This window comes from Silene latifolia, chromosome 3 (genome assembly GCF_048544455.1).
Source record: "Silene latifolia isolate original U9 population chromosome 3, ASM4854445v1, whole genome shotgun sequence".
NCBI lineage: Eukaryota > Viridiplantae > Streptophyta > Magnoliopsida > Caryophyllales > Caryophyllaceae > Silene > Silene latifolia.
In genome coordinates, this window is record NC_133528.1 from 4,515,025 (window position 1) to 4,571,911 (window position 56,887).

The window sequence follows — 56,887 nt, forward strand, 5'->3', positions numbered from 1 at the left end:
CGTAACACTTTCTTTCAAGGTAAAAACAAATTCTTCCCCAACTTTTATTTGTTAAGTATTCGTTGCCACCATGTCTCTGCTGCCGACGCTCCGCCTAGTACCTCAACCCCGGGACGAACCGCCGCGTCCCGCTGAACAGGAGCCACTGGTTGTCTGCCCAGTAGGGTTCGGGGGTCGCAAGTCGTCTTCTCCTGAAATCGACGAGAAATATCTCGAGGATTTTGATGATGAGGAGGAGGAAGAGACCCAATCTGATTCAGAGAGGCCACATTACTTGTGGCACGGCGAAGCCTGCTCGATTATACCTGATCCCGTTTGGACGAACAAGTTCGCTTGTGCCTCCGGGCCTGAACTTTTCGAAGACCACTACAACTTCGGCAGGGGGTATAGAATTATTGTCCCTGTGGGTGATCAGGCAGTCTGTTGCCCTCCCGAAGGTTGTATAGGCGTGTATATTAGACATCTGGAGTATGGGCTCCGTTTTCCTCTTAATGAACACGTCTCGGCCATAATCAAAGCCATGAATGTCGCCGTGGCACAACTGCACCCGTTGGCCATTAGGACGATTATTGGCTTCGTATGGTTTTGTCCCTTTAAGGGGGAGGCCCCAACAGTGAACCTTTTCCGCCGGCTCCACCATCTTCGGCTGTCTACCCAAGGCGTCATGGGGTGGTACCGCGTGCAGACCGAGCCGGGTTACGTGACCGTCTCCAAGCTGACATCCTGCAAAGACTGGAAGGGGCGGTGGGTATATGTCGAGGTTCCGGAGGACTATCCATCGCCTGGTCCTTCCAGCGCACGTCAATTTGCGCTGTGAGAGTCAGGGGGAGCATGAAAGATATGTCTCCCGTAATAAGATTAAGATGGACGCCAAGAAGGTTTATCTTAATGACGGCGAAGTGCGGGCAATGTGCATGTTCGAGGCTGAGAAGGATGGCACGCCGAAGGGATGGATGCCTCTGACGCAGATCGTCCTTCAAGACGAGCCGCTTTGTCACGTCGGCCTCATACCGGCCCTCAGCCAGGGTGAGTGGGGTCGGTATGAGGCCCCCCTTTGCTTTTATGCTTCGATATTTGAGCCTCGGTTTACTTCTTTCCCTTGACTCCTGTTTTGTTTCTTGCAGATCGATTTGGCCGGGATCTCTCTGTCTCCATCCTAAGCAAGTTGGGACTTGACCAGGACAGGAGAGTTGTTGAACTGCACCCTAAGGCCGCGTCGCGTGATCGCAAGCAGGCCCCGCACGAACTCATGGAGCAGGCGTTGAAAGCAATGGACGTGGGGGCGACTCAAGTAGAGATTGGCGGTAACGTGCCGCGTCGGAGACCAAAAGCAACGTCTTCGGCGGCTACGACGTCAACTCCAACTCGATCTCCAATCCCCATAGTCCAAAAAGATAAGGAGGTCGTCAATGTTGACGAGGACCTCACCTTTCTGGAGGGTCCTCCTCCTTCACATAAGAGGAAAGAAACAACGCCTGCTGCTGCTGTTATCGAGGCAAGAAAAGAGAAGGGGTCAGCCGGCCCTCAATCCAAGAAGGCTAGGACTGGTACGGATCTAACCCATGGCTCGGATTTAGCAGGTTCCTTATGCATTCCTGATGATAGGCTTTCTGATATGTCGATGAATGTTGACATGGACGCTTTGTCTGGGTTTTTTCTAGATCAGCCGTCGCCAGCTGTTGCTTTCACCGAACGGCAATTGGAGAAGCAGCATGTGCAGATGGGCGACAAAAATGTCGCCGCCGACACCTCGTCCAAGAAGGCTTCCTTCGTTCAGCTCAGGGAGGACGGCATGAGGTTGGCCAAAAGGCTGGTGAAGTAGGCTGACGTTGCCGGCACTCATCTTATCGAGCAAGAAAAGCTCGCGGCTCAAACTAGGGAGGAGGTCGAGAAAGCGAAGCAGGACTTCCTCGCTGAGCGAAAGCTTAAGGAGGACGCTGAGAAGGTGGTCCTGGCCGAGAGAGCTAAGGTCTTGGCCGAAAGAGCTAAGGTTGAGTCCGCGTTGGCTGATGCCGCTAAGTTGCGGGAGGAGAGAAACAAACTTGAGGGCGGTTATAAGGCCATGGTTGAGCAGAGGGAAAAATGGAAGACCCTGCATTTGGCCGAGGCGAAGGAACATAAGGGCACAAAGGCTATCCTTGCTCAGAGGGAGAAGGATATTGAGTCTGAAAAAACCGTCATCATCCCTGAAATGTGTGCCCGGTACCGGGACCAAGCTGAAGATGCTACAAGGGATGCGATTAAGGAGCTCCTTCCTGAAGGCACTTTTCCGTGGCAAGATTTTGACAAACTTCTGGATGAGAAGGCGGCTGCTGAGGAGGCCAAGGCCGCGGCCGAGGCGAAGGCGGCGAAGGCTGCTCAGGAAGCTGCGGCCAAGGCGGCCCATGATGCTAAGGTGAAGGAGGCTAGAGAGGAGGCTGAGAAGGCAAAGGCACGTGAAGCTGCCAAGTCGTCCTCTGGGCCGTCCACCGACGGTGATGCTGCCGCTGCTGCCGGTGGCGAGCGGCAACAAGCATAGGGAGACGGGCGGTCGTCACCAGACTCACCTGGCCCTTCGGACAGCTTCAGCTGTTCGGGGGCCAATTTTTGAGCCTTTTCTCCCTGCCATCCTTTTGGCGCTTCATGTCTAAATGTTGTAATTTTTGTTGTTCCTTCTTTTTTGTTAAACTTTGGTAGGTTGAGCTTAGGCTATCCCTATGGGGACGGCCGTCGACTTTATTTTGTCTCACTTGTAAACATTTTCAATGAAGTTTGTTTATTTGCCTTCGGCTTGGCCGAGGCTTTGATCTCATCCTCCATTCAGTTGTCTTCTTACGTTTTTAAACATATTGAGCGCTTTTTTCGTTTTACCTTGGTCTCGGCCAGCGCCATTTCCTTTTCCACATTCGATGTCCATTACACAACAATGTGGAGGGGGGATATAGTACGGCCTGAACAGGACCAAGCCGAGGAAGAAGTTCGACATACGCAGAATACGCTCGACACGCATCGAAGGTCCATACCACGGCATAGACTACGCTGGGGGTAAATTGATGGGGCATATTCTGCACCCGCTGACCAAGTCAACATATTGACCAAGGTCAAAGCTAAAAGACAACAAGTCAAAAGAAAAACGGCCTAACCGACAAAGCCTGTCGGCCTGTCACTTGGGTCTCGGCTCGGCAACTAGCCATCCGAGAGGCATATCCGTATACTCGCATCCAGTCCCCTCGGCATGGAGTCAACCAGGCCTGCCGGCCTGTCATGGGTCCCTCGGCCGAGGGTAAGACAGTCTTTCCACCTGCTACGCCACTTGGCCACTACGTGACAAAAGGTGAAAGTCTATAAATACTCCACATCTCTCATTGAGAAATCCACTGAAAAATCTGGTATAAAACTCCCTTATCTCTCTACAATATACTTTGCCAAGTTAAACATACAACTTATCTCTCTAAGTTTACTGACTTGAGCGTCGGAGTGAGTACGCTCGGCCCCAAGCCGAGCCCTCAGTTTGTTCATCTTTACAGGAAAGAGTGAAAGGATGAGACGAGCAACGACATCATTCTACAAGCTCAAGTGGTCACAATCCTGCTCCGGAATTACACCCGGAACATATATATATATAAAAAAAAGCATTAATAAATTGTGTCAGTTCTTGAAAGAAATGATGCAAATGAGAAAATGAATTGGCCCTAAAATAAAATATCAATTGCATCAGTTATGATAACAAATGACGTGAAAAGTAAAGAAAATGCATCGGTTCTATAAAGAACTGATGCAAATGTTTGAAGCATTTGCGTCAGTTGTACATATAATTGCGTCAGTTTTTTAAACAAAACTTACGCAAATAGTGCTTTTTTGCGTCGGTTTTTAAAACACAACTGACGGCGTCGGTTTCACAACTGACGCGTAGCAAATACGACCCCTCGATATACGTCAGTCCAAAACCGACGCAAAAGACCCTCTACAACCGACGCAATAGGGGTTTTTTCTATTAGTGCTTGGTCTGAAGAGTGTCATTCATTGGAACAGAGCAGCAGCTGGTAAGCTAGTGTGAGGGTTGGCCTCAAAATCTGACCTTCTCTGGGTCAAATGGGTCAATACTGTGTACATAAAAGGGAGGCAGTGGCTAGATTACTCTCCATCAACCAACTCCAGTTGGTCGTGGAGGAAAATCTGCCAAATTAAAGCAGAGTTTCAGGAATCCTATCCGCAGAACATATGGTCTATGGAAAAGGGACATGAATACACCATAGTCAAAGGATATGATTTGATCAGAAACAAAGGGGAAAAGATCCAGTGGCATGGTCTGGTATGGAACAAATACACTATCCCTAAACATAGTTTCTTAACTTGGTTTTACTTTCACAAAGGCCTTAACACCAAGGAAAAGCTATACAATTAGGGATCGCTGAAGAAGATATATGTGGTGTCTGTGGGTATGGATCTGAGAGTACTTCACACTTGTTCTTCGATTGTGAGTACAGTTCCAGGGTTATTTCTTTCCTAGGATCACGAATTGGGGAGAATTTCCCACACCATGGCACGATTGATTGGAGATTGAAGCTGACTGGTACTGGTACGAGGAAGGGGATCATCAATGCTCTCTACAATGCCTGCATTTATTACATCTGGAGACAAAGAAATGTGTGTAAGCATGAAATGACTCTACTCCATCCCAACAAACTGGTAACCCTAATTATCAAAGAGGTTACCCTTAGAATCATGAACTTACCTGTTCAATTAGGGGAACGGGATAGGGATTTGCTTAATCGGATGCGTAACTGCTTCTAAGGAGATTCTGGACAAGAGAAGAAACGAGAAGAAGGAATTGGGGATGATTGAGGAAGAAGATGAGTGACAGTAGTATTTGTTTCGCCTGATTTTGTTGCTCTCCTTTTTGTTGTTGTCTGAGTGGAGTCGGGTCTATTAGATTAGGCCTGTTTGGCTGTTTTTCGTTTTGGGTCGAGTATCTTGGGCTGGGTCTTTTGGACCACTAGTATACTTGATGTATGGTGACTTTTTTTTCCCTTAATATACTTGCAACGAAAAAAAAAAAAAAAAGGTCATGACCTACCAATTGACCTTGCTTGGGCATGGTCTTAGAGCAAAAGGTCACAGGTTCAAGTGTGTAGCAGGTTTTTTGCAAAGAATTTTATTATCTATCATATTAATGAACGTGTAAATCATCAAGTTTTTAGGAATGTGCTCATAGTGTCCTGGAACTTTCAACTTAGTGCACCATGGGAATTATCCCTTAAAATTAAAAGTAAATAATAATTAAACAAAGATATATAACATGAAATTATTATTATTTATTGTCAATCTGGGTGTCCCAAATTATTACCCAACAAAATACTTTAATAAAATGATTTAATGTAGAAATAATCCATTAATAGAGAAGCCTCCATCGACAAATATAGTTTGTCCCGTGACATAAGAAGCAGCAGGCATACAAAGAAATGCAACCACGGTTGATATTTCATTTGCTTCACCACCTCGTCCCAAGGGTACCCTTGTCTTTAAATCTTTTAATATTCCATTTTCGTCCTTAAACACCTGCCATTTCATAAAATCAAACAAACCGGTATTAGCAACGAAGCCAAGGTAGGGTTAGCAGGGGTGCTCATGAAAAAAAAAAAAAAAAATAGTCTCATAATAAAAGGGTACATTAGTAAATTACATCTTCAGTAAGAGGAGTTATTACGACTCCCGGAGCAATTGCATTAACTCGAATATTGTCCTTTGCCCATTCACATGCCAAATTCTTAGTTAATTGGTTTAGAGCGCCTGTGTATCGATTATTAAAGGCCAAAAACAACTTTAGAGAAGGTAAACAAATCAAAATTTAATTCGACTATATATTTATTAAAACTCTCGGATTGTCGATGGGATAAACAAATACTAATAAACGGATTTATACCTTTAGCAGGCCCATAAACAGATCCAACCGCACAAGCAAATTGGCTAGCAATAGAAGAAAGGAATATTATGGAAGCCGTTTTTGAGGTCTTGAAGAGTGGATATGAGAGTTGTGATAGATGGTACGCTGACTCAAAGTTAGTTGCCATAACATGAGAGAAATGTTCTTCTGTACAAGTCGCGGTTGGTTCTCCATTTATTATACCACCGGCATTATTCACCTAAATCGAACATTATCAAATATATAATCACGATAATAAATCAATGTCCTTTCGATTCATTAAAAATGAAAAGATGTCATAATTCAAATTCAAAAGGGTAATAATTATCTTACAAGAATGTTCAATTTTCCATTGAAAACAGAGGTGACTTCCTCTATCAACTTTTCTCTCTGAGGTCTCGATGAAACATCACATACTGAGCCAGTTATCGGCATTCCTCTAGACTTCCAATCACTTAAGCAAATTTGGAGCTCAGTTTCATTCCGAGCACATGTATGCACCCTCGCTCCTAACCCTACTAGCTCCTCAATTATAGCACACCTGCCCAAATATGAATCGGAATATAATTAAGGAACTCTCGAAATTTCCTCGAGCTTTTTACAAGAATCATAAACATTTGCGAAGTCATGATAAAGTGGTACTATTACAAATTGTAGTTTTGTTAAATGACTTGTAAAGTTGTAATGAGTATGAGTCACGATAACACCTTTTTTCGAGTCATTTTGGATTACTCTATACCATGTTGGTTTGTTAAACTAATAACTACATGATAACACAATTTATCGAGTCATTTTGGATTACCCTGCCAGCTAAAGTTATGTACGAATATACATACAAAACCGAGAAAAAACAAGAAGTATAACGTAAATTTGTTAGATTAATATTCCTTTTGTTGACCACAAAAAGGAAAGTAAATGACTTAAACAAAAGAGTATAATCTCCTATTTACTAAATGAATAGGTGAACGCTATCATTTCCCGCCAAAAAACATATTATCAAAAAAGAAAACTAATGATAATTATGTTCATTCACTAAATAAGAAAACTAACAATTAAAATTTAACTCATCTATTATATTTTCATTAAAATTAATCTTTTCATCAAATTAGATTATTTTCACTAAACTCTAAACTATATTATTTTAATTAAAATAAAAAAAATAATATAAAATTATAAATTACTAAATCTTTTATTGATCCTATTATTAGATGATGAGTTGACTCATATTCTGTATAAAACGATCGTTGTTATTACTTTCGTGACAAAGAAATTGAAAAAATAAATATAACTTGAAACTCATTAGTTTTATGCTATAAAAATATTTTCATTAGAATATATTTCAACTTATTACTCAATTCTCTTAAATAATTTTCAATTTTAGCTTTTATTTATCCAAGCAAAATACAATGATGACAAATGTAAACAATTATAAGGTATCAATATAATATAAATAATTTTATAGAAATATTACTCTAAATACCGTGCATTATATGCACGGGGTCTAAACTAGTTAATATATCGAGTAGAAAAATGGAGTAATACCCGATGCCTTTGGTACCGCCGGTAACAAGAGCTGTGCAACCCTCTAGTGACCAACGTTGGTTGCTGCTACCTATAGCTGCCATCTTTCAATTTCCAAGTGCTTGTTACTGTTATTATTCTTGTTTTATAGGAGAGCTAATCTTCTGTTTATGGTAGGTGTTAATCCTTTACCTATCCAGTTCTTGTGTATAAAGGAGTACTCCTAAGCACGGGTCTTAGAATTGTCACAAACCATGCATCATGCATGTGATTGTAATCCGTCAATTTCGTTTTGTAAGGCCGTGTTCTTTTTGGCTTACTTTTAGCTCACTCAACGAACTTCAATTTAGTTCAACTTCATTCAGTTCCAGTTCAGCCCAGCTTAACTGTTAACAATTTGATAGATGAACCATATCAACTAAAACCTTAAGGTGATGGTTGAGGCCCAACTATTATAATTATTCCTATTACTTAGTTGTCCACCGGCTCCCCCGTACCGTGTGCTGGAATTCCACTTCGAGAGTTTTTGAGGAGTTTTGAGGTTGCCAGGATTCAAACTCGTGAACAAAGATCACGATGGCTCTGATACCATGATAAATGAACCATCTCAACCAAAACCTTAAGGTGATGGTTGTGGCCCAACTATTATAATTATTCCTATTAAACATGCACTTGTCAGTTTAGCTCAAATCGTTTTAGAATAATTAATGTCGTTTCACTAAAGTTAGTTTTATGAGTGGAGATCCTCTTCATTTCCTAAAAAGAAATGGAGACTCCATTTCCTTTCGGTGGTCCAGAAGGAAGTTTTATCCCAACCATATTTTTATAAAACAAAGCTTACAAATTACAAATTACACTTTCATTTTTGTAAAAAATATTCTTATTTAATAATTGAATAATCATCCGTTTATATAATAGGACCGTTTAATAGTATGAGACCGTCTATTGTATAGCAAGTTTTAACCACTCTCAAGAAAAGTAGAGAAAAATTCTCTCCATTTTCTAAAAAGAAATGGAGAGGTTATTACTCATTATCTATCAATGGCCCAGATTATATCTGGTCAACATCGAACGGTTTATGATTTATGCATAAAAATAAAGGGTTAATAGAATATAGATAAAATAATATTATTAAATGAGTTTGTAAAAGGAAATGAAGAGAAAAGAAATGGAGATTATCGTTCTTAGTGAAAATGATTATGACAAACTACGTAGTACGTACCACGTGAATCCACACTACTCTTTGCATGTAGTGTCTACCTAACACGAAATAAGTAGGCAGTTTAATTTGTTCGACCTACCGTGGCCACTCATACAAATGTGCAGTGCTTGAATTTTGTTGCATCTTTTTCGTCTTTCTTAGTACTAGCCACGGGACCAATGTAGATAGCCACGGTAGTACTTGTTAGTCGCTACCCTAAATTCCAAAAAAAAAACCCTACATATGAGTAGTCACTACTCACTACAAGCAAATTTTGTTACCACATAATTTCATTTCTAACTCCGCCCAATCCCGTCCAAATAGGACCGAGCAAGTTTAGGTCCAGATCAGTAAAATGAACTGAACTGAACCATTTGGTCTGGATCGAACCCGAATCAAATTCTTTTAGGTCCGATCCTCGGTCCTTGTTTTTTGAAGTTTTAGTCTTTGGTCGGGTCCAATCCAAGACCGGTTTTTTTGAGGTTCGGACCGAATGGGCCGAAATATATGGCTTTCACATCTATTTATTGAAACTTTGTAAATGAATCGAATATTTTACACTAAATTGTCATTATAAACTCAACTATAGCAATTATTTGAATTAAACAATAGTTCAAATTCCTGTTTATGATATATTTGGCCAAATGATGTTTTTATATTGATATAGGTACTAAATAATACTACTACGATATAAATAAATAATAAAAGCGTTACAATAAATACATAAAGGGATAAGAGAAAAGTGATTCATCTATAACTTAACGAGAATCCCCAAAAACAATCTCACAAATTATTACACAACAAAATACTTCTACAACTCTAAATAAAATGGTTTAAAATGAAAAGAAGCCATTAACAGAGACGCCACCATCAACAAATATAGTTTGTCCGGTCACATAAGAAGCAGCAGGCATACAAAGGAATGCAACCACGGACGATATCTCCTCTGCTTCGCCCGCCCGCCCTAACGGAATCCTCACCTTGAAACTTTTAAATATTCCATTTTCCTCCTTAAACAACTGTCATTTCAACAAAGCAAACAAATACAGTTATTCTCCTGTAAGACCGTTTTACCATGCCATTATGTAAAGAACATTCACATATACAAATATCATGATTCGCTTAAAAGTTTTGTTGAGGGTACATTACATCTTTAGTAAGAGGAGTCGATATTGCCCCTGGAGCTACGACATTAACTCGAATATTGTCCTTTGCCCATTCACATGCCAAATTCTTAGCTAGTTGGTTTACCGCTCCTGCACATAGATTTGCAGACGTCAACTAACTTAGCTTTGTTGTTAAAGTCATGAGACATGGTACTCATGATCTGGTTCAAACCCCGTCAGCATTATATTGCCTTTTTGGCTTTATTTACTCCCAACAAAAAACATTAATTAAACAGACTTTTTTTCATGAGATATAATTTCTTATGTAAATTTAGATCCTTGGTGAATCAATCAAGTGCTAATAAGTTGATTTATACCTTTAGCGGGTCCATAAACAGATCCAACATCACAAGCCAATTGACTAGCAAGTGCGGAAATGAATATTATGGTGGCCGTATCTGAGGTCTTGAGAAGTGGATATGAGAGTTGCGATAAATGGTAAGCTGACTCAAAATTTAACGCCATTATTTGAGAGAAATGCTCTTCGGTACAAGTTTCAGTTGGTTGTCCATTTGATACACCACCGGCGTTGTTCACCTGAACCAATCATCAAATATATTCAACTTGACAAAAATGGAAAAAAAAATATGCCGTAAAATTAAATTTTTAAGGGGAAGATCTTACGAGTATGTTCAATTTTCCATTAAAAACAGAGGTGACTTCCTCAATAAGTTTTTCTCTTTGAGGCCTTGATGAAACATCACATACTGAGCCAGTTATCGGCAATCCTCTAGACTTCCAATCACTTAAACAAGTTTGGAGCTCGTTTTCATTCCGAGCACATGTATGCACCCTCGCTCCTAATCCTACTAGCTCCTCTACTATAGCACGCCTGCCAAGTATAACATAAACTTGTTAAACTAATACGGAGTATTAATTCCATTTCAATTAGTTGTCTACCTTTATTTCGTCTGTGTGCGGAATTTTAATCAAAGGTAAACAACTGACTGAAACAGACAACTTTATTTAGTGTAAACAAAAGGAGTAATAGGTACCCAATGCCTTTGGTGCCACCGGTTACAAGAGCAGTGAAACCGTCAAGTGACCAACGTTTGTTGTTCCCTATTGTCGCGGCCATCTTCCGTTGTTCAAACTTTATATTTGATGATGTTTCTTGATTAATTTGCATGGAGCTTATGATTGTAATTTACTCCCTTTTATAGGAATGTTAACATAATGTTCTGTTTATTGCAGGTGTTAATCCTTGACCTTTCAAAATCCAGAAGAAATGGAAAAGTAGTGTTTTAGGTACGGTCTTAATGTCTTATTATAATCACAAATTCAAAGATGCGTCATTGACAGTAATAACTCAATGTTCTGTTCATCGCATCCTCGCAGGTGCTAATCCTTGACCGTTTCTATTAAAAAGAAAGGATCGTGATTTCTAAGTGAATGAATCCACTTTACATAATAATATAATGAGTACCAATGATGTCTTAGTCTAGTGGTTAAGACTGAGGTATCCTGGACAATAGGTCTCAGGTTCGATTCCCCCTCCCCTCTATTGTAATGCGACTAAGTGCGCGCTTCGTTGAACCAAAAAAAAAAAAAAATAATAATAATAATATAATGAGTAAATTATCAATAACTCCCTTTTAAAATTTACTCCCTTTTAAAAAAAAGTTTAAAAATTACACCCAAAATATTGCAAAAATTTAAAAATTGCTACCAAACCCCTATATTTGCATTTTTATGACAAAAATACCCCTTATAATATAATATACAGGTAAAAACCGTTTTATAAGAGACTCGAAAGATATATAGGTAGAAATACTATTCATGAGATTGAAATTATATTGATTGTCGCTTGTAACTCAAACTCTTCATCATTCTCAAATATATATACAAGTAAATGATGACACGCTCGAAATAAAATAGCTAAACAAATAATCATTACAGAACACAGGAATGCAACCACCGATGATATTTAACTTAGTAGTAGACATGATTAAAATGACATGAAGGCGTTAACAGTGAAGCCTCCATCAACGACAATAGCTTGTCCGGTGACATAAGAAGAAGCGGGCAAACATAGGAATGCAACAACCGATGATATTTCATTTGCTTCTCCGATTCTTCCCAATGGTATTCTTGCATTTATTCCACTAAACTTTTTCTCGTCACTCGACACCTACATTATTTTGTTCAAATTTAATTAATAAGGTCGTAAAGGTGTATATATAAAACATTATTAAGGTCGTAAAGGTGTATATAAAACATTTACGTACCCTTTGATTAAGAGGAGTCGCTATAGACCCTGGAGCAACAACATTAACTCGAATATTGTCTTTTGCCCATTCACATGCCAAGTTCCTTGTTAATTGGTGCAAGGCACCTAAGAAAAAGAAAATTAGAAGTCGGTTTGATCGAGTTACTATCACTTGGATCAAATTAGACGATTACATACCTTTAACTGGTCCATAAACAGATCCAACATCAAACGCTAAGTAACTAGTAATAGATGAAATGAATATTATTGTGCCCGCCTTTGAGTTCTTCAAGAGTGGATATGAGAGTTGTGACAGATGATAAACTGACTCAAAGTTTAATGTCATTATTTCATCAAAATACTCTTTAGTAGCAGTTGCTGTAGGCTGTACTCCAGCAGCACCACCAGCATTGTTCACCTGAATTCAAATTTATAAGGCATTTTAACATTTTATCCATCATATTCTAAGGTTAAATTTAAAAGGGGGAAAAAAAGAAAACGAGAATTGTGTACTTACGAGTATGTTTAATTTTCCATCAAAAACAGAGCTAACAATTTCCATTAACTTTTCCCTCTGAGCCCTTGATGAAACATCACACACAGAGCCAGTTACAGGCCAACCTTTAGAGTTCCAATGTGCTAAACAAGCCTCAAGCTCTGCTTCATTACGAGCACATGTATGCACCCTCGCTCCTAGCCCAACTAGCTCCTCCACAATAGCATATCTATACATATCAAGTGTCATACACATATTAGTACCAGTTTATCTTATATAAAACCGTTATTAAATTATATAACACTAATAATAATGGAAAGTTACGAATTATACCCAATGCCCTTGGTGCCACCAGTAACAAGAGCAGTCATATTCTCGAGTGACCATCGATTGTTAATCCTTGCAACCTTTGAATCCATGATATATAATCTTTAAAGTATTTTGCTTTTGATGAACTATATATGTGTATTGATTTGCTTCTCAAGTAATTGTTTTGATGATGTTTGTTATATTGATTTGCATGGAATTGTCTACCTTATATAGGAGTGTAGTACTAATGTTTATTAATGTAATGTACGGTATACACTATAAAATTACAAGTGCTTTAGTATTTTAATGGTTCCATTAACAAAGAAGTCATGGCTACTCTGTCTCTCGTTCTAGAGTCACTCATATCGTCATCTTTCGTATTGTGTCTTTTTTTCGGGAAAAATAACAAATTATTCTTAAACGTTTTAAAATAAGGTGGAGGATAGGGGGACATGAGGTGGAGGATTGTCTTTGACGGTGGTGCAAGGGTGGTACTAGATGTTAAAATTGGCGAAGAAATGTTAAAAGGGTTAAATTGCATATTTTAAAATGTTTGGGGTAAATTGGATATAGCTCCAAATGTTTGGGGTCAATTTGCTACTTTTCCTTTTTTTTCGTTCCTAAATTCTCTTGATTTCCTTAAAAAAAATGAATCTCTATTTCTTTTAAACGGTCCAGATTAAATTTTGTGAGATTTTCTCAGTATAGCATATTGTACTTCCTCGGACTTTCCTTGTCCATGTGGAAGTAACATAGAGTTGACAAATTAAATGTCCTAACACTATGGCTAATTAGTCTCATATGAAACCGTCGTATAAAAATACAACATAATATTTACGTTTTTATAAAATAACATTGTTAAAGTTAAATATGGTAGATATTTTCTATTCGGATTGGTGAAATAAATCAAAATTTAACTATAGACTTTTCTTAACCTCTATAGGATTAGAGGTTTATAGTAGAGCTGATCAAGTGAGGCCGACCCATTTAACCCGACCCATTCATCTTTAGCGTGCTGGGACAAGAAAAATAAAAAATAAACGCGTAACGGACAAGAAAACTAATCCGCTAGAATAAATGGACGGACTTATACTCAACAAAACTGCCATAAACAACCCGCTAGGCCCATTATTAAAAACAATCTCACATACTCCTCAAACTCTCATGGTCATGTCCTCTATCATTGTGTTCATGTCTTTTACAATTTCTACTCTCTAAACCTAATTCCCAAAATTCCCTTTCAATTATCACTTTTTTTTAGACAAACGCCCTTTCAATTATCAATAATTGTCCCAAAAATCTCATTTCTGTGCCGCTATATTCATCCCAGAAATCTACCAACAATCCAGGTTACTTGCGTTTTGAAGATTAGTACATATTCCAACTCTTAAAAAAAAAAACAAATTTGGGTTAAGCTCTGTTTGACAAGGCATTTCAGATATCTGATTTGGTCAAAATAACTTATTTGACCAAAAATTTTTTTTTTTTTTTTTTGAAATAAACCAAAGTGGTTTAACTTATATTAATCAAATCCTGCTCTGCAGCAATCACAAAAGGTTGCGGTAACCTATCCGTCCAAAATCTTCTACCTATGGTCCATGGCGTAGCATGAGCCACTAAATGAGCTAGCTTATTACACACCCTACGAGTATAAATAAAAATAACTGAATCAAAAAACGGAACTAAACTAAAAATCTCATCATATATAAGGAAAATGTCACCACGACCCTTCTTCCTGCCCTTCAAATCATCAACCACATTAAGGCAATCGCTCTCGATAATAATACTCCGCATCCCAACACTCTGCGCCTCCTTTAAGCCAAGAAGAATAGCTTCCGCCTCAGCCGATATCACACAACAAATCCCCGAGCTTTGAACTGACACAGCCCATACCACCCGTCCATCACCATCTCGGCAGACCGCACCCAATCCTACACCCATACCCTCCTTCACACCTGCATCAACATTTATCTTCCACATACCATCAGACGGTCTAGCCCAGCTAGCACCACTCGACGGCTCCTCCTCCCTCCTACCCACCTCGGTCTTATCCCCATCCAATCCCGACATCTCCCATACCATATCCGAGATCCTCCTAACAACCCCCTCCCCCGTCCATTCCCCATTATCAAATATCAACTTATTTCTCTGCTCCCAAATTACCCAGCAGTCGGTCATAAATAGAACACGCTCCTCCTTTCCCAAGCCACGCAACACTCCCTCCACCCACTCCCTTATGCGCATACTACTGTTACTCCTGAAGACCTCCATACCGAGTAACTCCCAAACCTCTTCGTCCCAACCACAGTCCCGACCAAAATTTTAGATACCTTAATTTTTTGTACGCGTTTGACAAGTAGCTTATTTAAGCAAATAATCTACCTGAAATGAAACTCTACATAGAGTAACATTTGAAATTTTTGGTATCTGATTTGATTTTCCATTTTTACCCCTTAAATTTATACTATTAAATAATTCTCATATTCTTTTACGTCATTTCATCAAAATCAGTTATATTTTCAGTTAGTTTGCTAAACATTTTTTTATATAATCAGCTACTTTATCAGTTCCTAATTTTCAGCTACCTTATCAGTTAACTTTTCAGGTTTCAGTTATCTTTTCAGTTTTCAGCTATCTTTTCAGATTTCAGTTACCTTTTCAGATTTCAGCTACCTATTCAGTTAATTTTACCAAACAGAGCCTTACCTTCCCAGCACCGTACTTTTGTACTATTCTGCAACCTCCCTTTCATTCCTATTATTGTGACAACTGCTTTCATTCTCCTTTTCGTTTAACCCTTTCCTGAGATAATCTCACTCCAAATCATAATTTCATTTTAATAATAATGTAAGTTTTTAAAGACAGTTGTTAAGTTTTTCTAAGATGTAGCGATAATGAACTCGTGTTTTGATAGAAACACTAATTTTGTATTTGATTTTAACCAGGCCCATGGACCGGCCCACTTTCTTGTAGTAGGGGTGTCAATTGGTCCGCTTAGCGGGTACGGGCTGTAAAATAAGGCCTGTCAAACACTTCTTAACAGTTGGGTCGGCAATATCCGACCAAGCCCGTTTTTAATAGTACCCGGTCCTATGGGCTATGACGCAAGTCATTAGGTGGAGAAATAGGCATTCACCAAATCAATTTTAAAATGAGTTTGTAACAAACTTATTGTACCTTGTACTACTGTATGAGTGTATCTGAGTATCTGACTACTATCTGTGTATGACGCATGACCTTAGCTGGACAAATAGCTAGAGTTTTTTTTTTTTTTTTTTCTCTTTTTTTTTTTCCCCAAGATCTCTCTACTCCGAGAGATTTGAACTACAGCACGTTGAATAAGTAGTTACCTTTAAAACAAAATTTTATTAATCACCCATAATTTTTTAACTAGTTTAAAAATGAACCCAATTAAAATTGACCCGACCCAAAAGAGCAAAAAACGATTAAAATTTCTAACTAAAATAAATCCGATTGAAATCAAAACTAAGATAAACCTAGGTTATATCGAATTGATTTCACCCGATTCAAAACTGAACCAAATAACATGTTTACCACGTCTAAATCATTACCACCACCATCGTCCATCACCACGACAATGGTCCTATATTGAGTGAAATTAGTAGATTCCGGCCTAATTGGTTGGTTGACTTATCAATCTACCATTTTCATATGTTTGGTAGACGACTAAACGACGTATTCTTATAGCATAACGGCTGAAATCTACTATTTTTTGAATATGCTGCAGATATCAGCATATTCAGTTTATCATAAAATCGTTCTAATTATCTTATAATCTACTTATTACCAAACACGCTTTTTTAATCTGCTAATTTAATTTGTTAGTCAAACCTTCTACTAAAATCTACTCCCTCTTATTCACTAAGTTCTTCCACATTGCTTTTTTGGTAGAATTTAGTGGTATGGTGATATGTGGATGTAAATAAAAGTAAGGGAGATAATGTGGGGTCATAAGTTATGATAACCACAAATAATATACTAATAAGGAAAATGGAAGACCATTGTGAATTTGTCGTTTTAGGAATTGTGGAAGATCTTAAAGAATAGGAGGGAGTACTATTTTTGGATATACACATCTAGATTGTATATGGTTCCAATTTTATAGATGTCTTAAAAGGAACAATATACACATCTACTCTTTCAAGAGGGTGACACCTATTCAAATTATTACTCCACAGACCACATTTTACACAACCCCCTTCAGTAGAGACCAACTTAATAAAATAAATTGGCTACTCATTTCTAGGGTTTATATTTTTCTTTTATTCTCCACAATTTCACTTTAATTCAATCTATTTTACCCCGTCAATGGTGTAGACCATCCTGCCCAATTTCACAGGTAATTTTACTCTCACCCTAAATACATTCCAATCTACTCCTATTTGTTTTTCTTTTTATTAAATTGTTATTCGCTCCGTTCCAATCATTTATTTATTTTTATCGACTGTAAACAAATGATTGATTGATTAGTAGATGCCCTCCTATATTTAGTACGGGGGTTACACTTTATAGGTGTGTATAGGTGAAATTGTATACTGATAAAGACTTGTTATGTTATTTCTGGGAAATTAGTTAGGTAGTTTGGGAATTTATAGTTCCGGGTTTTGGTATCGTGTTTTTTAAGGGTAAGACTGCGTGTATCCGATTTTTTGCTCACCGTGCTAGTAGTTATTAACTAACAGGGGTTTGCTGGGACAATTAGACTTATTAAGCAGACGGTTCCTCCATTCCAATTATTTCTATATATTTTTCAAAATCGCGTGTTTTGAATTCTTTTTACGAAAAATTCTTTACCAATGGAGGGACTGACTTATTTTATACAATCCTTTACCAATGTCAAAAGTCGAAACACTGAGCTTAGGATGATAGAGCAATTGATTTTGTTAGGCTGTGTTGACCGTAATTGTTGGGGTTGAAATCGTGTGATTGTTGGAGGAAGTGACTTATTGTGTATTGCATACATTCAAATTTTGGGTACGACGTCAATGTTGGGGTTGAAATCATGTGATTGCTTGACATGTGCGATTGCCGATTGCAGAGTATAATTACGTTCAGTAATTATTTTTAGGCATTAGAGAAACAAGCGAAAAATGTCAGGCGGTTTGAAACAGTGTGGTATAGGTTTTCTTGGAGTCAAGATCATTTTTGTTGTTATCTTAGAGCTTCATAATACTAGTTTCTGTCACTCATTAACATAGGGTAGAAGACATCTTTACGGAATGAAAGGCAAGTAAAATGCAGTCCTTTTGTTGGACGAATGAGAAGGGAAACAATGTGATTTTAGTTAGAGGGCGAGCAAAAGAATTGGAAAGGAATGCTAGAATGTTGTATGTAATTTACTGATAAAGACTTGTTATGTTATTTCTGGGAAATTAGTTAGGTAGCTTGAGGAATTATAGTTCCGGGTTTGGGTATCGTGTTTTTAAAGGGTAAGACTGCATATATCTGACTATTTTGCGCTAATAGTTAGAGACTAATACAATTGGACCTATTAAGCACTGTACTTCCTGCATTCCAATTAGTAGTATACACTCTATACAGTTTTCGAAATTACGTGTTTTGAATTATTTTTTAAATATGTATACAATTCAATGAAAAATATATACGATTTGTTGGATAAGATTGTGTGCACAGTTCGGAATGGAGGGAGTGACTTATTTTATACAATCCTGTACTAATGTCGAAACACTGAGCTTAGGATGATAGAGCAATTGCTTTCGTTAGGTTGTGTTGATCGTAATAGTCACTGTTTTTAATGATGACTTTTATTGGTGAAACAATGTCGGGCGGTTTGAAACAGTGTGGTAGACTGGAATCAAGATCATTTGTGTTTTTGTGTTGGAGTTTCATGATACGGAGTATTAGTTTCTTTCACCCATTAACATAGGGTAGAAGACATCTTTACGGAATGAAAGCCAAATGAAAATGCTGTCCTTTTGTTGGACGGATGATAAAGAGAAACAACGTGGGTTTATTTAGAGGACCAGCTAAAGAATTGGAAAGGAATGCTAGAATGTTGTATGTAATTAGCGAAAAAGGTGCATGTGACCAAACTAAAGTGGCCTGTTCATAGTATTAAACTTGCGTGCGATACCTCTTTGTCGCTTTGTAAAGGTTTTAGCCTTGACCCTTTACTGACCTTTTGATACATTAATCGTCTAATTACAGAGATTCAGCCTCTGGGACTGACTCCATGGACCTACTTTCAATCAGATGTCTCCAATGGGGCTTGGCATCCGTCTTAGGAATAGTAGGTGTACTTTTTGTTTAGGAGAACTTATTGGGTCTGACAATACTTTATTAAGTTAGTCTCTGCAGAAGGCGATAATCCATAGGGAAAAAATTATTGACATGTTTTGATATCCATTACTGCTGACTGCCTTTGTTTCGCAAGAAGGTTGTATTTTCTTCGTATATCAGCTCTCCCATCTCAAATTCTAACTCCTTTACAATTTCCAGTCACACCTGTCTTGAGCCTGCACTTTTTACGAGTTCAGATCATTGGCGTTAGAAAAGCGTTCTCGTAGTCATGCACCAGAGCCCAACATTGAGAAATTTTAGTCCAACATGTCTTAAATATACTTAGAGAACTGTTCTGAATCTTTTTGTGTATGATTTTTTTGTGCATCATCCATCTTTGTGCTACTACTGACTGATTCTTGAGTTTTTTATAACTCCGTGAATAGCTTTCTATTGTTTCTAAAAATTTGACCATTGCGCCTTAGTAAATTATTTTCTTTCTGTTGCATGTATTTCACCTCTGAAAGTTCTCCAACTTCTTTTAGTGTAATCTGATGTGCAGAATTCTGCGTTGTTTTATCTATTTTTTTTGTATAGCATCAAGTTCTGGATACAAATTCTACGAACTCTTATCTTGGTATATGCGTTTTGAGGCTTATAAGCTGTATACTAATCACTTCCTCATGCTTGATCATATTTCTCTAGTGGATCAAGTAAACTTGAAATTTATATCACTCAGAAGCTACCTGATTATTTAGATAGTTCAAGCCGACGCTGCTCTTAAAATGGGTTGATGAATAGGGTTACAAAAGCTTTAAATTACTGATTATTTATATGTCTTGCAGGTATTGATTTACGTGTGACTGCAATTTATGGAGACGAATCAACAGAACCAAGTCAGTATTCCTTTTCCTACACCAGATGTCACCGTGAAGAAAAAGCGAGGTCGTCCTAGGAAAGATCCGAGCCTAAACCCACCCAAACTTGCTTATGTGCCTCGTAAAAGGGGCATAACCCAAAGTTATGGTGAAAGCGTGCCTGTTCCTCCTGGATTTGAAGAATCACATGTGCCCCACCCTCAGCATGTTGATCCCGTCAATGACAGTAACCAAGATTCCATGGTCGGCCAGGTAGTTACTGGTGTGATTGAGGCAGTTTTCGATGCGGGATTTTTACTCTCCGTTCGTGTTGGCGAGTCAAACACTTGTCTGAGGGGTGTGGTATTCAAATCAGGACATTATGTTCCCGTTAGTGCTGAAAATGACCTCGCTCCTGGCTTACAAATGATTAGAAGAAATGAAGTGCCTTTCCCAGTTGAAAACCATACACATAAACATAAAAATAGAGGTAGAAAGCGGCGTGAACCCCTTGATGCATTTCAGTCAAATGGTGGTTCACCTGCTTCTAATCAATTAGCTCGAGTGCAAGCCGGACAACTAGCTATAGTGCCAGCCCAATCCCCCACGTCAAACCTACTAGAGGGTAGAGGAACTCTGGTACCAGTTGTTCTGCAACCTGTGACCTTGTCAAATGGAGCAAAGCCAGCTGTCGAAGTACACCCTGTTGCTTCTCAACCTGCTCACCTGTCGGCCTCTAGAAGCAAGATCAACGGCCTCACTCAAGTTGTCCCTGAGGCTATCCCAAAAGGCTTAGAGGCAGAGAGGGGTCCGCCTTCCCAACCTTTCGAAGAGTTGGTTAGTGTTGCCAACAAATTGAAGCAGGCCCCTCATTCAGAAGAAGTTCAAAATGACAGCGCAAAGTCATTTAGTAAAATGTTTACTAGCAATTCTGGGCTAACCCAAGAAGTCCAGGACATGAGTAAGCCTCTGTGTGTTGAGCCCCTCCAAGCCATCCGTTTGAGTCGGGCTGACCAGTCTGGACCAATGTCGCATCCGTTTTCCGAGAGAAGTACAGGCAAGATGACTGAACTACTGCTGGTGAGTACATTAATTCAAACTTCTCATGTCCATTTCTGATAGTCGTCAATAGGTTTATCGTTGTTTTTCTGACTATGAGATAGAGTAATGAAAACGGCTCTCAAAAACCTCTACAGTTCTTTTCCTAGATAGTAGTTCATTAAATTATCACCTGGAAACTGATTCTTAAAAGAGAGAACTTATGGCTTTGTATGTGGGTTTTCCCTTATGCGGCTCACGGAGCCTCTTCAGGGGTGTAGAGTTATGTAATTGATGACTGAGTCTCGATTTATTATGTTACTCTGGGTTTCTTCTTGAGATTACCACCATTATAAGGTTCCAATTCCAATGGAGCCAGAGACTCGTAATTCTTTTCTCTGGATTATGATGAAACTGAGAAAAATGATTCACTTTTTTTTTTTTTTATTGTGAAGTAGTAGTTATTTATTTGACGCAATTTTCATCATGAGTCGTGCAATATAGTCTCTGGGTAAGGGTGTGTACATCTAACCCTCTTATCGTGCCACTAGCTAGAACTCATCACGTATTGGGGTCATGTTGTAATTATTTCTGTTATCTCGTAGCATCAATTTCTTGTGTGAAATTAATCAAATAAAACCTTTGTTGGCTAGGCTGTGCAAGAAAATTTGAAGGAGAGGCAGATGTCCGACACACAGCATCAAGAGTTCAGGAGCCCCTAAATTAATCTTGGTAAGAAGTGCCCTAAAATTTTATTCCAAAAACCATGGATAAAATTTTGGGCTGTAGACGCATTTCCTCTCCAACGTCAGCTGTTGCCGGGATATTTTCCGACAGATCTATTTTTCCAAGTGTACAATGCTGATCAGGGATTGGGGAAGGAACTGTAGCTGTTGTATCATAGTGCAGAAAGAAGTCTTAGCATCCATTTCTACATGTAATCTAAAAAAACTTTCATGTTTAGTTTGCAAATTGTTGTACATTTTAGAGGTTTACATGTACTGTTGTCATTAGTCTTTCACCGGCATGTCACTTGACTGTTGCCGGACCAATTTTCTCATTTCATCATTTCTCAAGCCTCAAGCCTCGAGCCAGAGACATTAGGGATACTGAGTCACTAAAATAACTTTCCTCTACCTTTAAATTCGCGGTGGATGGAACCCTGAATTCAAATAAAAAAGGTGTTGTATGCTAGTAATATTATGAGTCAGGAGATCATTGTGAAGTTTTGGGAATTATTTGACAAGCTGTATGCGTACAACGAGTCATTTTTTTTTTTTTTTTTGGCAACAATAAAGAAAGATTCCTTAAGCAGTACCTACCCGACATTACATTACTTGAAAAGGAAATTAAACTAAGCATGGGGTTAGCAACTAAAATAGGTTTCTTGAGGGGACGATCCGAGCTTGTCAAGTGAGCAAAACCTTCTTTTCTCTTCTTTATCAAGCGAGCTTCAGCGGAGTACCTGTAACAAGACATACTTACGCCCCGAGGACGTAGAAGTTTATGGGTGAAAGATCTACTTCTACAGCAAGTAGATAAACTATGTCTTGGAGATTCGTCCCCTTGGCTAAATTTCTTCTTGGAAGTGAGTATTCTCCTTTTGAGTTTCTCATACCGTTTAAGAGGGTACCTGCAAAGTTTAGATAACCTATAGGCACACGATACTCTGTTAGACGAGGAAGAGGACATCTTATACTTCTTTGGACGAGCCGAAAATAAGAAAGGCTGAGTGCAAACTGAAGGGGCGCCATAAATTTTTGAAGAGAATGGCAAACTAGAATCATGAGAAATGATAGTGTGTGGTATTTGGAGGGTTTGAGTACCCAGAGTACTGAAGTTGTCACATATAGATGACGTGCTCGAACTTGCATTGGGGACAAGAGGCTTAACATTGTTGATATCTAAAGGAGACAAGTCGCCATTCATGGCAACCATCTTCTTCTTTCTACGACATCTCCTCCTCTTCTTCTTCTTACACTTGTCTCTTGTAGTGTCTTTTTCCTTTGTTTTCTCATTAGAAAGGATCCGAATTGTTATCGTCGACAAATCTCTTTTATGATAAAAGCTCACCTTTCTACCTTCAAGGAGCTTTTGATAAGATTGTCCATGGATCCTCAGTCGCGAATTTCCTCCCCCCTTCTTGGAGAACTCAAGAACTGATGACTTATCAGACACGTACTCGTTCTTCTTTAAGCTAGTGCACAAATCCATGCCACAAATAGTTTGAGCATCCTTCATCTCAATGACCACACTCTCGTTAACCTCTATACTCTTATCTAGTTTCATGATTGGAACATCTGTCATCTCCATCTTCCCAACCTCACAATCCCCAACACTCACGAATGTTTCCGGTACACGAACCAGCTTCTTTTTTCTATCCACATCAAGTGTAGGAGCCACCTCCAACACTCTTTTACCATTCTCCTTCATAAGAAGATGACTTTTAACCACACCTAACTCCCTTAAAACATCCTTATTCTTCGACTCTACCACCAAAGCTTCAACCAAATCTAATTCTGCTTCCAAAAACATTTTCAACTTCATAAATGCTAACGCCCTACGAAATAAGGCTTTAACATTACGAGGAAAAGAATTTAAAATTATAGAGCACAAGTCCAAAGTAGCTTGGAATTCATCAAGTTTGAGGGCACATGCTGCAAGATTAGAATTAAGCGAAACAGCAAGTTCAGATAAAGACTCAACATCTTCACTCCCAACAACACCAATACTCAAACCCAGCAGCTTACATGCTTCGTCGTAACAAGCAGCAGCCATATCATAATTATTTTGCCTAAAAAAGCCATTACCTCTTTCTTTAAGCTCCTTAACCTCAGTCAAAGACGACCCCTGAAATTTCATAAAATTGTCCAACATCCTTTCCCCGTTATCATCCATAAAACCATCGTTAACATGAGCACAAGCAAAAGCTTCAAGGAATTTTTGAGGGTCATATTTATGTTGTATTCCGCGTATTTGTTTAACTAATCTGAATGGTTGTTTTCCTAAGAGACCTTTGACTCGTAGACCATCTTTATGTGGGTTTCTTAGGTCAATGTCTAACGGTTTCTTTGGCCCTTTAGTACATTTTTTTTTTGAGAAAAGATCATTATCATTAATAAAAAGTCATACGACAACTACAACATATGCCAAACTCAATCGGATACAAATCGATTACAACCATAGGAAATAAATTCTTGTTCAAAGAATGAAACACTGCAACAGAGTCTCTATCATCGATTCGCCGCAAAAGGCTTTCATCCATAAGAGGGTCTCCGAATCTTCCTTGACGAGTATCCATTTCTTCTGACGTGATTGATTGTAGCCATAAATCGGACAAAATATGTAAAACCATATAACGATCTATAACAACGCTGATCTTCTGCTGACTTATTAGAAAACTGCAAACGAACCAGAAAACGAAAGCTCTCAAACTGATAGACGGACACCGCCGATAGACGGGGACAGAGCCCACAGAAAGAGAGACGAAACAATAACAAAAGCGGAAAATAAACAAAAACATAAAGGAAACAAAGCAGAACACAGGAAAAAAAAACGGAAACCACCGCCTCCCTACCAACCCACAACACCGCCAGATCCAAGCACCACCCTGCCACACCACCTCAACAAACTCGTCCGATAAGACCCGAACAGCCCACATACACCACGCAGACCGAGAGGAACGAACAGACCCGTACGATCCAGAACCGGGTGTGGGTAAGAAGGGAGGAGGGTTAATCGGAAGAGAGGAGACGGGTCGCCGGAGAAAGATCTTGAGAGACCCCATCCCCGGCGACATGGTAGGGGGTTGATGGGTGGCGGTGGGCGGAAGGAGGAGAACGGCGGCGGCAAAGGGGAGGATTTAGGGTTTTGTTTTTTAGAGAGAAGGGGGGGAGAAAACTAGAGAGAGAGAAGATCCCGCCTTTTAGTACATTTTACATAATAATCAAGAATTCGTGTACAAGTTACATAATCAAGAATTTGTGTACATGTTACATAATAATCAAGAATTCATCATAAGTACCATGTTACATCAACGAAACTGAGAACAATAGTAGAAAAGATAATAGAGAAAAAAAAACCCTCGATAAGTTGATTAATTTTGAATAATTCATTTCATATTTTTTCAGACATTCAACGGCTCGTTACATAACAATCAAAGAGTTCGTGAACATGTTACAAATGATTAATATTTGCATTTATCTAAACCTGCCACTACTACAAGGTACACACTACTACAACCTCGTACCTCTCAAATACCCGACTCAAGCATTATCGGCTATTAGCAAAGGAACTATTTGGGCAGGTGGCATCGTGAATATTACTTTAGCAGCTTCGCCTTCCACTCCGAATTTAGCCAGTTTATCTGCACAGAAGTTTCCTTCTCTCTTTTGATGGCGTATGGTATAACAACCACCCATGTTAAGCAATGCCCTAATTTCCCGTATGATCCAGCCAAACTCGTCATTTTCACTATCTGCACTATCAATCTTGTCTACCGCCACCTTGCAATCCGGCTCAATAATAACAAACCTCAAACCCATAGCTCGGGATGTCTGCAACCCAGCCAGAATACTAGTCAACTCACCTTATCACCTCCAAAGACGGCTTGACGTTAGGTTTACTTGGATCCGGTCCTAGCAATCCCGGTCGGGTACACCAATGTCGTGGACCAACCCCTAGTACACTCGACTGATGAGGCGGTACATGATAAATATCATGCATAGTAACGTGATCACGTCGCAACATTATCGTTAATCCTCAAAAACGAAATTATGAACGGAACGGTTATCGAAGATTTGAAGCTAGGAAATATGAATGGAAAGGTTATTAAAAGTAGGAATTAAAGGAATGAAGTTTTGAGATGGAATTTTCTTTTGAAAGAATGTGAGAATCTTTTTTTGAAGAAGTAAAAGAATGTGAGAATAGTTTGAGTGTTGATAGAGTGAAAGTGAAGAATTAACCACGGTAGCCATTTATATATAGGAGAGTAAATATATATCTATAAAATATAATTAAAAGGCTACTCTAAAATGATTAATAAACGTCACGTAGACAAAGCCACGTAGGATCCAAAAATGCCACGTAAATGCCACGTAAATGTGAGCATCAAAACTCATTGCCACGTAATTGTCTTATTTTATAGATTTAATTCATTTTTCTATAAATTAATTTAGATTATGTAACTCTTAAAATTTACATCAAAATTTCATAATTTATAATCAATATTGACATTTTAATTGGAGTTTTGTAATAAAAACATGTTAATAAATGTCATAGTTTATAATTAAAATTGACATTTTAATTGAAATTTTGGTAATAAAACATGTTAATAAATTAAAACTTTTCATATTATTTAACATGAACCCACCATTTTTATTAACACTTTTTCCTATTTAATTCATTTTTTTAATTAAACATTATAATAAATTGATTAAAACTCTTCATGATACTTAACACCCACCAAATTAATTAAAATTTCTTCCTATCTAATTAATTTTTGTAATATAGTATGTTGATAAATTGATTAGATTTCTTTATAGTACTTAATACCCATAATTTTCATTAATATTTTTCCCTATTTAATTCACCTCTTGAGTTGCTCAGCAATCAATTATCTAATTTAATAATATCACAAAATAAATTAAAATTAAAATTAAAATATGGGAGTCTATGATTGTGTGATGGCTATGAAACCTATAATACCTATGATAATTTATATTCACAATATTTATTTAAAATTTATTGCTCATTTGCCCATGAGTTTCTAAGTTGTGGATTATATTTTATGGTTTAATTTATTTATTTGATTATAAAGAGTATATTGAGTATTATTATTGAGTATTGTTGTTGTTATATCCAATTACTACTACAAATCCAGGCAACTACAACGCCCCTTTAACAACGCTTATTCACGAAAATCACAATAGACGTTGTAGAACGTATGGCGCGAATTTTACTAAAATTAATTACAACGGGTATGGTTATATAACCGTTGTTATAAGTTTTAACAACGGGTCAAACATGCACAACCGTTGTTAATAATTTGGCGCAAAATTGGCGCAAAGTTAGTGAAAACTAATCACAACTGTTATTTTAGAAACCCGTTGTTGGTTTTATAAATCTTTTGGCGCAAAGTTAGTGAAAAGTATATTTTAATTTGTTATGTTATTGGTTTTATAAATCTTTTGATTTATATTTAAAATCATGTTTTCCTTTTGGTTTAATTTTAATGATTTACATGTGATAATGTTGTTGATTCGTTTGTGAAGTTTTTGCCATGTTGATGTTTTACCTTTTGGTCAATATATTTTTTATATGAATTTTAAAGCATCGTGAAATGTATGTGAATGCAGATAAGACAAAACATCACATGATTAATCTGAAGAGGGAAGAAATACAAAAGGCATTAAACTGAGCTAAAATCTATCTATACAATATAATTAAAAGGCTACTTAAAACATTTAATTTTAATTCACATGACATTTTTATAGAGGTTAATACTGATTCTGTAATACTACGGATTTTGTTAAGTTGAATACTCGAGCGAGTAGAGCCTACTCGGCCGAGTAGTGCTAAGTGTGTATTCTGTTTGGCTTCTGCCGAGGAATACTCGGCCGAGTATGCTGAATACTCGACCGAGTAGAGGATACTCGGCCGAGTATGCTCTATACTCGACCGAGTATCCGGTCCTTCGAGTGTTATTTTCGCGGTTTGATTTGGAAATGGTTAGGGCGTTATATATTACGATAAGCAGTTTCTAATTACAATTTGCAAAACCTAAAACATCCTACGACGCTCTAATCATCTCTGAATCTCTCCTTTGGGTGATCATAGCAATCGTATTCTGTCCTTTGATTCATCGTCGGTAAGTTCTCATCCTTATATTCAATGATTGATATTTAGGGTTTGTCTTTGATTATGAATTGGGGGAAATGGGGTTTTGCAGTTAGTGATTGGAATTATATGATTGTTGTTGTAGGTGACGATGTGGTAATTGTTATGCATTTGTATGGTTGATTGCAGCGTAAGCGGATTGCGAAAGGTAGGGTTTCCCTACTCAGTTCTGTTTAATTAATTTGAGATGTTGTGATTGTACTGTGTATAATTGTTGTTATCTGCTGATCATCGGAGGATGGGTGTTGTGGTGACGGTGTTGGTGTGGTTATGTTGTGATGGTTGTGGTGTTGTGACAGTTGTGATGCTGTGTGTGATTGTGGTGGAGTCACTTGCGGGAGTGGTTTCACACCCTAGTTCGCCCTCCGTGGAACCCGTCACGGGAGGGGATGTGCACATTAAGGGACAGAGATTTTTAGTCGCTCGTTGATGAGCTGGACTAGGTGGGGATGGGCTGCGGTCACCCACTGGCGGCGAGGATTACCTGTTGCGATGGATAATCTGGCAGGGCTACACACTTCGGTGTGTAGTCGGTTACCGTGTGAGATCGGGAGACCGGGGATGGAGGATGATTAGACGGTTACATGGTTTGTTTGTCTTATCTTGATTGAACGGTAACTGACCCCGGTTGTTGTTTTGTAAAACCTGCGGTGATCCATTCGGGGATGGTGAGCAGATTGTGACAGGTAATGCAGATGTTAGCTATGGGACAGTCATGGGGAGTCACCACTCGAGTCTAGCTTCCGCCGTCAAAAGACTTTGCTTACTTTCTCTGTAGTTGTTAGACTTTTCATAGTTAATGTTTGGTTGATTTTGTAAACATGTAATCACTAAGTCTTTATACTTTAATAAAGGTTGTTTGGAATTGGTAACTTTGATATACTAACCTCGGGAAACCGAGATGGTATCAGCCTTTCATGCTAAGGTAGTCTTTGGTAAGGTACCTTGGTATGAGGGGGTGTTACAAATTCATCTGTATTAATTACTTAATTATTTATTTTTATACAATATTATAAAAAGGCAAAATTATGTATTAAGAAGTTAATTATCTCCAAAATTGTCACATGCTTATAAGTACCAAAAAAATTTAAAAAAATAGCAGTTGAAATCACTAAACAATTAATATAAACTCTTTATTTTCCTCTCAAAAATTTGGTTATTAATCTACTTATTTATTTAACTTTAATTCCATAAGATAATTAAAAAGCAAGCGACACTATCTACCATTATTATTCTGCATGTCATATTTTAATTTCGGAAGATAATTTCTAAACCATTCTCATGCAAAGTATATTGTGTAAAATAATAATAATAATAATAATAATAATAATAATAATAATAATAATAATAATAATAATAATAATAATAATAATAATAATAATAATAATAATAATAATAATAATAATAATAATAATAATAACAATAACAATAACAATAACAATAACAATAACAATAACAATAATAATAACAATAATAATAATAATAATAAAGCAAACCTTTCACATTCCATTTCCCCTTACACCATATTTATGTTTGATGGGGCATATTCTGCACCCGCTGACCGAGTCAACATATTGAGCAAGGTCAAAGCCAAAAGACAGCAAGTCAACGTATTAGACAGCCTAACCGACGCAGCGACCGGTCGGCTGTCACTGGGTCTCGGTGGCAACTAACCAAATGGGGAGGCATATCCGCGTACTCACATCCAAGTCCCCTCGGCATGGAGTCAACCAGGCCAGCCGGCCTGCCATGGGTCCCTCGGCCGAGGGTAGAACAGTCTTTCCACCTGCTCTGTCACTTGGCCACTACGTGACAAAAGGTGAAAGTCTATAAATACTCCTCAATCCTCATTGAGAAAACGATCCAATAATCCACAATTCACCATAATACTCACTATAAATCTGGTATAAACTCCCTTATCTCTCTACAATATACTTTGCCAAGTAACACACAACTTAATCTTTTTAAGTTTACTGACTTGAGCGTCGGAGTGAGTACGCTCGGTACCAAGCCGAGCCCTCAGTTTGTTCATTGTTTCAGGAGAGGCCGAAAGGAAGAGTCAAGCAAAGACGTCATTCACCAAGCTTACGTGGTAACAAATCCTCACTACTACTGATACAGGCTATAACAACGGTTAAAAACCGTTGTTACATAAAAAAGCGGACGTTGTTAAAGCGTCCGTTGTAAAAGGTTTTAAAAACGGTTGGTTTTATTAAGGAAACCGTTGTTAAAAACTATTAACAACGGTTTTAAGTATCAAAACCCGTTGTGGAAAGTGTGACTCAATTTTGGTGGGAAAGTTATAACAACGGTTAATTTACAAGGAACTGTTGTTATAACTAAAGACAACGGGTTGTATCTACATAACCGTTGTTGTTTGTTTTTACAAAATAAAAAAAAATTAAATTAATATTACTAGATGCATGCATAATTACGGGGCCCGTTATAATTCCGATGCATATCATGCATTATTACTGCCATTATCCCTGTATACTGTGCATATGAATGGACAATATATGGAATGAGAAGGGTTTACATTAGATTTGAAGCAGGGAGATATGATGATTATGGCACAACTTCCTAAACATGCATATATTATATTAATTAACAAACAACTCAAAGGACACATTACTTAGTATAAATACATACATTATCTCATCAACCACCATTCCATTATCTAACTATCTTCAAACCCTAACTGCTAAAACAATCTCCAACCCCTAATTAATCTTTCAAACTAACAACTCCAAAGTTCATCAACAAAATGAACGATTACATCCTTAAAACTCTTACTATGACCGAGAAAAATACTAGCTTCATCCGCCGGTTGCTCCACATCGAGGACAGTTTTAGGAGCTATCTTGTGGATGCTCAAGCCGCACTCAAGGACGCCAAAAGAAATGGCTTGACAGAGCGATTTATTGCGGCTATATGACGATATAGCAATCTAACTGAACGAAACCTCCAAATAGCTAAGGAGGAGAGGAGGGATATCATAGAAGAGAATAAGACTCTCTATGAAAATATAAGAATTGCATTTTTAGAAATGTAATTCTTTTTTTAATTTATGTATTTATATATATATATATATATTAATGAATTATTAATTAAGTTTATCATGCATTCTTCTCTATCATCTTGCTTCTTCTTTGTTTTATTTTATTTAATTTGTTTTACGAGCTAATAATTAAGCGAATAATAACATAACAATGATCGATAAAAACCCATCATATATACATGATATGCCAATGAAATAATTAAAAAAAGAACACAATGACGATGAGATGAAACCAACAGTGAGTGCGAGATTTACCTGATAATTAGAGAAAGTAAGAGACGATGAAACCAACAGTGACGGCGAGTTGATAAAGCGACGATGAGAAAGAGAGAAAGAGACGATGAGAAAGTGTGTTTGCTGTGTTTGTGTTTGTGTTTGTCTGTGTTTGTGTTTGTGTTAGGTTATGTATGTGTTTTGTGGCTGTAGCTGATCTGCGTTTGTGTGGTTAATAGTATGGAAAATATTGACAACGGTTATTAAACAACAACCGTTGTCAAATAATTTTTAAAAACGGGTTTAAAAATACCCGTTGTGATTACTTTTCACTAACTTTGCGCCAATTTTGCGCCAAATTATTAACAACGGTTGTGCAAATTTAACCCGTTGTTAAAATGTATAACAACGGTTATATAACCATACCCGTTGTAATTAAGTTTAGTAAAAATCGCGCCATACATTCTACAACGTCTATTGTGATTTTCGTGCATAAACGTTGTTAAAGGGGCGTTGTAGTTGCCTGGATTTGTAGTAGTGTCTGCTCCGGAATTACACCCGGAACAATGTCTATATTAGACTTCATAATACTGAGAAAAATCTATAACTCTAAAATCTAAATAAAAAATCTATTATCTATAAATCTAATTAAAAGGCAAGCAAAACCATCTACCATAATCTATATGTCATATTTAATTACATACGATAGTATCTTAAACCACTCTTGTATAAAGTAGATTTTGTAAAAAAAAATAAAAATTATAATTATTAGTAATCAAGCAAACCTTATATTCCATTTATCATTACTCCTTATTTATGTTTATATTAAATTTCATAATAATGAAAAAAAATGATGCTCAAAACTCAAAAGTCATGTACTTTGATTCATATTTATACTTATATTAAATTTGATAATAATGAAAAAATGATGCTCAAAAGTCATAAACGCATCCTCAATTGTTTATATATTTTTGTTGAAAGGCAAAATTTATAAACCAATTTTTTTTCTCATCCCTATTGTTAGTAGAACTAAATGTGTCATTAATCTTCTTATGATTCTATTCCAATTAAGGTTCGTGTCGTGTTTTCGGGCCGTGTCAATGATTGCCACCTCTACGCGTAACCATTGCTACGTAATAACTTTAAATCTTCACCATATAATTGACAGCTTATCTTCATTTTGTTTTATTTTATAATTTTGATACTTTACGATTTAGACAAATATAACAAACATATTTTTTTTAGTAAAATAGAAAAAAAAAGTCCCGATTACACAAATAGAACGGACATCAACGATATTGCAAAAAATAACAAATTAATCAAAAGGCGAGAAGCTAATTATTGAATTGTTACCGTAAAGTTGGGAGGGTTTAACGAAATTTATTTGAGATAACTTGCTTATCTAATAAAAGAATCATTTTGATGAGACATTAAAAATGAAAAAAAAAAAACACACATTTATGAGTGTCATAACCCGAGCCACCTAGTTGGAGTATCACTCATCTTACCACTAAGACAAACCAGTTTCATTATCAGTTAGATGCGTTTTGTTCTATTTATTCCTAAATACTCAGATTTGGGGTAGCAAAGAATCATCGTTCAAACTAATTTTTTTTCTTTGGGGTAGCGAGGGCTACCCTTTGCCACCTACTAGCTTCGCCCCTGCTTCGAAGTGTCTTGCATAAGATTATACACCCGTTTCAAGGTGCTTTTACACCTAATCGATTCATTCAAGATAATATTCTTTTAGCACACGAGATTTTCAACACGTTTAAACGTAAAAAGGGCAAAGGAGGTTGGATTGCAATCAAACTTGATATGGAGAAAGCATACGACAGACTAGAATGGAATTTTATCGAGGAAACTTTTAAGCAAATGGGTTTTAATGCTAAGTGGATTTCATGGATTATGACATGTATAAACACTGTTTCTTACTCAGTGTTACACAGGGAGACGTTTTTAGACCCACTCGAGGTATTCGACAAGGAGACCCACTTTTGCCATATATATTTATTATGTGCGCCGAGATTTTAGCAAGATCTCTATAAAAAAATAGTGATGTTAGCTCTAGTGATATTGGTATTAGAATTGGATCCGGGGTGGAGAAAATTCCATTTCTCACTTTTGCGGATGAAACTATCATTTTCGCTAAAGCCTTTAACCATAGTTGTATAACTATTAAGTCTATTTTAGATAAATTTTGCACAATTTCCGAACAATTTGTTAATTTTGACAAATCCACTTTTCAATGCACTAGAAATGTTGAACGTTCTCTTCGTGAATCCTTTAGAGGCATTCTTCATATGAACGAGGAAGCTCATTTGGGTAAGTATTTAGGATGTCCTATAATTGATAGCAGAGTGACTAAAAGTACTTTCGAGAACATTATTCAATCTTCTTGCACTTAATTATCGAAATGGAAAGCGAATTATCTATCTCAAGCAGGTAGACTAGTTCTTGTCAATGCCAATTTAGGCGCGAAATGAACTTTTCAGATGCAAAACTTCCTCCTCCCTTCATCGATCCATAATAGATTAGATAAAATTAATAGAGACTTTCTTTGGAATAAGAATCTTTCCCAGCGTTATCCTAATTTGGTTGGTTGGCATAAAGTTTGTTTACCAAAGTCGGTTGGTGGTTTAGGAATTAAATCTTCTGAAACAGCTAATAAAGCTCTTCAAATGAAACTTTTATGGAAAATTCTTATGGATAAGGAAAGTATATGGGTCAAAGTGGTATCTAAAAAATACTTGAGAAATTGTTCACTCTTTGATCATAAGCCTAATTCAGCCTCTTCTTGGCAATGACGTAAACTAATGAGTCTTCGGACTCTATTTAGAAAAGGACTGAGATGGCAGGTAGGTAATGGTAGCAACATTAAGTTTTAGTCTGATAATTGGGTTTTTTCACACCCACTTACAAGCAGTATGGTTGATGATGATAGTAACCGTGATCTTAATCTTTTGGTTAAACATTTCATAACCTCAGACAAGCAATGGGATGTTTGTAAATTATCCAGTTTAGTGAATAACGATATTGTTAATCAGATTACTAACATTCCAGTGCCACATAATGATATTTCGGATACCCTCATTTGGGGGTTGTCCGTAGATGGAAATTTCTCTACCAAAACAGCAACTTGGTTAGCGCAAGGTTTGTTCGATCAAGCTCTTGACAAATGTGAATTTCAGTGGATTTGGAAATTGAATATTCCTCCTAAATTGAAATTTTTTCTTTGGAAAGCCTGTGTTGACGGCCTTCCAACGAAAAGTAGACTTCTCAAGAGTCATATTGATGTCCCACCTCATTGTGTTTTGTGCAACAATCCTATTGAAAACAAAGATCATTACTTTTACGAATGTCCCTTGATTGAGTCTGTCATCCAAGACCTGAACATTATTAGTTTCAACGAGTTTTTGTCAAATTATGATACTATTACAAGTCAAAGTTTTCTAACGAAACTTAATTATCTCAATGATTTAATTCCAAAAGATGATTTCATTAAGATTATTTTTATTTGGAATGCATGGTTTCATAGAAATGATATTATATTTAATAATGTTAATTTAAGTATCAGCAAACTTATTACTTTATGTAATAATAGCACTAAGACCTGGAATGTGACTAGATTTAAGGATCTCAACAATCCCGAGATAGAAGAGTTAGCTAGAAACAACTCTAGAAAGAAAGAAATTTGGTGGGAAAAACCTAGAAACGGTTTTCTAAAGCTAAATTTTGACGGATCAAGAATAGAAGGTAATAAAGCTTCTTTAGGATATTCTATAAGAGATCACAATGGTAAAGTCGTTTTGTTAGGAGCAAAAAAGTGCGGATCCAATAGTATCCTTGTTGCGGAAGTTCTGGCTTTAAAAGAAGGTATTTTAGCAGCTAAATATTTAGAAATCTCAAAGTTAATTGTGGAGGGTGATAATTTATGTGTTATTAACTCAATTCGAGGTACTTGGCAAATTCCTTGGGAAATTTCTAGTATTATCAAGGATGTAAAATTAGACCTTCATTTTTTTGATGAAGTGATAAGTAAACATTGCTTTCGTGAAGCCAACAAGGTTTCTGACTTCATGGCTATTATTGGACATTCATGTCCAACTCTTTCGAGGTGGTTTGATAGCCGATGGCTTCAACTTACCTCCCTCATTCGAAAGGATGAGATAGGTTGGTCCTACCTAGAGGATCAACCTAGTTTTCTTACCTAATAAAAAAAAAAAAAATAGACGAGATAACTTATTAGACCTTGTCCATCCAACCTGTATAGAATGTACGTTTGAATAATGAATTTTCTAATATTTACAAATGATACACGACAAACACATCCCAAATTCGCTAACCCACATGTCGATATGCTGGAAAATCCCTATGTGATCACTCCAACTCCAAACTAGAGCTGTTCAAATGCCCGTTTGGGCTAGATATGGGTCGGATCGTAAAGGAAAAAGTTGTCCTTAAGACCTTAGTGGGTGGACCGAACCTTAATTATGGCCCAATTATCCTTACCCTTACCCGCCCTTTAATCAAAAGTCGGGCGGCCCATGGACTAATGAGCCGTAACACGAAACTTCAATTTAGATGATTTATTAATTAAAATCAGCAACTCTCCTATAAGACCGTCCTATACCATATGAGTGGCCCAAAAGGAGAGAAGCCCAAAAATAACACTTAATTTAATTTATATTTAATTTTATTAACAACACTACATTTTATGATAAAAACTAACATATTTAAATATACAAGTTATTAATACAAAACTCTAGGTTATCAAAATAAAATAATTTTTTTTTAACTAATTTTTTTGGGCTTTTGGTTATTTGATTAAAAAAGTGAGTTATAAGTTAATAGTTTGGACTTTTGGATTATGGACTGGTCTTATGCTATAAGACAGTCCTATATAACAATTTGTGAATTAAAATATATAGGGGTACCCAAAATATAAATATTTTCGTTATATTTTAACCTTTATAGTTTACGTATTATTTAAGTGTCTACATCCCTGTAAAAGTGATACAATTTTCTTTGAAATGCCTTTTTTTAAGAGTATAAAAGTAAATGATTCAAACAGTAAACGGGTCTAATGGGCCAGCCCACGAGATTTCCATACCCGCCCATTTAACTTGGCGGGCTGAGCTTGACCCGCCCTCTTAATTCTTCGGGTAAAAGATATTGGTCCAAGCCCACGTAATAAGCCAGCTGAACGGAACCAGCTAATGGGCGGAATGACCCATAAACAGCTACTCCCTCCGTTCAATTCCACTTCGCGTGTTTGCTTTTTGCACGGTTATTAAGGAGCGGATTAAAAAAAACTACAAAAAGTACATAGGGAAAGAGAATGGTGGGGTTAAATTTGTTAAAAAAATATAAAGGTGGGATTTTATGGTGGATTAGTGTGAGGTATGAATGACATTTTCTGTAAATATGGAGTGTGAATAAGGATAGAATGGTTATTTTCTTGGCCTAAAAAGGAAATATGTAAAGTAAAGTTGAATGGACGGAAAAGGAATACGTATAAAGTAGAGTTAAATGGAGGGAGTATACTCCAAACCCACAATTGATCACCTCTCTGATTGCCTATAAATAGAAACTCTGTCACCAATCACCAGAAATTGCAGAAAAAATGGCAATATTGACAGCAACAATCTCTTCATCGTCACGACCTCCACCATACCCATCTTTTCCCGCCAAATCCAAACCTAAAATCAATCCCAATAATTTCTCAACGGCTAAAAATCCCAATAAAACCCAACAATCTTCAATCAATTTCAACCCTAAAACCCCAAAAAAATACCCAAAAAAAGATGAAAATCAAAACTATCCATGGTCAATTCCACTACACAAAAAACACCCACATGCAATTTACAAAGACATTCAAAAATTTGCCCAAAAAAACAAAATTAAAGAAGCTTTAACAATTTTAGATTACTTAGAAAAATTAGGTATTCCTGTAAATGTCACAACTTTTTCTAATTTAATTGGTGCTTGTATTAGGTCAAAATCATTATTTTTTGCTAAACAAATTCATGCTCATATTAGAATTAATGGGTTAGAAAATAATGAATTTATTAAACTTAAGATTGTACAAATGTATGCTTCTTGTGGGTCATTAGATGATGCAAAAAGATTGGTTTTCAATGATGGGGATGAGAAATGTGAGAGTGTGTATGCTTGGAATGGGTTGTTAAGAGGAAATGTCGTTTCGGGTTTGCGAAAATTTAGGGAATTATTGGAATTATATGGGAGAATGAGGGAAATTGGGGTTGAAATGAATGAATATAGTTATTCTTGTATGATTAAGGGTTTTGGTGGAAGTAAGGCATTTAAATTAGGGTTAAAGATTCATGGATTGTTGATAAAAAATGGGTTTATTGGGAGTGAAATTCTTAAGACAAGTTTGATTGATATGTATTTTAAATGTAGGAAGATTAAGCTTGCACGAATGATGTTCGATGAAATGTCTGAACGAGATGTTGTTGTTTGGGGGGCGATGGTGGCGGGTTTTGCTCATAATGGTATGCCTGGTGAGGCTATTTATTTTGTTAGGTGGATGATACAGGAAGGAATTGTACCGAATTCTGTCGTGCTTACGACTTTACTTCCTGTTATTGGGGAATTCGGGGCGTTGAAGTTGGGAAAGGAAGTTCATGGTTTTGTGTTTAAGATTCGGAGTTATTTGGATCATCCGTTTGTGAAGTCTGGTTTGATTGATATGTATTGTAAATGTGGGGATATGAATTCCGGGAGGAAGGTGTTTTACACCTCCCGGGATAGGACTACTGTGTCGTGGACTGCGCTTATTTCAGGTTATGTCTGTAATGGGAGACTTGATCAGGCTTTGAGGTCGATAATATGGATGCAACAAGAAGGGTTTAGGCCGGATGTTGTATCAGTTGCAACAGTTCTCCCAGTTTGCGCAGAATTAAGAGCATTACGAGAAGGAAAGGAGATTCACGGGTATTTGGTTAAGAACGGGTTTCTGCCTAATGTGTCGCTAATAACATCATTGATTGTGATGTACTCAAAATGTGGCGTTTTGCAGTACAGTCGTAGATTGTTCGACAAAATGGAGTTCAGAAACGTGATTTCGTGGACAGCTTTCATCACTTGCTGCATCCAAACCGGGTATTCATACGAAGCCCTGGAGGTATTCCGATCAATGCAGTTGGCCACGCACAGGGCAGATCATGTTACGATATCAAGTGTCTTAGGAATTTGCTGTGAATTTCAATTGTTGAAACTCGGAAAAGAAATCCACGGGCAAATCTTGAAAAAGGGCATTGAACGCGTTCCCTATATAGTAGCCGGACTAATGAAGTTCTATGGCCGATGTGGCTTGATCGAGAAGGCCAAGTCGTTATTTGATCTCTGCACAAACAAAGGGTCAATGACCCGGACAGCTATGATATGTGCTTATGGATATAATAACTATTTCACAGAAGCTCTTGCTGTATTTGATCAACTCGTGGATGATGGTGTGACCCCACATATAAACACCATTGACGAGGTTTTGACAGTTTGCGATCAAGCTGGTTTTGCTGATGAAGCGTGTAGAATAGCTCATCTCGTGACTGAAAGATATAAGATGAGCGTATCTAATGACCATTACTGTCTTATTGCTGGAATTCTAAGTCGTTCTGGTCGTGTTGAGGAGGCTGAAAGGTATATGCAATGGAGTTCAAGGTTGGAGTCATTAACTGGAGATAATCCGTGACAGGCACTCGGTATTCTTGTATATTTTGTACTAGTTAACATTTAACGAAAAATTTTGGTTTGCGATTTTCAAATGTAACAATCACTGTATAATCTATGATTATAATTATTGGCTATTATTGAAAGGTCGTTTACTCCGTCAATACCAAATGTAAACTTCTCAATTAACAACTAGTCTTCCTTAAGACGGAGAGTAAAAAAAACTCCAATGATTTAAAGAAAAGAGAAAAAAAAATTGACTGAAACTCTGATAATAATAAGGAACAGGGTGTGCTGTTACAAGTTTTCTGGTAAAAGCTCTCGATTCAAATTCAGTTTGATCAAGGCTCAACTGAATCGTAATCAAACTGTCTCAAAGCTTGAGCATGTAACGTCTTAACCCAAGCCGATGGCCATGAATCGAGATGTAGCAGTAGACATGAAAATACAGCTGCAGACAACAGACATGTAACAGTAGGACAAAAAGCGAGACACGAAACTAGATCTTCAGCGAATTCATGGACCAAGTTTTCTACGTTTGTTCAATATGAGAATAGTACTCTACGCCCTGCGCTTATATTGCAAATTAGCAAATCGTCATCACAATTTCTGATCCGGAATCAGACTGTTGGTGAAACATCCCAATAGCAATACTTGTCAATAGAAATAGAAACTATATTAATACAACGGATTGCCTCAAAATGAATCTAAAAATTCCAAAAACGACGTAATTAATGATTACCTAGATGAAATCCAAGATCTCTACATGACTTGTATCAACCCTTCCGTCTTCTAAAACATGGGTAGAGAAATGTGACCTTCAAAACTGTGCTCTTAGAGGATTCAAAATCTAAGCTCAAGGGAAGTCCTATGCCAAAAAAACGTGTTTCCAAGTCGGAAATTTACCAGGGAAAAGAACGAGGAAGAAGAATATATGTTCAAGGGAACTTAGCGGTACTATAAGGAACAGCGGGGCCTAAAACTGGAACTGGGCGCATTGATGAGAACTGAATGTGACTCGGCATCATAAAAGGTTGCGGTGCATTTGTGAGCAAAGGAGGGTTCATTGAAGCTTGCAATGTTTGACCAGCTAAAACACCTGCAAAAGGAAACCGCAACATTAGAATACACAAGTGGTACGAGAAATTCCTGAATTCCAGATACGAGGAATGTGATCATCTGCTATTCAGACATTATTATCAGGTTATTTTGTTTGGGTATAATTAGGTAATTCATTCAGGCTGAGTCGGAATTGCCGTATCTACCTAAAAGACAGAAAACCAATGTTCATTCATATAAAAGCTAAGCACAGGATAGAACTCTCCACAACGGCATAACATGATAATAAAGCATTAATATTCCAAACTCTCAAGTGACGCTAAGTAGGGCAGAGTACGGATCGGGTATCTGATCCAAAGTGCTAGTTTGGATCGGATATCCGTATTAGGAATCCTGAAGTTAGATATCCAATATCCAAACCAAATGTTTCGGATATCCAATGTTCGGGTATCCAAAATAATCGGATCGGATGCGGATATCCATACTTTTGAATTTACTTTAAAATTAAGTTTGAAACACGATTATATTCATAGTCTTACATGTTGATTTTCTTTAGTATTCTTATTACAATGTTCTCGACATAAAATTTAAGTACCACCTAGATATTTCTCTATTTTAAACAATAATTAAGTAGTTGTATCAAATAAAATTTTATTTCCTCGAAATTATACTAGAAAACTATAGTTTCGGATCGAATTGGATATCCAAATGTTTTAATTCTAATATCCATATCCAAACCAAAACCAAAGATTTCGGATCAGATATCCAAACCAAGCTTAACTTTCGGATCGGATATCCAAAAATTCGGATCGGATATCGGATCAGTTTGGATAATCGGATATTTTGCTCAGCCCTAACGCTAAGTAACAGAAGAAATATTCTCGTACCGTCATGCTTGGCTACATAGATGGGATGCGAGGTAAAATAGGGATGTGATGCTTGAGAGAGAGTTGCAGGAGCTTGAACATCCTTCAAACCAAAAAATAACCAAGTTTAGCAATAAAATAATATAAAAGAGAGAGAATAGTATGAAAGCGATTACAAATAGACGGGAAAGAAAATAATCTTTGATTCAGTAACTCACATGTGAAACGGGATGCATGTAGACAAGCTGTCCAGGCCTGCCGAAGATGCCCTACAGGAGTAAACAAGATTAAAGTATATTAGAGAGTTTATCATACAAGCAACATCTTAACTTGCTGTTGTTGCTCCATAAGAACAGAGCCATAAAACCGCACCTCGCATATTATCAAATTTCAATCTTATGCCAAGCAGTAATTAGGTCAAATAAACAAAAATAACCCCGTGTCTTAAATAAATACTCCTTCCTCGCTTTTGGTACGGAGATTTAGGAGTAAATGCAAGTATGGACAACCTTAAAGGCATAACTGTCTTTTAGTAAACAAAACTCGTCTCCCGTAAAAATGTAAAAAACCTATTGATACAGGACGGCCTAAAAACAGAAAGCATAAACTACTTAGTGGAATGAAGGGAGTACTATACATACGTTTTGATGACTTGGATGTAGATAGGAAGAGACAGCCGTAGTTGGTTGGTACACTGAACTGTGTCTGATGGGTTGTGATCTGGTAAGTACATGACCAGCCATCTGCTTGAAGAGTGAAGAAAAACAGTATCAATAGGCGCCATCAGGTAATATTCAAGCGTCAGGTGTATTAAATTAAATGTAATCAACCATGACGAACAAAACCATAACATGGGCACCATATGACAAATGAACAACCCGTACTTTTAGGGTGTGTTTGGATTGAGTGATTTGGAGGGAAAAGAAAGGGAGGGGGAATAGGGGATTTAAAATCTCTTGTTTGGATAGGAAATGAGGGTGGAGGGAAATGCAGGGGGAGAGATTTGGAGGGATCCAATTTCCCTCCTCCAAGCCTAATCAAAATCTCTCCACAATAGGCAAGATTTGGAGGGAAATTGTATCCAAACACCTACACCCCATTCCCCCTCCCCTTCCATTCTATCCCTTTCCCTTCCCTTCCCTCCATCACCCTCCCCTCCCTTTCCCTCCACTTTTGCTATCCAAACACACCCTTAATTTGAAGATCAGAAAACCTATAGCAAGACAATAGTACACATTACAGCAGTGCAATGTGCGCAGTTGCACTGGTGTAATGTAATCCTCATGTTATTATGAGAAACAAGGAGAGTTTACACTTAACATTGGCAAAGTGAAAAAATTGAACAGCTGCAAGTGAAAACTATAAGATAAATGCTAATCCGGAAGTAATACATACAGGTTGACTATACTGAAGACCGTTGTCAGCCGTTGCCAGTGATGAAGTAACATAAGGAACCACCTTAACGGGCCATGAGGTGCGTGGTGGTGCAACAGATCTCATTCCAACTTCGGACTGTGGGCCAGCAACTTGTCCCATGGGAATGCTGTTTGGTACATGAGCAATGCTTGTAACAGTTAATCCAGGTGTTGGGTTGGATCTGAAGTTTGAAACGGATGGAGAAAATATCTTTGCATCTGGATTGAGTTTGGATTCCTGAAAGTTATCACAAATACAGAAAAATTATTGGGAATAAAGAGAAGGAAGTATAAAGAATTGGGAATAACAGAAGAAGACGTAAAGAAAAGAAAAAAGATGAAGTGATGAAAAAGAGACTCTCGCAGACAGTAAGACCAAAAGTCTCACATACTTCAGCTGCACACCACATTGTGATTTGTGACAAGACCATTGAGGGTTTGAAGTTACAATTACCGTATTTTGAGAAGGTACCGTAGGGGCTGTAATTATAGCATGGCAACCGCGATTAGGACGGAACGACCAATTCCAACAAGTCGCAAGATGTAACAGATTAACAAACTAAACTACTTGACATACTCAGCTTTATTCGTAAGTCCAAATCACATGAGACTCCTAGATGAGTTCTTTATGAAGATCGGAGACCTTAAAAAAGAATTATTTCCCAAAACAAGAGATCTATACAAGCAAAAGGGAAGAAAAAAAATAGGGGGTGCATTTCTCTTGTATCAACCAGAAAACAGCACAATATATGAACAGAAGGGGTATGTCACATAAGACGTGAATCATCATTTCTACCTTTACAGTCCTGTTTGTAACATGATTTCGAGGAGCCACTGCTGTTGGGGATTGCACCAAACTACGAACATTTACACCCAACCCCATTGCATCAGAAGTAGAAACCTCGGAAGCAACAGATTTTGTGACTTCGGCACTAGGAGATGTAGCATCAGGAGTCAGACACCCATTTGTTAGCTGGTTGTGAACCGTCTTTGCTTGATTTTCCTCAATTTGAGTGTCTCTTCCATTCACTAATAGTTCAGAAAACAGTTAATAAGTCATTCAAACAAGGAAGAAAGAAAGGCATAAAATAGATACAAAGAGAGGGAGGGTATTTACCCTATTACGCATTACATTAAAACAACTTGGTATAGACCCGAGGTTTTACAAGATTTAAATATGAGACAGAGCACAAAACAAAAGAAAGGAACAAGGTCTGGTAATGCATGTCATAAGTGACATATGTGCGACAGTGGTAGTGAGAATATCAATAATTCAACCAAGATGAACAGGATATCTCCCCAAATAAAAGTTATGCTCCGTAGATTTATTTGGCTCATAATGGCCTCAAACAGGTTGCAGAATGAATTCATACTTCATAATGGAACTATTTAAGCATGTTTTTTGAGACAGCTTTACTACGTTAAAACAATTGGGTCGCTCCACTAATAGATTATCATTAACATAGAGATGCAAAGACATGCTAAGTTTTGTAAGAAAAATGTGTTCAGATTATGACAAGCTAAAAAAATATATGCGGTCACTTACAAGTTGCAATTGAATGATTGGCTTCAATAAGCTGCAAAATAAAGTCAAGGCCTTATCACTCAACAGCTGTACACAAGGAAATCCTGAAAAAGACAAACTGCAAGTGCAAACTAAAAGTTACCTCCTCGATGAGTCCAGAAGCATGGTTGCAACCATTTTCTTCCTGAGAACTACCCATTCCAACATGTCTGAAACACAAAGAAACAAGGATATCACTCATATCAGACAACGAACAGATTCAGAAGTTTAGAAAAAGAGAGATTAATTCTCACTCAAGGAAAAAGAGGTCCCTCAATCAATAGTATTAACACCGAATTACTCCGTCTGTGAGTTAACATCTAACTAAAGCTAATGTAGATATTCTGATAATCAATAAACAATCACTGTTTAAAATATCAGTTTTACAAAACACCTCCATAAATGAGTGAGCATCCGAAGTTCAAAAAGCCTCTTATTAACATAAGTTGTAAAACAAGATTTACACTTGGGAAGGAGATTCTATTAGCAGTAAAAGTTGCTTCACCAATTCTATCAGCTGACAGATCGGATTGCACTACTAGAAAAACTAACATTTACTAGAGAGGCTTCTCTCTAGTATATAATCTGATAACCATATTAGAAAACGATAAACAGGCCTGTTAAGCAATCACTGACATTCGGCCTTCAATGTCAAAATAAGCTTATAAATCTGAATTCATGTCCCCAGGCAATAAGCTGACACAAATCCTTGAAGATCACTCTCACAGAATTTAAGAGATTGATTTACAACGGCAGTGTAAATATCCAAAACGAAGTATACTCATGTCTGAGCTATGCCATTAGGGACACCTTTCAGAAAGCAATCTAAGTAAAAAGGGGTATCGTGTAAGTATTCGGTATATTCTGACTCTCATTATTCAACTAGAAAGTAAGCATAACAACCTAAAATTCCAACATTATCTGGTTACAAAAATCTGTCTCACAAAAGCTACAATAGCAATCTATAGCCATTCTAAACACCCCCTTATAAATCATATTCGATGTGAATGCCTTACAAAACTGCACACGATAAGGTGAAAAGCAATCGCCCTTATCAATGTAATGCACTCACAATCCGTTACTCCACAATTTTACACCAATCACACCACAAGCGATATTCAAAACTTAGCTTTATTCATTGTTTGTTGAAGCATTTTTTTTTTAAATCACCCGCACCCCAGATACTTAGAAAAGTACAACAAAATCACAAAGATTTTCATGAAGACGAACAAATTGTACGACCTCATTCCAGAAATGCTAAAAGAAAGGATTACCCTCACAACCCAATTAAACTGTAAATCAGTTACCTTTCCTGATTCGGTAGTTCACCAGCCATTACAGTTCCATGTTCAGAGCCTGGAGAAGAATCAGAAGTCCCAAGAACAGCACCCCCATCATAGGTAGTAGCATCACTCGAAGCATAATCTGCTGGAAGCATGACACCCTGTTACAAATAAACCACAAATCAAATGTTAAATACTCTTATGACAATCAACAACATCAACTAACCTCATATCAAATGAATCAATGACATGAATAGAGGCTTGACAAACCTTGGCAACTACTTGAACAAGATCGCCTGGACGAACTACAAGAGTATCTATCAGGTCTCCTTTCACCACATTAGCATTGAGCGTGCCCTTCTTAACCATCCTTGCTTTCTTCAATACAATGCCTTCCAACACAAATAAAAACCCTATTAACATCAAATTCCATAGTATCTCCAGGTACACTACACTGTACATTTCACATTCGACTCCAATTAAGATCAACAAGTCAACAACTAAAAGTAAACTCAGGTAAAATTCTATAGGATCTCCATGTAAGGACTAAAGAACAAACTCATATGCAACCCCCTCCACCATTAAACAATATTTGGTCATGCAAATCATACCAATTTTTCTCCAAAGCAAACCCTAGTGCCTCGGGGGCTCCCGCAAACTCACTTCACCCATAAAAAACAATAATTGGTCATACCAATCATACCAATTTCTCCCCAAATTCACAACCCATGTCCAATCGTGAAACTACCCATATGAATTCGACATCTCGAATATCACCCATACAACAACATAACCCCACTGCCTCAAGGGCTCCCGCAAACTCACATCACCCATAAAAAAACAATACTTGGGCATACAAATCATACCAATTTGGCAATTTTCTCCCCAAATTCAAAACCCATCTCCAAAATGTGAAATTACCCACACACGAATTCTACATCTCGAAAATCACCATTTTAACTTATCCAACACAAATCCAAGATCCCAACAACCATGATCCAATCTAAAATCCAACCAAAACCCACAAAATAGGCAACAATTCGACACAAAAATCAAAACCCACTACCAAAATACACAATTAAACAAACTATATCAAGAGAAATCATGAATCATACAAAAAAAATAAAACTTTCTTGAAATAACAAAGAAGAAGACGAAACAAACCATAACCCTTGTGAAAGGAAGCAGTGTAGAAGATTCCAGAAAAGATGGAACCATCTTTAATGAAAACTTGAACAGGAAGACCAACAATACACATAGTTGTGAACAGCAAAACTTCACTCAGTGATGATGATGATGCTGCGAGTTCTTCTTCTTCATCTCTAACCCTTCCCATGTTTTTTTTTTATTTCTTTTGTTTAAAATTGTTTATTTTTAATATTTGATGAAAGATTGAATATTTGTATAATTGTAAATTGTGTTTTTCTTGTGTTTAATTCTAGAAAGTTGACGAGGGAAATTGGGAGAGGTTTGCAGCAAAGATCGGACGATGTAGACTGTTGGAGTGTTGGGTGCGCTTAGGTTTGGGACTTTGGGTCATGTGAGTGTTGGCTGGAGGTGGACTTCGGGCCTGTTCAGCACGGGCCGGTCTGGGTTGGGGGTGTGGAGCCCGATCCCACATTGCGGGCTGAGTGTGTGCGGGCCAGGCTAGAGATTGGTGGCCCTGAACTGGCTCAGTTGGGCGGAAAAGGAAGTGGGTCATGCAGGCTGGATGGGCTGGACAGCTGGGCTGAGGAAGAGTGATCGCGGGACTAGTCCGTGATGGAGAGTGGGTTGTGCGGGCTCATACACGGGTTGTCGGGCCAGGAAAATTGGAGCCCGAAATTACGGACGGGGTCGGTGTTGGCCGAGCTGACCCGTACCAAAGTCCAGCTCTAATGTTGGCTACTGAATTTTGATCATAGAATTGATTTTGGTGACTAGGGGGTGGGTTGGGTTATTAATTAGGGTCATCTTCATTTATTAATTTCCTCTAAACAATTGAAAGTATTGTTTGGAAACGCGAAATTAATTTTATTTTCATGATTTTAATTGTAGAAATCAAAATGTTTGAATTCAATTCCAAATTCAGTCCTAAAAATTCGTTTTGAAAACCTATGGAATTGGAATTGGGAGGGACGGATATGGGTCGAGGCCATCGAATGCTTTTTATTTGAAAAAAATAAATATTGTCATGGAAAATATTTGCAATCGGAAAAAATATCATAAATAAAAATATTGCAATGAAATTTGCATCACAAAAAAAATCGTAAATAGTCATGAAATTGAAATGGCTACTATATAGTATGAATTTGAGAACCTGGTTCGGGATGTTGATGAGAAAAGAAAATAGATAAGTTTTTTTTGGTGTCAAATGAGTTGCAAGGCCAATACAATATAAGGGGAGGGGGATTCGAACTCGTGACTTGTTGTCACAATACTTTCGTCTTAACCACTTAGGCCAATACCTCTTCAGTAAAGAAAATAGATACGTGAAACAATACTCCCTCCGTCTTGGTCATTTGTTTATCTATTTCATTTTGGGATGTCTCGGTCAATTGTTTACCTATCTATTTATTTGGGAATGCCTTTGATGAGAAAATTACTCATCCATCCTCAATTTGGTTGGTATACTTGTCATCTAATAATGATAGTCTCATCTTTCATCGATATTTGTGCCAAAACGAGGTAAACAAATGATCGAGACGGAGAAAATATAAAATTATCTTGTAATTCTTTTAGGAAATGGAGAAAATCTCAACTCTCGGGTTGTGACGAATTAAGGTGTCATCTTGTTAGTCGCGCTTTTGAATCGAGCCGGGTTTAAGTCAAGTGGTTGAGACTACTAGTCTACTATCTTACCCCCTCCATTTTTCTATTTTCATCCCATTTCTTTTTGCATAATTATTAAGAAAACACAAGTTCTCATTTGTGACGGGCATATCCGTCGCAAACTTGCGACGAGTCAAGTATTACCCATGTGGAGGTAGATAAGACAAAAGCAGAATGCCTAGCTAGGGAGTAGCAATCTCTTTTGTCTTATCTATCCATATGGATATTACTTGACCCGTCGCAAGCTTGTGACGGATATGTCCGTCACAAGAGAGACTTGTTGTTAAGAAAAATGATTAAACAATGAAAGAAAGTAATGGTAGACTTACAAGTGGGCTTTGATTAAACAATTAAAAGAGACTAAATAATGAAAAAGCAATGACAAATATTGTAAATACAAAAGTAAGACAAGGATTATATAGTCAATTGGATGATCAAATAAGAAAAGATGAGAAATAGGAAGAAAAGAAATAATTTAACAAAAAAGGAAAATGAGAAAAAAATAGGTAAATGGAGGGAGTATTATATAGGCTTAACTCTGGATTATTGTCGACTTTATTTATTTAGTTTTTGTTATAAAATAATATGTTTCATGAGTAATAAATTAAGAAGGCTATCTATATTTAAAAAGATTTTGAAACTTCACTTTTCGTATGAAAACTCGACTCTATTGTATTTGTATACATATGGCCTTCATAATGAAATAAGATAAATATTTACAAATATTGAAACTACGATCTAAAGTTCTTAGTATTATTTACAAATACTAAAATTGTAAATTAAAGTTTATATTGTTTTTAAATACTGAAATTATGGAATTTCCGTCGGAAGTAGAAACCAGTACTGTTGTGACTTTGGTCCATTTGAGATTATCTCTAGAAAGATAAACATATGAGAAATTAGACTTGGTAAACGGGTCAATCGGGTCTGGTTTGGGTCAGGTTAATTCGTGTTAAGGTTATTCGGATTTGCAAGAATCTGGGCCGGGTCGAGTCAGATCAGGCCATTTCAGGTTCGGGTGGGTTGTTATCAAGTTTTTTGGTGATAAAGGGCATTATGCATAATAAACATTCAGATCGTTTTTTTTTTTTTTGATTAGGTAAGAAAACTAGGTTGATGCTCTAGGGTAGGACTAACTTATCTCATCTTTTCGAATGAGGGAGGTAAGTTGAAGCCATCGGCTATCAAACCACCTCGAAAGAGCTGGACATGAATGTCCAATAGAATTGAAGCCATGAAGTCAGCAACCTTATTGGCTTCATGAAAGCAATGTTTAATTATCACTTCATCGAAAAAATGAAGGACTAATTTCACATCCTTGATAATACTAGAAATTTTTCAAGGAATTTGTCAAGTACCTTGAATTGAGTTAATAACACATAAATTATCACCCTCTACAATTAACTTTGAGATTCCTAAGTATTTAGCTGCTAAAATACCTTATTTTAAAGCGAGAGCTGCCGCAACAAGGATACTATTGGATTCACACTTTTTTGTTCCCAACAAAACGACTTTACTATTGTGATCTCTTATAGAATATCCTAAAGCAACTTTATTACCTTCTATTCTCGATCCGTCAAAATTTAGCTTTAAGAAACCGTTTCTAGGTTTTTCCCACCAAATTTCTTCCTTACCAGAGTTGTTTCTAGCTGACTCCTCTATCTCGGGATTATTGAGATCCTTAAATTTAGTCACATTCCAGGTCTTAGTGCTATTATTACATAAAGTAATAAATTTGCTGATACTTAAACTATCATTATTAAAGATAACTAGTTTTAGAGCCCGTGAAAATCACGGGATCGTTAATAATTTATTGTTTTAATCGGCTTAAAGATTATGCAATACAAATATTTTTCTTAACCAACAAATATTTAAGTGTTAGTTTAATTTCACTTTATTGATTAAATGAATTAGAGTCTTTACACCTGTAATTATAGATGGATAGTGAAAATAATTGCATATTTGATAAAAAAAAAGTTGCTTAAGGTAACATTTTAAAATTATTGTGTATGTGATGCAAGTACGAACTAAATTTTCAGTACCTAATAATGGATATACTTGTATATTACAACAATTTTATATTCCCTCAATTTCAATGGATTTTATACTTTTAAAAAAATTTCTATCATATTTTAAAAATATGTAGAATGCCCTGTAACACTAAATAAGCAAAAAATTTGTGTCACAAATTATTTTCGTGTACAATAGATTTATGGAAAATAGTAAGAGAGTGAAGTAAAAGAGTATAACTTTAGAATTTCGAACAATTATTGGTAAAAATGAGCAAAATTAATTATGCATCTTATGAATGACACACATAACAAATATTTAGTCTATACAATATGTCACATAGGCACTTCCACTTTGTTCAACCAAAAGTATAAATAAATAAACATTCTTATACATTGTAAAAATAATTAGCTACAACTTTAAAATATCTCCTTAAACTATATTGGCAAAAATGTCTAAGCTTATTGACTTACTCGTATAATCTTTTACACACTTTGAGTTATTTGATTTGTGACTAATTGAAGTCTTAACAAAAAAAATTAAGGAAAAAAAGGTGTTACGTGCAACATTAGTGCAACAAAGATAAACTGGGTAGAATTCACAAACCTTTGACCAAAAATCTTCCAAGAATTGGCGGATGTAATGTCTTATGTGGCTTCATTGAGATTTATCTACCATATGTAATTATAAATACTACATAGTATAAAAGGAGTACCTGTCAAAAAATAAAAAGTCAATCAAACTATAATAATGAAATGTAAACTGAAACAATTAATTTAATTAAATAGAAATGAGCTCATTTGCAATTAAATAAGAATATAAAATATATTGTAGCTACGTAAAGTTGTTATAAAGTCAAGTTGAAATGATTAATTCAATTAGGATTTTATGTGAACCAAATAATTTTGAATTGAGTGTGGAAGCTTAAAAATAAAAAATCTTCAAAATAAAATCTCAAAAGTGTTGAAGGTAGAGAAGTCGAAATATTGTGGTAATGCAAATGATGATAATTGTAGACAAAAATAAGACAATGTGTATAGGTAGTATAAATGAGGAGAGGGAAGCCAAAAAATCAACTAAGAAAGGATTTAGATGTCAAATTAGTAGAGTAAATTAATTATTAATAGCTATAAATATGAGAGGAAACTAAAAAGTTTATTGACATTTACATTCTTTTGTACAACATAAATTTTATTTTTACTTTCATTAATTATATGCATGTGACACATCACAATTCAAGATGACTTTTGATAGGAGACATTACTTAGTGAAATGCTTAGTTTTATCTTTTTAAAATATTGTATAGATTTTCCGTGAAAATCACGTGACTTTTCTAGCTCGTCATTAATAATTATTTGCTCACGTAATCTTTTTTTTTTTCTTATAGTGTCTTGATACTTACATCATTCTTTATTGTTTATTTGTTATCTATAGCCAAATGATATTGTATTTATTCGACATTTAAATGATATTTTTTCTAGTTTATAACTTTATTAAAATGATGATATCATAAAAATAGTAAGTAACATCAACCATAGTTATATTTTATGTTTGAAAATAATAATTATATTGAAAAACTAAACTATTCTTCACTCATTTTCACTTAACCGTTGTAAAATTTAATCAAATAAAAAAAATAAATGAGATGGATATAATAGATCGAGATAAAAAAAACATCGACATTACTGCAATATTCACACTTCAAAAATTCAAAAATAAAAAAATTCGTTACTATTTGATAGTCAAAGTACGAGCAAAATATAAATTTTATTCAATACATATTTAATATGTTGTTAATCCCAATAAATTAACTACACATTATTAATTAATGAATACATTAAAAAAAATTCAAAACATTACATTGTTCTTAAGAATGTGTGAGACAAAAAAGTTAAGGGTACAATTTGGTCAAGCTAGACTTTCATTCACCAAAGTTGGACATTCTTTCGCCACAATGGATGGTGATATATATTCGATCATCGATCATCAATAATCTCAAGTGTCATCATCAACATTCGACAACACCAAAAACGAACAATACGATATAAATGCTTGTTAATTATACATTCTCTTTTCTTCTATTTTTCTCTTATCTCTTCATTTCCCGTTCATTTCACCACAAAAGAAAGATAGTTTTTTTTTTTAAAGTTCAATCAAATGAAAACAAATAGGTAAGCTAGATTCTCATCTACTAATCTTATTTTATAGGTAAAATTTGTTGATGGTTTCATAATTATGGAATATGAAAAGTTTGGTATTAAAGAGGAATAAATTGTAATTATGAAATAGAGTAATGTTTGGAAGATGAAAGTTTACGTAGGATAAATGATTATAATATATTGATTACTACTTTGTCTTTTTGTATTTTGTTTTTAATTTATTTTTTCATTAATTTTTGATCTAACATATAATTGTAACTACTCAATCTAGCATTTTTATGTTATTGTATAACTTGTATTAGGTCATGTGTCTTTCTATTAGCTACTCAATCTAGGCTTTTTATATTATTGTATAGATTTCGAAAAAACAATTAATTTGGAATAAATTTTAAAGGATAATTAAACAGTAAAAGTGGAATGGAGAAGGTCTCGTTTAAATTCACCATGAACACAAAATTATAAATATAATTATTTTAGTTTACTTACTAAATATATTGCTAAATAACGCAATTTTTGTTTTTTTATAAAACCTTATCCTTTACGTGAAATAATTTCATGAACTAAATACATTGTATTACTACTCTTTTAAAATTCTATTATTAGTCTATAATTTCAGTTAAGTATTTACAAAATTTGTATGTAAATTACTTAAATTAAATAAATATTTATTTTCCAAATATTTTATATTTTCCTAAGAAAATATTCTATATGATCTTTAATACTCATTTGTTGATTAATTAGTTCTGTAAAACATCTTCTATATACAACAAAGTTACGGTATATTATTGTTTTTTTTCTAGTAATAACAATAGTGAATTAATGCCTTTCAAAAAAAAAAACAATAGTGAATTAGTGACTGATGGGGCATATTCTGCACCGCTGACCAAGTCAACATATTGAGCAAGGTCAAAGATATCCACAGCAAGTCAACGACTTAGACGACCTAGCCGATGCGGCCCATCGGCTGCCAACTGGGTCCCGGCATGACAACCCGCCACCGGAACACATACCCGCGTACTCATATCCAAGACCCCTCGGCGGTGAGTCACCAGGGCCCGCCGGCCAGCCATAGGTCCCTCGGCCGAGGGGTAGATCAGTCTTTCCACCTGCTAGTCACTTGGCCACTTGGCCACTACGTGACAAAAGGTGAAGTCTATAAATACTCCTCAACCTTCATTGAGGAGAGGATCCCAATCCAGAAATACACAACTTAACCTAAATACACTATTCATCTGGTATAATCTTCCTTATCTCTCTACAATATATTCCTAGCCAATTAGCATACAACTTATACATCTAAGTTTACTGATTTGGGCGTCGGAGTGGGTACGCTTGGCTCAAAGCCAAGCCCTCAGTTCGTTCATTGTTGCAGGAGAGGCCGAGAGGAACGATTAAGACCAAGGGAGAATCCAACTCAAAGACATCATTCAACAAGCCACGGGTGGTAACTATACTTGCTCTGGAATTACACCCGGAACAATTGGCGCCGTCTGTGGGAAAGGCATACTAAAAGCTAATAAAATCCCTTAAAAACACAAAACAAAAACCCACCCAAAAAGCTAAAAAAATGTCGAAACAGCAAGAGGTGTTCGTAACCGACGAGCCCCTCCACCCACATGATACCTTCAACAATTCTGGAGTCATGCAGCCCTCCACCGGCGGAGTGATCCAACCGGAGTTCGGGATGCCAATAACACCCGGATGCGCCGCGCCCGCCCGCCAACCAAGTCACCCTCATGGGACATGTGGTCGACGTGGCATTACTAAAGCAACTTCTAGACCTCATTAGTAGTACGTCGGCTCACACTTTGTCACACCGACAAGAGCGGCGGAACCCGCACAGAGAGACCAGGGCCTGAATGTGACTCCAAGAGACTTGAATGGAGCGCTAGAAGAAGTTGGCCCTGTCAAAACGCCGGAAGAGCCCAGAATGCAAGTGGTGGACACAAGTCCTGACCGCGCTCGTGGGAGGACAGCGTCACCGCAGCAGCCACGAGGCCTGCCCCGGAGAAATGAAAGAAGTCCGACTCATCAGAGTCGGAGAAAAAGAAGCCCGACTCGCCAGAGTCAGGGAAGAAGTCCTTCCCGCCACGGGGAGAGGAGCCGAACTAGGGACGTGAGGAGCCGATCGCCGCGTGCCGTTCGACACGTGGTCAGACAGCCCCTCAGCGACTACGTCCTAGAAATCCCGGTGCCAACTAAGCTAAAATTGCCACCCATATCGTACTCAGGAGAGGGCGACCCATCCGACCACGCGGAGGCTTTCGAGTCCCACATGTCGGTATGGGAACAGCCTGATGAGGTCTGGTGCCGTGTCTTCCCCACAACCTTGCATGGGATGGCACAAAGCTGGTACAAAGGACTCCCCGACGGATCGATATACGGGTATGGCGACCTGAGAGAAAGATTTTTGGCCCAAGATTCTGCGCACAAGAGGAGGGCCGTCGAAACATCGGACCTCCCGACTATCAAGCAAGGAGGGAGGCGAGACTCTCCGGCTATGTGAAGAGGTTCGACGCCAAAGTTCAGCAGGTTCGGGATCTGAATAGCGAACTGGCCGCCTTCGCGCTGATGAAAGGTCTCCCGAGAGGGGACTTAAAAAATGAGCTCATCAAGTGCGGCGGCCAAAGACTAGACTCCGCCAGGAAGATGGCCGACCAAGCCATTAAGGTGGAGGACTACCACAAGACCTGGGTAGGCCCCAGCGAGGCTGAGCACTCAGAAAAGAAGAGCCGCCGGGGGGATAATCCGGATGAAAGACGCCGTGACGACAATAGGTCACGGTCCGATGAACGACGCCGTGAGAATAATAGGTCACGGTCGGACAAACCTGCCAGGAGACAGGACTCGACGGCACCGGGTGGAGTTCGGGAACGTACCACCGGAGGCGGTATAGTGATAAAACCCCACTCGTCGTATCGCCGCCGAGGTCTTTGCCCTGAGCAAAAGCGAGGGCCAGAAGTGGGAGAAACCCCCCAAGCCAAAAAGTGACGGTGACACGAGCCAGTACTGTGAGTACCACGGCCACACCGGCCATTTAACCAACGACTGCCGGCATCTAAAGAATGCCATTGAAGAGCTGATCCGGAAGGGGAGCCTCGGCAAGTACGTTGCCAAAGGCCAAAAGACTGACGCCGGCAAAGACAGTAAGAAATCCGTCTTCGAACGGATAGGAGTGATCCATGTTGTCATCGGGGCAACGAGAACGGAGGGTCCGCTCATGGGCACAAACGACACCGAACGAGCTATATCAGGCCATCAACTTTGTGCCCAACACAACGATCCCCGCTTCCAACATCCCCGATATAACCATCGGAAGGAAGGACTACGAAGGAGTCATCGCTCCTCACAACGACCCACTTGTAGTCAATTTGGACATATCCAACCACCTGGTCAAGAGGTGCCCGATTGACACAGCGCGTACACGAACATCATGTTCGTGGAGTGCTTCCTCGGCCTCGGCCGAAAGTCAAGGACTTGAGCCCCCGCACCAACCCACTATACAGACTTCTCCTGGGGCCGGCCTGGTACCACTGGGATCAATCCGACTCCCGGTAACGTTCGGCGAAAAGAAAGCGGCTAAGAATGTCCTAGCCGAGTTCGTGGTCATCGACGGCTCGTCCGCCTACAACGTTCTCATAGGCCGAGTCACCCCCGAGCGAGGCCGACGCAAGTGATGTCCATCCGGCCCTAACACCGATGTATGTCTCGGACCGGGGGAAGCGCATAAGCTCGTCTCCAAAGACGAGAATGACGAGGTGGTCAACGTCCGGATAGCCGCCGGAGGATGCAACATGCAATCCCTCAAAGTGGCAAAGAAATCGAAAAAGGAAAGGTCTATCCTTACAACAGAGGGGGCGACCTCATGGATGTAACTAGTGGCTGACTAGGCCATTAGGACGCTGGTAATCTCGGGAATAATCTATGTAGCGGCGGAGGTGTCCAAAACAACTGTGGGCACCCCGACGCATGTTTTTATCTAAATGAAAAATCATCCAAGTCTTCCATCGAATGTTCGCTCTTCCCATAGTCACTAGGAAGCGTGCAGACGCCGACTCACACCGTCATACCGACAAGAGCGGCGCCTTTATCGATGCGATGTCGGCTCACACTGTCATACCGACAAGAGCGCGCCTCTACGAAGAAACAGGCGTCGTCGCAGTCACCCCAAGTAGTAGACGCCACGGCAATCACCCCAAGAGGTTTGACGCCGTCGCAGTCACTCCAAGTGGTAGACGCCACGCAGCGATCTCTATGAAGAAATACAGCGCCGTCGCAGTCACCCCAAGTAGTAGACGCCACTAGCGAGTCACCCCAAGAGGTTTGACGCCGTCGCAGTCACTCCAAGTGGTAGACGCCACGACGCTCTATGAAGAAACAGCGCCGTCGCAGTCACCCCCAAGTAGTAGACGCCACTACGAGCCACCCCAAGAGGTTTAACGCCGTCGCAGTCACTCCAAGTGGTAGACGCCACGGCAGCCTCTATGAAGAAACAGCGCGCGTCGCAGTCACCCTGTAGTAGACGCCACGGCCATCACCCCAAGAGGTTTGACGCCGTCGCAGTCACTCCAAGTGGTAAACGCCACGACGTCTCTATGAAGAAACAGCGCCGTCGCAGTCACCCCAAGTAGTAGACGCCACGGCAGTCACCCCAAGAGGTTTGACGCCGTCGCAGCCACTCCAAGTGGTAGACGCCACGGCCTCTATGAAGAAACAGCGCCCGTCGCAGTCACCCCAAGTAGTAGACGCCACGGCAGTCACCCCAAGAGGTTTGACGCCGTCGCAGTCACTCCAAGTGGTAGACACCACGGCAATCGATAACAAGAAACAGATGTTGGCTCACACTTTGTCACACACATCGACAAGAGCGGCAATCACCGCTAGGAAGCAGACACCT

General features: G+C 37.8%; 7 protein-coding genes across 12 annotated transcripts; 2 read left to right on the forward strand and 5 right to left on the reverse strand.

Annotated features, from left to right (window-relative positions):
• Window positions 1-5,274: 5,274 nt before the first annotated feature.
• Window positions 5,275-7,688, reverse strand: LOC141646857 (noroxomaritidine/norcraugsodine reductase-like). Of its 2 annotated transcripts, XM_074454834.1 has the most exons (5): window positions 7,445-7,688; window positions 6,236-6,443; window positions 5,903-6,122; window positions 5,663-5,769; window positions 5,275-5,538 (listed from the first exon to the last, which is right to left on the reverse strand). In XM_074454834.1, the coding sequence occupies exons 1-5, from the start codon at window positions 7,525-7,527 to the stop codon at window positions 5,353-5,355; spliced, it is 804 nt and encodes a 267-aa protein (XP_074310935.1). In that variant the 5' UTR covers window positions 7,528-7,688; the 3' UTR covers window positions 5,275-5,352. The 2 variants fall into 2 exon arrangements, with proteins under 2 accessions (XP_074310935.1, XP_074310936.1); XM_074454835.1 differs by lacking the exon at window positions 5,663-5,769.
• Window positions 7,689-9,347: 1,659 nt separating this feature from the next.
• LOC141646858 (noroxomaritidine/norcraugsodine reductase-like) lies at window positions 9,348-11,005 on the reverse strand. Its single transcript, XM_074454836.1, has 5 exons — window positions 10,786-11,005; window positions 10,415-10,622; window positions 10,108-10,327; window positions 9,774-9,880; window positions 9,348-9,643 (listed from the first exon to the last, which is right to left on the reverse strand). Exons 1-5 carry the CDS (start codon window positions 10,917-10,919, stop codon window positions 9,458-9,460), a joined length of 855 nt encoding a protein of 284 aa, XP_074310937.1. The 5' UTR covers window positions 10,920-11,005; the 3' UTR covers window positions 9,348-9,457.
• Window positions 11,006-11,590: 585 nt separating this feature from the next.
• Window positions 11,591-13,191, reverse strand: LOC141646860 (tropinone reductase-like). The gene is made up of 5 exons (XM_074454839.1): window positions 12,829-13,191; window positions 12,517-12,724; window positions 12,198-12,417; window positions 12,019-12,125; window positions 11,591-11,921 (listed from the first exon to the last, which is right to left on the reverse strand). Exons 1-5 carry the CDS (start codon window positions 12,912-12,914, stop codon window positions 11,739-11,741), a joined length of 804 nt encoding a protein of 267 aa, XP_074310940.1. The 5' UTR covers window positions 12,915-13,191; the 3' UTR covers window positions 11,591-11,738.
• LOC141646859 (protein METABOLIC NETWORK MODULATOR 1) lies at window positions 11,790-22,028 on the forward strand. Of its 2 annotated transcripts, none has more exons than XM_074454838.1 (3): window positions 11,790-11,875; window positions 19,911-21,002; window positions 21,614-22,028. In XM_074454838.1, exons 2-3 carry the CDS (start codon window positions 19,938-19,940, stop codon window positions 21,680-21,682), a joined length of 1,134 nt encoding a protein of 377 aa, XP_074310939.1. In that variant the 5' UTR covers window positions 11,790-11,875; window positions 19,911-19,937; the 3' UTR covers window positions 21,683-22,028. The 2 variants fall into 2 exon arrangements, with proteins under 2 accessions (XP_074310939.1, XP_074310938.1); XM_074454837.1 differs by lacking the exon at window positions 11,790-11,875 and adding an exon at window positions 16,921-17,164.
• On the reverse strand, window positions 14,317-15,075 carry LOC141646533 (uncharacterized). The gene has a single exon (XM_074454405.1). It carries the CDS (start codon window positions 15,073-15,075, stop codon window positions 14,317-14,319), a length of 759 nt encoding a protein of 252 aa, XP_074310506.1.
• A 14,660-nt stretch (window positions 22,029-36,688) lies between the features above and the next one.
• LOC141646848 (pentatricopeptide repeat-containing protein At1g71460, chloroplastic) lies at window positions 36,689-38,979 on the forward strand. The gene has a single exon (XM_074454818.1). The coding sequence runs from the start codon at window positions 36,755-36,757 to the stop codon at window positions 38,843-38,845; it is 2,091 nt and encodes a 696-aa protein (XP_074310919.1). The 5' UTR covers window positions 36,689-36,754; the 3' UTR covers window positions 38,846-38,979.
• A 390-nt stretch (window positions 38,980-39,369) lies between these two features.
• Window positions 39,370-46,474, reverse strand: LOC141646849 (uncharacterized). 4 transcript variants are annotated; one of them, XR_012545642.1, is made up of 13 exons: window positions 46,175-46,456; window positions 45,281-45,402; window positions 45,035-45,171; window positions 43,831-43,897; window positions 43,710-43,740; window positions 42,960-43,192; window positions 42,144-42,401; window positions 41,390-41,494; window positions 40,967-41,017; window positions 40,770-40,851; window positions 39,730-39,922; window positions 39,566-39,615; window positions 39,370-39,476 (listed from the first exon to the last, which is right to left on the reverse strand). XR_012545642.1 is itself a non-coding variant. In XM_074454820.1 (12 exons), exons 1-11 carry the CDS (start codon window positions 46,344-46,346, stop codon window positions 39,762-39,764), a joined length of 1,419 nt encoding a protein of 472 aa, XP_074310921.1. In that variant the 5' UTR covers window positions 46,347-46,456; the 3' UTR covers window positions 39,454-39,615; window positions 39,730-39,761. The 4 variants fall into 4 exon arrangements, 3 of the variants coding, with proteins under 3 accessions (XP_074310922.1, XP_074310920.1, XP_074310921.1); XM_074454820.1 differs by having other exon boundaries at window positions 39,454-39,615; XM_074454821.1 differs by having other exon boundaries at window positions 39,370-39,922; window positions 41,390-41,491; window positions 46,175-46,474.
• Between the last annotated feature and the right edge of the window lie 10,413 nt (window positions 46,475-56,887).

What these genes read in the sequence shown, in the direction of transcription:
- LOC141646533 (XM_074454405.1), bottom strand. Translation starts at nt 15,075, where the DNA reads ATGGAGGTCTTCAGGAGTAACAGTAGTATGCGCATAAGGGAGTGGGTG.
- LOC141646857 (XM_074454834.1), bottom strand. Translation starts at nt 7,527, where the DNA reads ATGGCAGCTATAGGTAGCAGCAACCAACGTTGGTCACTAGAGGGTTGC. An exon ending in ATGGAAAATTGAACATTCTT is followed by an intron (nt 6,123 to 6,235) that starts GTAAGATAATTA and finishes TGTTCGATTTAG; the next exon opens with GTGAATAATGCCGGTGGTAT. An exon ending in TGTTTATGGGCCTGCTAAAG is followed by an intron (nt 5,770 to 5,902) that starts GTATAAATCCGT and finishes ATCGATACACAG; the next exon opens with GCGCTCTAAACCAATTAACT.
- LOC141646849 (XM_074454819.1), bottom strand. Translation starts at nt 46,346, where the DNA reads ATGGGAAGGGTTAGAGATGAAGAAGAAGAACTCGCAGCATCATCATCA. An exon ending in TTACAAACAGGACTGTAAAG is followed by an intron (nt 42,402 to 42,959) that starts GTAGAAATGATG and finishes GATAACTTTCAG; the next exon opens with GAATCCAAACTCAATCCAGA. An exon ending in TACATCCAAGTCATCAAAAC is followed by an intron (nt 41,018 to 41,389) that starts GTATGTATAGTA and finishes TTACTCCTGTAG; the next exon opens with GGCATCTTCGGCAGGCCTGG.
- LOC141646848 (XM_074454818.1), top strand. Translation starts at nt 36,755, where the DNA reads ATGGCAATATTGACAGCAACAATCTCTTCATCGTCACGACCTCCACCA.
- LOC141646858 (XM_074454836.1), bottom strand. Translation starts at nt 10,919, where the DNA reads ATGCAAATTAATCAAGAAACATCATCAAATATAAAGTTTGAACAACGG. An exon ending in ATGGAAAATTGAACATACTC is followed by an intron (nt 10,328 to 10,414) that starts GTAAGATCTTCC and finishes TGATTGGTTCAG; the next exon opens with GTGAACAACGCCGGTGGTGT. An exon ending in CGACTCCTCTTACTAAAGAT is followed by an intron (nt 9,644 to 9,773) that starts GTAATGTACCCT and finishes TTGAAATGACAG; the next exon opens with TTGTTTAAGGAGGAAAATGG.
- LOC141646859 (XM_074454838.1), top strand. Translation starts at nt 19,938, where the DNA reads ATGGAGACGAATCAACAGAACCAAGTCAGTATTCCTTTTCCTACACCA. An exon ending in AGATGACTGAACTACTGCTG is followed by an intron (nt 21,003 to 21,613) that starts GTGAGTACATTA and finishes TTTGTTGGCTAG; the next exon opens with GCTGTGCAAGAAAATTTGAA.
- LOC141646860 (XM_074454839.1), bottom strand. Translation starts at nt 12,914, where the DNA reads ATGGATTCAAAGGTTGCAAGGATTAACAATCGATGGTCACTCGAGAAT. An exon ending in GGTGGCACCAAGGGCATTGG is followed by an intron (nt 12,725 to 12,828) that starts GTATAATTCGTA and finishes TGATATGTATAG; the next exon opens with ATATGCTATTGTGGAGGAGC. An exon ending in TGTTTATGGACCAGTTAAAG is followed by an intron (nt 12,126 to 12,197) that starts GTATGTAATCGT and finishes TCTTTTTCTTAG; the next exon opens with GTGCCTTGCACCAATTAACA.